The 72,089-nt window shown below is 36.5% G+C and overlaps 4 protein-coding genes across 4 annotated transcripts; 2 read left to right on the top strand and 2 right to left on the bottom strand.

The window, feature by feature from the left end:
- Nucleotides 22,388–28,420, top strand: LOC109225889. Its single transcript, XM_019390703.1, has 6 exons — nucleotides 22,388–22,559; nucleotides 22,647–22,731; nucleotides 26,442–26,583; nucleotides 26,732–27,055; nucleotides 27,141–27,400; nucleotides 27,883–28,420. The coding sequence occupies exons 1-6, from the start codon at nucleotides 22,517–22,519 to the stop codon at nucleotides 28,118–28,120; spliced, it is 1,092 nt and encodes a 363-aa protein (XP_019246248.1). The 5' UTR covers nucleotides 22,388–22,516; the 3' UTR covers nucleotides 28,121–28,420.
- Nucleotides 29,232–35,395, bottom strand: LOC109225882 (putative protein TPRXL). Its single transcript, XM_019390694.1, has 3 exons — nucleotides 33,681–35,395; nucleotides 32,913–33,010; nucleotides 29,232–29,934 (listed from the first exon to the last, which is right to left on the bottom strand). Exons 1-3 carry the CDS (start codon nucleotides 33,825–33,827, stop codon nucleotides 29,373–29,375), a joined length of 807 nt encoding a protein of 268 aa, XP_019246239.1. The 5' UTR covers nucleotides 33,828–35,395; the 3' UTR covers nucleotides 29,232–29,372.
- LOC109225865 (CTP synthase-like) lies at nucleotides 49,144–59,624 on the top strand. Its single transcript, XM_019390671.1, has 23 exons — nucleotides 49,144–49,507; nucleotides 50,870–50,949; nucleotides 51,768–51,854; nucleotides 51,977–52,027; nucleotides 52,135–52,252; nucleotides 52,383–52,439; nucleotides 52,588–52,652; nucleotides 52,752–52,835; nucleotides 53,276–53,326; nucleotides 53,419–53,481; nucleotides 53,564–53,610; nucleotides 53,899–53,968; nucleotides 54,046–54,108; nucleotides 54,433–54,522; nucleotides 54,603–54,641; nucleotides 56,707–56,856; nucleotides 56,946–57,023; nucleotides 57,099–57,184; nucleotides 57,661–57,709; nucleotides 57,804–57,884; nucleotides 58,089–58,182; nucleotides 58,718–58,830; nucleotides 59,332–59,624. The coding sequence occupies exons 1-22, from the start codon at nucleotides 49,390–49,392 to the stop codon at nucleotides 58,783–58,785; spliced, it is 1,689 nt and encodes a 562-aa protein (XP_019246216.1). The 5' UTR covers nucleotides 49,144–49,389; the 3' UTR covers nucleotides 58,786–58,830; nucleotides 59,332–59,624.
- LOC109225874 lies at nucleotides 59,828–61,373 on the bottom strand. The gene has a single exon (XM_019390681.1). The coding sequence runs from the start codon at nucleotides 60,942–60,944 to the stop codon at nucleotides 60,339–60,341; it is 606 nt and encodes a 201-aa protein (XP_019246226.1). The 5' UTR covers nucleotides 60,945–61,373; the 3' UTR covers nucleotides 59,828–60,338.

The following is a 72,089-nucleotide window of genomic DNA, read 5'->3' as shown; positions in this document are numbered from 1 at the left end:
GACAATCGTGCCTCGTTCCAGAAAATAATTTCATAAATAATTAAAAGCGGTAGAAGGTTAAAAATGCACAATAGGTATAAAACATGTATTAAATCAGATAATTAGGCCAATATTAATAGTTGAGCGATTGTGCTAAAATCACGAAACCCGGTGATGCCTAACACCTTCTCCCGGGTTAACAGAATTCCTTACCCGGATTTCTGTGTTCGCCGACTATAAAACGGAGTCAAACTTCCTCGATTCGGGATTTTAAACCGATGACTTGGACACCATAAATTATCCCAAGTGGCGACTCTGATTTCGAATAAACAATCTCGTTTCGATTATTGTCACTTTAATTGGAAAAACTCCCCTATACTCATTTCGGGGTAGAAAAAGGAGGTGTGACAACACCCCCCGAGGCCCCGCCCGAACATACCAACAAGTTTGAAATCATAAAACGGACTTGCTCGAACTCTCAGAACGCACCAAAAAACATTAAAACTAAGAATCACACCCTAAACCAATTGAATCAAAAATATGAACTTCAAGTTCTTCAATTTATTCCCAATGTACTGAAACGTACTTAAACTACTCGGAATGACATCAAATTTCGCGTGCAAGTCTTATATGACATTACGGAATATTTCTCGGTCTCGGAATCCTATTTGGACCTCGATAACACCAAAACCTACTCAAAACCAAATTTAAAGAACTTCAAAAACGTTCAAAGAGCCAACTTTCACTATTAGGTGCCGAAACGCTCCCGGATCATCTAAAATCCGATCCGAACATATGCCCAAGTCTGAAATCATCATACGAACCTATTGGAATCGCCAAATCCTGATTCCTAGGTCATTTGCTCAAAACGTTGATCAAAGTCAAACTTAGCCTTTTTAGCCAACCTTAAGGAACCAAGTGTTCCGATTTCAACCCGAACTCTTCCAAATCTCAAACTAACCTTCCCCGCAAGTCATAATACAGTAAAAGCACATACGGGGAGCCTTATTTAGGGAAATGGGGTTCTATAAAGCAAAACGACCGGTCGGGTCGTTACAAATAGTATCTTTAAAATGAAAAGGTTCTCCCATTAATATAGTAGGGAAGTTTCAATCCTAGTACAAGTCTAAATAAGGTAACAAAAATTTCTCCTCCCGGTTTACGTTGATCTGCAGTTGATATCGGGCAAGATTTGCACCGTAACATCTGGTTGAGGACGGATATTACGGCTTCCCGCTTATCGTGTCTAACTATTTTTACCTTAGCCTCGGCTCTTCACTCTTCTCGGATCGGATGCTCTACCGTTTCTGGCCCCGAGTGCACCATTCGTCCTCCCTGGACTCTGAGACGCGGAATCCCTCGACTTTACCCGAGGTCGTACCAGATCATGCTTCCCTCTCGTTTCTTTATCAGGAAATCGGTTTAGCGGTACACAGATACTGTAGTAATAAAGGACAGAAATGTTAGAAATGTGTTATAGCATGAAGAATAATTTACTACTAGAAATAACGATGAAAAGATATACTAATCCACGTGGTATAACTACGTATTATTTTGATATTTCTATTGTTCCTTATTTTTTTATCATCATCAATCATCAGAATACCATGTTGAAATAATTACCAAAACATTCTCTAAGTTCTTTTTTCAATTCAATTTTTCTCACCACTGTGTCCGCTGAAGGATTACATATAGGTGTTCGTAACACGCAGCGGAAGACAATAACAATCCTAGGCAGATTTTTTCGTGTTTAAAATTTATTTACATGTCAAAGATCGGATCTAAGACGTACCTGGTGAAGAGAGTCTCGTTTCAAAATTTCTTCGATAGTGCGAAGACTCTATGAGTATCCACACCGAGACCGATCCTTGCTATCAACTCTTTGATCAATGAAACCCGCGAACAAATTGAACGAAATATTGTGTTTAAATTTTTCTCAAAAATCTCAACTCAAAGGTAGAAGAACAAGAAACACTTTTCTTGCAATTGTATTTTCTCTCTTGGCTTTGTATTGTATTCTCGCTTTCATAAAGTGGTTTTCTTGCGGCTCATCCGAAATTGTAACTACCTCACGTTATTTGGTGATGTGTGTATATATATACTCCAGCACCAAACTGTTTCCTTAGGTTAACTAGAAAAATCGTGAAGACTAACTTATAAATTAGACTTTATAATTTTATATAAAAAACTACTAATCCCGATAATGAGAGCCACACGTCCTTTTTGTGGACTTTCTAGTTAATCCAACTCAAAGTTGGTTTTAACTTATGAGCCTCTTTTAACAATATTTTCCTACTGAAAATATAGTCCCATTCCAAATGGGTTTGAGTTGCCAAAGACGGTCACGTGAATATTATTCCAACTCAAAGTTGGAATCTTGCTTTCATATTAGTAAAATACTAATCCCATTCCAGTTGGGATTAAATTGCACGTGAACTATTCCAATTCCAAATTGGAATTACTAACAAGCCTTTTATTAATATTTTATATAACATCTCTTATATAAAATAAATGGTAATTATATATATCACATATATATTTTAACCAAGAGATATATTTTAATTTTCTATTCTAAATAGAAAACTTCAGTTCGTTCACAATATTAATTATAGTCTCTGTGCTATCAAAGAGTATAATAATATTTCATTTGGACTAATAATTTATTTATTTGACTAATTTAATTATCAAATAACAAAATAATTAATCCTTTAGCAAAGATCAGAACACTCGTTAGTGTGCGACCCCATAGGTTCAATACTAAACCGGTAGCAAATTGATCACATCAATATACTAATCAAGGGTGGCGTCTAGCAACGCTCCTTAACGACCGGATAGCATGAAGTATACAATTTACTCTCAAGAACCAGTAGAAGAATAATGTAGTAATTCCTTCTGTCCTTATAGCTCTGGATCACCCTAGGATATGGTTCAACTGTCAAATCCTAATAGGCGACCAACTATGTGTTCATGTCAAATATAATCGACCATTGAATGACCTAAGAAACTCATTTCTTCTTTCATTTCAATTGCCCTGGCCAAGGTCTTAGTTTGGTCGTTTATAATTCATGACAACATGGAGCTTAAACTCATTACCAAGAGTTGACAGATTCCATCTTGATCAATCACTAATTCTACAAGTATTTAATCGTACCCAATATCCTTTCAACTATCGCCCTAGGGCCATAGGTGTCTGGTATCAAAGCACAATAAATAACTTGTCAATTACTATGACGATCTCAAGTCAAAGAAAATTATTACATCACATTCTTCAAGAGAATATCCTATTGACAGTTTATGGTAATTCTAACCATTAGGAATTATCCAATGAGTCGGTTCAATGACCATATCTCTATATGCATCATCTATCTATTTAATTTAGTTAATGAGATCAACTAATCTTTATCCCATAAAGACGATCACATAAATATTGATCTAACCGGATTACTAATGTCCAAATTAATAATCCTACGATCAAGAACAAATTTAGATTAAATTATAAGAAACTTTACTCTCATTATCATGATCTCCATCACAATGTCAAGTCTCAAAATTTAATCAAGGACCTTATCAAATTAATCAAGCAATTAATAACAATGATAAAAGAATATCAAATGCCATATATATTCTATATCAAATAATGTTCACAAAAAATATGTTCAGACCATCAGATATGATATTGGATCTAGGGCATATCTACTATATCCCTAACAAGCATCCTTTTCTAGTTATGACAGGTTAAAACTTATAATATCATTTTGTTTTTAATTCTGTAGATAAGAGGTTGTAATTCTGGTTGCGGTACTCGAGTTCATAATTATAACCTGTTTGGCTAAGCTTCTAAAATTAGCTTATTTTGAGAAGTGCTTTTTTCAAAAGTATTTTTAAAAAAAATAGTTTTGGTGAGAAGCAGTTTGTGTTGGCTAATTAATTTGAAAAACACTTTTGAGCAGTAATTAGTGTTTGGCCAAGCTTTTGAAAATTGCTTCTAAGTGTATTTTTCGCAAAAGTATTTTTCAGAAAAGTGCTTTTGGAGAAAAGCTACTTTTTCTGCTTCTGCTTCTCCTAAAAGCACTTTTTTTCCTTCCAAAAGTTTTGCCAAATAGAGCCTATTTGGATGGGCTTTAAGCACTCTTTAACTTGTGGAAGTGTTTGACAACCAAAAAAATGGATTAAAAAAAGTTAAAATATGCTTAAAAAAAGCCAAAATCCATTGCAGCCTTTGCTTTCTTTTCTTCTTCTTCTTCTTTCATAACTTCCCTCTCTTTTCCTTTCATTTCCTTCTTTACACTTTCATTCATTATTTTTCCCTCTTTTTTTTTTCTTCCTTTCTTCCCCAGTGCTGCTCCCTTCCCCGTCACACTCCTTATGTCTGTTCTTCTTTTACTTCTTCCATAAATATTTCCATAACATTTAATTTTTTTGGCATTGAATCCTTCCTTTTTTTTTAATTGGTGTAACTATATTCTAAAATCAAATCATTCAATGAATTTACATGTTGCCCCTGAATTTGAAGTTATGAACGAAAAATATCATATTATAGTAATCACATCTCTTTATAATGTTAACAACTTTAAGGATATTTCTGTCATTTTAACAAGAAAAAGTGTTTACCGGTACTTGTTTACCAAACACTTCATCAGCTTCTTTCAGTTTCAACACTATTATCCAAACATGTAACTACTTATTCATAAAACAAGTTTTAGCAATTATAAAGTGCTTTTAAGCACTTAACTTAAAAGCCACTTTTTTTAATCCAATCCAAACGGCACGCTATTAGCATCCTTTCTTATCCCTATCTATCTATGCTATATTAAAAGCACGAAAGCCCTTAGCAAAATGTCGTTCGCATTTTTTGCCCCTTAAAAATAAATTTTATATTAAACAAAATTGTCATTTAATTTTTCTCCCTAATATTTAGGAGTTTTAAATAAACTAAATTAGTACACTAAATCCTTCCTTATTTGAAGTATGTAAAAATTCTTAGTATTAAATATCTTATATAAATCCTTCCTTATTTATATAACGTAACATAACAAAATTATTAATAAAAAGAAAACAACGTTTAAACAATTATTAAAGTAGCATTTTTTGGTACTCCTTTTCTTTCCCCCCACTAAGGACACCTTTTAAGTTTAGTAGTCTTTGATTTTTGTTAAAAAATATTTATACGATTTTATAAGCACGAAATCCCTTAGCGAAATACGGTTTGTCTTTTTTAGTCCTTAGAAAAAAAGTTCATATCAGACAAAATAGTCAATTTAATTTTTTTTGATGTTTAAAAATTCTTATTTAATTATTTTCCTAATATTTAGGACTTCAGAATTAAATTTTCTTCTATGTATTTAATTTTTTTAAAATATTTTTCTCATATAAACTTTTCTTATTTGTACTATCTAGCATAATTATAATTCGTTCCATTATTGTTATTTGACCCTTTTAAGTATTATTTAAATATATCCTACCTATTCTTGAAGTTCCAAAAACATACAAATTCTAAGTCAACAAGAATACATTGAATCGGTCTCATCATCATTCTTCTCAATTTCTGAAGTTATGTGATGCAAAAACTTTCGTATACTTTTTGTATATCATTCTGATATATATCTTTATTTTTTGAGTGTAAATATGTACGATAGTTGTATGCATACGGAGATATACACATTCATTGCCTAGAAAGCGAAGACTATGTCAAACTAATTCATGTAAGATTTACAGTGTGGTTCTTTTGAGCATAAAATTATTTTCTCAGCAACTCCGTATTCAAATTAAAAACTTGAGCTACCATGCACTTTTCTTTTTTCTTTTTTTTTTACCTTTATAGTATTTTGATTCAAAATATAAAAATAGCCCCACCATTCATATCCTAAAATTTCTTATATTGGTGCACGTGGTAACGAAACTAAATTTTTTTTACCCTAATTTGACAGGAAGTGACACCTAATTTCTAGGAAGAATTGGCAATTGTTATAAAAGAGAAAAGGGTTCTAAATTTTTTGCTATTTTTAAGAAAAATAATTTTGGTTATTAAATGCTAATTTTTTTTGGGATTCTATTGCCAAACTATTGTCAATTCTCTTTATGCATTGTCATACCCTGTTATCTTTTCTTAATTGCTTAGCAATACACGCAAATGTCAGCATTGATGAACTGTTTTCACACATATTAAGGAATTCATCTTTTAGAATTAATTAACAATGAAATTGACCATGTTAGTCTTATTTTGCTCATTGAAAATATAACAAATACTCCTAGGATCTGCACTCCAAGAGCAACTTTGAAAAAAAAAAGATAATTCCTTCTTGACATATGAAAAAATTAAATATTATGGACCACAAAAAAAGGCCAAAAAATCGATTAAAGTGGACCGGAGGGAGTAGTTGTTTAACTTGAAGGCCTGAGTATAATTTGATGATTGTTTATACGTCTCATCGCTTTGTGGAAACTATAGATTAATAGTTGGCATTTTTACTGTATGTGCATAAAACTTGTGATTAATAAAAAAGATGACAAGTTAAATAATTTGTAGATACGTCACCAATAAATATGTAACGACCCGATCGGTCGTTTGGAGCTCTAGCACGTCGTTCAGCAGTTTGAGGCCATGAGCAGCTTCATTTCAGGTATTATGACTTGTATGCATGGTCGGAATTGAATTCCCGGAGGTTTGGAGTTGATTTGGAAAGAAAGTCTCATTTCGGAAGTTTTAAGTTGAAAGAATTGACTAAGATTGGATTTTTGAGTAAACGACCTCAGAATCGGGATTTGAAGATTCCGACAGGTTCGTATGATAATTTCGGACTTGGGCGTATGTCTGGATCAGGTTTTGGAGGACCCGGGAATGTTTCGGCGCCTATTGTGGAAGTTAGCATTTTTTGAAGAATTTCATAAGTTTGGGTTGAAGTGCATTTCAGTGTTATCAATGTCCGTTTGGGATTTCGAGTCTGGGAATAGCTCCGTATGGTAGTTCTGGTGTTGGGAGCGTGATCGGAAGTGAATTCGGAGGTCCGTAGGTCATTTTGGAGTCATTTGGCGAAAGTTAGAGATTTGAAGGTTTTTGAGAAGTTTGACCGGGAGTGGACTTTTTGATATTGGGGTCGGATTCCGATTCCGGAAGTTGGAGTAGATCTGTAATGTCGAATATGACTTGTGTGCAAAATTTGAGGTTAATCGGACGTGATATGATAGGTTTCGGCATCGAATGTAGAAGGTTGAAGTTCTAAAGTTCATAAAGTTCAAATAGGGTGTGATTCGTGATTCGTGATTTCGACGTTGTTTGATGTGATTTGAGGCCTCGAGCAGGTCCGCATTATGTTATGGGACTGGTTGGTATGATTTATTGGGGTCCCGGGGGCCTCGGGTGGATTCCGGATGGTTAACGGATCAAATTTGGAATTTGAAGAAGGATTTCAACAGCTGGTATCTGGTGTAACCGCACCTGCGAGGTTTTGGCCGCAGGTGCGGAGCCGCAGAAGCGGCCAGAGGAGCGCAGATGCGGTTGAGAAGGGAGAAGGTTGGGACGCAGATGCAGTCAAGTTGCTGCAGAAGCGGGACCGCACCTGCAGTAGAAGGAGCACAGAAGCGGAAGAAGGGGGTCTGGTAAAGGACCGCAGATGCGGTAGTGGGGCCGCACCTGCGGAACCGCAAAAGCGGTCAACTGACCGCAGGTGCGGAAGGGCTGGAGGCAGTGAGTTGTTTTAAAGTCGGGATTGGGCCATTTTCTTTCATCTTTCTCTTGGCTTGGACGATTCTTAGAGGGTTTCAAGAGGGGGTTTTCATCATCAATGGCAAGGTAAGTAGTTCCACTCCTTATAAGTCAAAATATGGATGTTATACGGATTAAAGTATGGAAATTAGTAGAGATATGGGATTTTGAGGAAAAACCTAGAAAATTAGTATTCTTGGATTTTGACAACGATTTTTGACATGAAATTGAGAGTAAATTATATATGTGAGCTCGTGAGGTTATGGGTAAACTTTATCTTCGAAAAATTTCGGAATACGGGCACGTGGGCCCGAGGGCCTTTTTGTCAACTTTTCGATCGGGGTTAGAAATTATTATAAATTGGATTATTATGAGTAATTGAACATATATTAATGGATTTGCATAATTATTGGCTAGTTTTGAAGCATTGTGCATCAATTTGAGTCATCGGAAGGCCGTGGAATGTCAGTTATGGAACTTCGGAGCGAGGTGAGTCTCCTTTCTAACCTTGTATGAGGGAATCGTCCTCATAGGTGAGTTAATTGGTTATGTGCTCCTATTTGTGGGGGCTACGTACGCACGAGGTGACGAGAGTCCGTGCGTAGCTACTATTATGTTTAAATCCGGGTAGTTTAGACCCCAAAAGCATGCTTTACTTGTAACATTTACAACCTTGTTGACAAATTTAAAAACGCTTAAAACATATCGAACGTGTAAATGAATTTCTAAAAGGCTAGATATCATTTTTTGACTTTTAAAAGAGAAACTTGTCTTTTCCTGAATAATTGCTCCTTGATGAATTATTGATTTGACTGTTGAATGTGTTTATCTATTGTGGAACGGGCCGAACGCCTCGGTAGATTAAATAGATGCATCTATGGTTCACGCCATTCGACCCTCTGACAGTGCACAGTTTAAATATTGTTGGATCGGGCCGTACGACCTCGGCATGATCTGCGCATGCTTGCCTTGAAATCCGTGAAGTTGATATTGTCATTCCATGGCTTGAGAATAAATGTATAATTGATGAAAACGAACTTTAGAAATTTCCCTATGAATAAAAGAATTATTTACTTGTTTCATTCTGTTGAGTTACAACCATGCTTTATAAAAACCCTCGATTTTATTATATTATTGTGTACCATTATTGGACCATTAGTAAGTGTCGAAGTCGACCACTAGTCTCTACTTTTTCGAGATTAGACGGGATACTTACTGAGTACACATTATTTTCGTACTCATGCTACACTTGCTGTGCATTTTTGCTGCACATGCACATGTATTTCTAGTGGCCTACTGGGCGTAGCAGCATGGATGATACGGGGACTAGGTAAGCTGCATTTCTCGAGGCGACCCGCAGCCAGTATAGTCTCTTTCAGCGTATTGTATTTACTTCTGTCCAATTTGTATTCCGGACAATTATTGTACTTTATTCGATTTTCTTAGTAATTGCTCATGCACTTGTGACACCGAGTGGGATTATTCAGTATTTTGAAATGGTTAAAGATATTATTATTTATTCAGTGGAACTTATTCTTTATTGTTTGAATATATAAAAGAAGTAAATTCAGAAATATCTAAAACGAGAAGTTACTAGTTATTTAGTGTTGGCTTGCCTGACAATGGCGTCCGGCGCCATCACGATTCTTAGTGAATTTTGGGTCGTGACAAAATAAGTTATAGGGTCAAACAATCCTCAAAATTGGACTATATTTGTCGCGTATATATTTTTTCATACGGACAACTATATATTATACTTTTAGGAGGAATATTGATGCCCACAATAAAAAGTTTGGTCATGATAGTTTAGTTGAAGCAACAGAACATACACCAAGAACATCCTCTATAAAGAGGATACAACAATATTATATCATACTATCTCATACAATACAACATCCATCATTGCAAATGCTATACACACTACTAAAAAATCAGGTTTTAACGACGACAAAATCTCTAGCTAAATAGAAAAATATGTCGCTAATCTCATTTGACAATGGATTAGAAGTAAATTATCAAAAAATTCTGCTAGCTACGAGCGATTTAGCGACAGATTAGCGAGGAAGTTCGTAGCTAATTCCAGTTTTTTTTTAGTGATACCTAACTTAACTAATTAAATTATTCATGTTTGCAGGTGCAATATCCAACAATTCTGAACTAACATATTACGTTAATGTAATTACACTCATTTTTCCATTTAAATGCATATTGGATCTATTAGGACGCCAATTGTTATTACACACCGTTTATTCTTGTTATATACAATTTTTTTATTAATAGACAAGCTTACACATGTAACGCACGTACCCTAAAGCTAGTATTATACTAAAAACACGAAGGCCCTTAATGAAATGTCGTTCGCTTTTTTTACCCTTTAAAATTAGAGCTCGCACTAGATAAAATAGTCATTTGATTATTTTTCTAATGTTTATAAATAGTCATTTACTTAATTCCCTAATATATAAGAGTTTGTATAATAAATTTTTTCTTTATTTGGACTATATTAAATATCCTGACATTTAAAACTTTATGATCATTAATATTTTACCTTGTATAAATTTTACACTTAAATAAAATAAATAAAGAAGAGAATAAGATCATTAAAGAAAGAGGAATTACGTTTGGCTTATATGGAAATGGTCGAATTTGTTAAAAACTTTTATACGTTCTGATTTTTATAAAACTCTTCTAGATTAAAATATTTAAGAATATATACAAGACTATTCCACTAATAATATTATTCTATATTATATTTTTTTATTTTTTAAAGCTTTCAAATTAGCAATTACAATTATTTGGAACATTAAGCAGAAATCAATAACAAACTCAAAATTATCAATTATTCCGACAAGATAAATTATGAGATCTCTTAACTTCTCTAGATAATACTAAATTTAGCTGAAATAAGCGAGTTTCTTGACTCTCTGTATGGCTTCTTAAAGGGCATTTCAATTGTAGACTTTATTTATGGTATAAATTGATTCTAACATTTTTCAGATTTACAAAGAATTTCCATTTGCTTTTTTTTGGAACATGTCGTGCATGGATGATTTTTCACCTAATCGGTTTTTTTTTTAAATTATTATTGAATACAAATATAATTGCAGTTAAATACTTAAAATTTGGTATGAGCTAGATAATTTGTAACGACCCGACCGGTCGTTCAGCAGTTTGAGGCCATGAGCAGCTTCATTTCAGGTATTATGACTTGCGCGAACGGTGGGAATTAAATTCCGGGAAATTCGGAGTTGATTTGGAAAGAAAATTCTCATTTCGGAAGCTTTAAGTTGAGAGGATTGACTAAGATTAGATTTTTGAGTAAACGACCTCGGAATCGGGAATCGAAGGTTCCAGCAGGTTCGTATGATGATTTCGGACTTGGGCGCATGTCCGGATCGGGTTTTGGAAGACCCGGGAATGTTTTGGCACCTATTGTGGATGTTAGCATTTTTGAAAGATTTTCATAAGTTTGGTTATCGTTGTCTGATTGAGATTCCGAGTCTGTGAATAGCTCCGTATGGTGATTCTGGTGTAGGGAGCGCGATCGCAATCGAATTCCGAGGTCCCTAGTCCGAGTAATGAATTTTGATTAGAAATTATTAAAATTGAAATTCTAAGGATTTAATGAAATTTGATAATGCTTGATCATATTGGTATCGGGCCCGTATGTTGATTCCGGAGCCCGGTACAAGTCTAAAATAACATTTAAGACTTACTCGAAAAAATTTGGTGTCAATCCGAGTAGTTTAAGCACGTTAGAGGTGAATTAAGAACTTGAAGTTCATAAGTTTGATTCCATTGGTTTTAGGGGGTGATTCTTAGATTTAGCATTGTTTCGGGCATTTCGAAGGTTCGAGCGAGTCCGTTTCATTATTTCAAATTTGTCGGTATGTTCGGGCGGGGCCCGGGAGCACCGAGCGTCAATCGGGCGAGGCTCGAGTGAAGTTGGAAAATTCGGGAAGAGCTGAAGCTTCAGGTTTCTGTCACAACCGCACCTACGGTTGGTCAGCCGCAGGTGCGAGACCGCAGAAACAGTAGCCCTCTCGCAGATGCGGCCAAGGCAGGCCAAGCCAAAACCGCAGAAGCGGCTCTTTAGCCGCAGAAGTGCCTGCGCAGAAGCGACTTCAAGACCGCAGAAGCAGTCCCAGCTCGCTTGGCCAATTCCGCATATGTGGCCTTCCTCTCGTAGAAGCGAAATCGCAGATGCGGTCCCCTGACCGCATATGCGGAAATCATTGAAGCAGTGAGCTTCATTTAATACGGGCTCTAAGTCATTTTTGCCATTTTGCACTCACCCATTGGGCGATTTTGGGAGCTTTTGAGAGAGAATTTCCACATAGCATCTTGAGGTAAGTTCATCCTCCTTATTTTTAAGTTTAATGCTTGAGTTTTTGGTAGATTAACACACCAAGATTAGGAGAAATCAAGGGGGTTAGAGCAAAACCTAGGGTTTTGATGAAACTTAGATTTTACCACGAAATTTGTTATGGAATGGAGTAGAAACCATATATTATTGATCCTTAGGTTATAGAGAACAACTTCCTTCGAAAAATTTCGGAATCCGGGCACGTGGGCCCGGGGTCGGATTTTAGGAAACTTGTGTTAAGGGTTGGGGAATTACTTTAGTAATTAAAATGCGTACTATTGAGCTTGTATTGACTAGTTCCTACTTCGTTTAATTAGTTTCGGATTGTACGGCTCCAAATTGAGGATTTGAGCTCGTTCTTGATATTGGTAGTACGCTTTGGAGCGAGGTGAGTCTCCTTTCTAACCTTGCAAGAGGGAATTGTCCCCATAGGTGAATTAATTGAACATATGTGCTGCTATTTATGGGGGCTACGTACGCACAAGGTGACGAGAGTCCGTGCGTAGCTACTATTATGCCTATGTCCGGGTAGTCTAGGACCCAAAAGCATGCTTACTTGTAATAAGTTGTAACTACATTGATGGTTTAATTTGCTTAAATCATATCGAAGTGGCAAATAATTTTCTAAAAGAGTTAAACTTCATTTTCTTGACTTGTAAAAAAGAAATGTACACCTCATTGAACAATTATTTCCTAGATGAAGTCTTGATTGACTGCTTGAATATGTGATTCTATGTGTACATGCGTCGCATGTATGATTCGCGAGCAGGGTGATGGTTTATTTGTGTTTGACCGCGTCGCATGTATGATCCGCGAGCGGGGTAATAGATGCATCTATGGTTCGAGCCATTCGACCCTTTGGCAGTGCACATTTTAAATATTGTTGGATCGGATCGTACGACCTCGGTATGAATTGCGCATGCTTGTATTTCTTGCCTTGAAATTCATTGAAGTTGATATTGTCACTCCCTGACTTGAGAATAAATGTATAATTGATGAAAAAGAAATTTGGAAATTTCCCTTTGAATAAAGGAATTGATTACTTGTTTCATTTTGTTGAGTTACGACCATGTTTTATAAAAATCCTGGATTTTACTATATATATTAATTGTGTATCATTATTGGACCACTAGTAAGTGTCGAAGTCGACCTCTCGTCTCTACTTCTTCGAGGTTAGGCGGTATACTTACTGAGTATACGTTGTTTTCGTACTCATGCTACACTTGCTATGCATTTTTGTTGCACAGGCACACGTGATTCTAGTGGCCTACTGGGCGTAGCAGCATGGATGATGCGGAGACTAGGTGAGCTGCATTTCTCGAGGCGACTCGCAGCTAGTATAGTCTCTTTCAGCGTATTGTATTTTACTTCCTGTCCAATTTATGGGCTTATTCAGTATTCAGGAATTGTTAAAGACACCATTATTATTTTCGCAAATTTTATTATTTATTGTTTAATGTATAAAAGAAAGTGATTTCAATATACGCTATCACGACCCTTAGTGGATGTTGGGTCGTGACATAATTAGTATTATTCAAATATTAATCTCACTCTAATAATGATACTTTAAAACTAAATATACACTTCCAATTCTAACTTCAACCATTCTTAAAGGCGAAATACATAAAGCGCCCCTTTAAGTTGTCCACAACGGTCATTTGAACACCTCAGCTGAGACCCTTTTCACTTAAACATATCACGTGACTAAAAAGTGAACTCAATGAACATCCAACCTCACCAGCCCCCGTCGCGTGTGTTACACCTCCGGATTGCGTGTGTAAGTAATCCCAACGGTAATGTAACGGATTTTTTTGTGAAATTCCAAAAAGACCCATAATGAACTCCCTAATTTAAATACCCAAACCCAGCCCTAAAAATTTATTTCACTTCTCTCACCTCTCCAACCGCGTAAATCTTCTTCCTCTCTAGCAAAGCAGCAAAATTTCTTTTCTTCTCTCTCTCTACTTCTTCTATTTCAATGGAACCTGTTGTTAATTGCAAATGTGGCCAAATTGCTCCTTTAAAACTTTCATGGCCACCATTTAATCTAGGTAGAAGATTCTATTGCTGTAGATTTGGGAAAGCTGCCGATGGTGGATGCGATTTTTTTCATTGGTATGATGTTGAATTGCCCGAACACTATACCAAAGGCATGTATGGATTATTAAAGAGGATAAAAAATCATGAAGAAGAAAAGTCGACGTTGATAAGAAACAAAGGATTTTGGTGTGGCTGCTTGTAATTATAATTGTGACTTGGTTTTTGAGGGAATCTTCTATTATTTAGGTGTATGGTATATGTATACGGGCATGTAACCCCATTTTTACTGCAATGTTATTTTTGATTTATGGCTAATTTTGCCTATTTAATGTAGTTGAAATTTACAACGTGTATGATGAACTTTTCAATGATCAAATGTGTTTTAATTTTTGCAAAAAAATTAGACTGATGAAGCAAAGGTGGACTAATCCGATCTCATAATAGCAAAAAATTATACTGCCAATAAAAGCAGGTTGAATAATCTTAAATGTACTTAATTAACAAAAGCAGGTTCATATACATCCCATACGAAAGTAAGGTTCATACATATGACCAAATGACCAACATTAGTAGGTTCAAAATACTTCACAGAATATGGTTCATACACATGACCGACAAAATGCAAGAAACTTCTTCCTAAATTTGACTTTGACAAGAGTCAATTGGTGTTGATGAAGTAGAGGTTCCAACTTTCATCTTTTCGTTGGAAATTGCAGCATCCCTTTGCTTTTGAAGTTGATTCCCTGTCACAGCTCTATTCCCTTTCCACTTGAGACCATTTAGTCTAAATCCAAGATCTACATTAGTTTGTGCAGCATTCATCAAGTTTGCACCGATTGAAATAACTCTTTCAGTTGGCCTACCATGCTAGAAAATACACTTAGTCAGTAATGAATCATGCAGAAGCATAAGGATAAAAAATACAGTTAACTAATATTGAATAATACTTCTCACACTCACATTAAGGATATTAGTTCCTATTTGTGTGTCCGTGTACAAACCAAAACCAGAATTTCTGGTTCTTTTCTTTCCAACAGAAGCAGTAAGTGATCTGGTAGTAGCAGAAATAGCTACACCAGATGTAACAGAACCAGCAACTAATTTTCCACCTCTTCCCCTACCAGCTCCTCCACCTCTTCCCCTACCACCACTTCCTACAGTTCCTCTGCCTCTTACTGATGGTGTGTTCCTTCTTATCTTTGATGTTTTAGCACATAAGGAAGATAAGGCCCTTGGAGTTTGGGTTGTGGTAGTTGATGTACCTACAGCTTGGGTTGTATTACTTTGACTACCAGCTTGTGTGCTTGATTGTGTTGTTCCATTTGACCTTCTCGATTGTGTGCTTGTTTGTCCCTAGTTGTCACGCCCCAAAACTCATCCCAACGTGATGACACCTATCGTGGAACTAGCCCAGCCTCAACTCAACGCAACCCAAAACCACAATACTAAAATCAAATCATTTGCGGGAAAAAAACCTTCATTATTTTTAAATAAATTGTTTAAGACATAAAGAAAGATTCATATTACGATACAACCATCCCAAAACTAGGGTGTCACAGAGTACATGAGCGTCTAGAGAAATAGTATAGTCTACTACAAAGTTCACTGAATACAACTGAAACATAACTAGAATAGAGAGGGAGGGTCAAGATCTGCGATGCGCCATGCAGATATCCCAACAATCTCCCAAGCCTGCAACCTCGACCAGTGACTGCCACGGGGACCAAAAGTACCTAGATCTGCACATAAGGTGCGGGGGGTAACATGAGTACACCATCTCAGTAAGTAACAAGTCCAACCTATGGACTAGTAGGTAGTGACGAACTCAACCTCGTCAAAGATAACAGAAATATCGTACAGAAACGTAGGCATGCTTTTAGTTAAATAAACAGCTCGAACAGTAAAACAAAGCAGGTATGAGCAAGGTAAAGAAGTATAACTCTGCTACATCTACATGCCAATGCACATGCTGTATGAAATGCACTATGCTGAGTCCTCATGTGCCTACAATCTCAAATGCTCGTCCACTCATATATGGCTCATACGGCCCAGGGAAGATCCATCCCGGAATATATACATCTCTGACAGCAGTCACTCAGTATTGGGGAAGTCCAATCCAGCCTATGGAGAAGATCCATCTCCAGATAATAATAACAACCTCACAACCACTCGGTACTGTATATGGCTCACAAGGCCCAGGGAAGATCCATCCCGGAATATATACACATCACAGACCATCAGTCTCCAGTACCGAGGAACAGGCCAATCCAGCCTCATGGAGAAGATCCATCTCCATACTCCGGAGGGACTCCTACGTCCTCGGCCTCCTCATGAGGCTCGAGGGACTCCTACGTCCCAAGCGTTATAACAAGCCAACAAAAGCATAATAATACGCTGCGGCCTGCAGTCCGACCCGTAACTGTCTCTCATAATCAGGCTCTCAGCCTCACTCAGTCATCACTCTCTAGTCTCTCCCACGGGCTCACAATGCCATGAAAACTATCCCGAAACAATGATATGATTTGCAAATAAATAACAGCTGAGACTGAGATGTGATATGAAATGCATGAACATGACTTAGTACAGAATATCAATGAAATCAATGAGATGACAGTAAAAAAACAACCACTAGGGGTCCCAACAGTGTCGGGCTAAAGCCCTAGCATGATAACTAGCATGATTTACAGTCCATTTACTTTATCACATGAAGAAACACAGATATCAACAAGATAAAATTTACTAATCGGGTGCCATGGAATGAACCAGGTCACAATTCTCACGGTGCACGCCCGCACGCCCGTCACTTGGCATGTGTGTCACCTCAATACCACCATATAGCACATAGTTCAGGGTTTCGAACCCTCAGGACCAAGTTTGGAATCGTTACTTACCTCAAACCAAGCCAAACCCTACTCCGCTACGCCGTTGCCTCTGGAATCGGCCTTCAAACACCTCGAATCTAACCAAAGCAATATAACACAATCAATGTAGGCCAAGGAATCAATTCCAAACGAAAAACTATCAATTCAATCCAAAATCTTGAAATTAACCCAAACCCGACCCCCGGGCCCACTTCTCGGAATCTGACAAAATCACAAAACTAGAAACTCCTTCCACTCGCGAGTCCATACATACAAGATTTATCAAAATCCGACTCCATTTGACCCCTCAAACCCTCAATCAAAAATTTCCAAAATCCCAAGCCCTAACCCCTCATTGCACCCTTAATCACCACTAGTTACATGATTAAACCACGGAAATCTACCATAATCACGAGTATTAGGGCTCAAATTACTCACCTAAGTGGAAACCCCCTTGAATCCCTCTTCAAATTGCTCCTAAAGCTCCAAATTTGGATGAAAAATGGTGAAAAATGCCCAAAATTCGCGAAGGGGCCTTTTTATGCATTCTGCCTAGCACTTCCACATCTGCGGCCAAATTCACGCACCTGCGGTCCAAACGCCGCATCTGCGCCTTTCACTTAAATCCCCTACTTTCGCACATGCGCCCCAGGCCTCGTACCTACGGGCTTGCAGATGCGGTCCAATATCCGCTCATGCGGTCCTTCTCCGCTTCTACTGTCCATTTCCGCTTCTGCGGACCTCGCACATGCGGTCCCCAATCCGCAAGTGCGAAAATGACAGAAGCAGCAGCTTCAGCTGCTCAAACCAACTTCCAACCTTTCCGTTAACCATCCGAATGCATCCCGAGGCCCGTGGGACCTCAACCAAAAATACCAACAAGTCATATACCACTATTCAAACTTATTCAAACCTTCGGAACACTCCAAACAATATCAAAACACCAAATCACCCTCGGATTCAAGCCTAAGAACTTCTAAACTTCCGAATTCTGCAAACGATGTCGAAACCTATCAAACCTCGTCCGAATAACCTGAAATTTTGCACACATGTCACGAATGACACTACGGACCTACTCAATTTTCTAGAATTTCATTCCGACCCTAATATCAAAATTTCCACTGCCGACCGGGAAACACCAAATTTCCAATTTCGCCAATTCAAGCCTAAATCTACCACGGACCTCCAAATCACATTCCGGACACGCTTCCAAGTCCAAAATCACCTAACGGAGCTAACCAAATCATAAATATCCAAATCCGAGATCGAATACTAAAAAGTCAAAACTTGATCAAACCTTTCAAATTTAAAGCTTCAAGTTGGGAATTGCTCTTCCAGATCTATTCTATTTATCCTAAAAACCAAAACCACTGATTTACATAAGTCATAATACATCATAGGGGCTAGTCATGCCCGAGAACTGGCGAGCGAAGTGCAAATGCTCAAAACAACCGGTCGGATCGTTACACTAGTATATGATTGCTAAGTCATTAATCAAAGTGCTATGAAAAAAAATGAAAACAATGACAACAAATTAAATTGAAATCATCAAACTTACCCTTAAACTGCATACTGACTTGTTGTGACCGACTTGATGGCAAATTGAATATGACATCTTAGCACCCTTCTTTGACAGTTTTTCCCACTTCTTTGGTTCATCCTTGTCCTTTCTTCTGCATTTTTTTGGCCTACCGGGCATTGGTTTAACTTCAGGAGGCTCAATTGATGGATTGGTAGACTCAGTCCACATTTGCATGCTTGGAATTAGCTGAATATAGTATTGGTAAGCAGCTAGAAAAGTGTCTTTCCTATACCAGTGTTCAACATAGTCTTCTACTTCCTTCCCAATCTTATAAAAGGCACATATTGCATGTTGACATGGTATACCTCTTAACTGCCATAATCTGCAGCTGCATTCTCTTTTTTTGTATATCAACATTGTGTCTATACATGTCATCATTCACTTCAAATCCAGTGTCAACATACCACTGTACTTTCAACTTCCTTCCTATTTCCATGTTTTCCTCTAAAACTAGTCTTGCCATAGGTGATATATCAGAAGCCCATGTTTCAACAAACTTGATCATATCAACTTGCCTACTCATCATTTTGTGCCTAATTTCTTCAAGCATAGTGATGACAGATTTATGCCTAGGACTTAATATTCAGGAATTAAATGTTTCATGCATGTTGTTTTCTACTACATCACATCTAACCTTATCATTGAAATATGCCCCACACCAGTTTTCTTTATCATAGGACAGTAAACTTTCACAAATACTATTTCCTAATTCATCCAATTTCTTCATTTCTTCTCTTAACTTTACCTGAAAAGGAGCCTTAGCACATCTTAAAAACTGCTTCCTTCTCTCCTCTACCATCCAAGATTTCTACCAGTTTGCCCAAATGTGTCTTACACACATTCTTCTTTCAGCAAGAGGTAGCAAATCAACAACAACAGATGACAATCCCTAATAACAACAACATCAACATGCAATATTAGTGGGATACAGCAACAACAACAATAATAATGATAACAAACAAACAACATAATAAATGGATTGCAGTACCTTTTGCATGTCAGACATGACTGTTAAATCTTCACCATTCCTCAACTCTAAATCTGTTTTGAGATAGTTGATGAACCAACTCCATGAATGTGTAGTCTCTTGATCTACCAAAGCCTAAGCAATGGGATACATCTGATTATTTTCATTTTTTCCAACAGCCACTAACAATTCACCTTTGCAAGCTCCCTTTAGGAAACAACCATCAAAACCTATGATTCTTCTACAACCTGCCATCCATCCCTTCTTCATAGACTCAAAACATACATGAAAATATTTAAACAGATGTTTCCTAGGAATTGTTTCTGTATCAGTTCTCACCAAACATGAACTTCCAGGATTGGTGGACTTAATCATGTCAGCATAGTCTAGCAACCTAGAAAATTCTAGGTTCCAGTCACCCATAAATTGACTAATTACCTTCATATTGGCTCTATATACAAGTGATCTTCCTACATACAAACCCCATTTAACTCTTATAACCTCTTGCAACTCATGCACTGTGATGTTTGGAGTTGAGATGATTCTATCTTGGAGCTTTCTTGCAATGTACTTGGTTGTGAAAAGTTTGTTCTTGTTCTTTGTTGGGCATTTATGGATAGGTATATAAGTCTTCACAGTAAAGTTCCCTGAATACTTATCCTTACTAGCAAATATTTGCCACTTACACTTTTCATGCTTACACTTAGCTTTTACTCTATCTTTCTCATTAGGTCTAAGCTTTACAGACACTTTATATTGAATAGCATAGTCAGCAATAGCTTACCTAAAATCTTCTGCATTATCAAAGATCATGCCCAACTCAAACAGAGGAATTTTAGCATCAAAGTCATACTGATCTTTTGACTTGTTCTTTTAGGAGGAAGATCAACACCAGGTTGAGCAAGTAGGTCTAACTCTTCATCACTGTCTACACTCCTAACATCTGAGCTGTCCAAATACTCTTCATCCCCACCTAGCTTTCCAACATATTTATGCCTCTTATTTATCCCTATATCCTCAAACCCCTTATCAATACCAGCCTCACCAAGAATTATCTCTTCTGTAGAAATAGGTTTTTTCCTTTGTTTCCTCTTACTTTGTGATCCAGCATCATTCACATTTTTCTTCAGTCTGTTTCTCTTTACTTCCCTGGCAGCATTCCTCACAGATCTTAACTCATCATCTATCTCACTGTCATCTTCTTCTATAATATCTTCAAGGTCATCTTCACCAAAATCTTCAAGGTCATCTTCAAGATTTGTATCTATTTCATTTGTGTTGTCATGCTCTGCAGCTGCACTCTCTTCAACATTTATATCCTCATCTGAAAATGTAGCCCTAGATTGTTCTGTATTTACAGCACTACCCTCAGCAGTATTTACTTCTATATCCTCAACCACACTTACTCCAATACCCTCATCAACATTTACTCCAATACCCTCATCAACATTTACATTAATACCCTCGTCAAGAGTTACATTAATACCCTCATCATAATTTACACCAATTCCATCATCGATATTTACTCCAATGCCCTCACCAACATGTACACTAACCCCTGGACCACCCCTAATTTTTGTATTAGTTGTAGCTTGGTCACTATCACCAACCTGTGAGGAAGGTAAATATCCCACAGGTACATCCTCCTCCACAACCTCTAAATTATCTATTACATGACTCACATAGACATCAAAGAGATCCCCATCTTTCGGGTCTTTAATCAAATTTAGTAGCTGATAGTCATTTTCAATTGGAAAGAACTTCTGAGTTTTAGGACATTGAACAAAGAACCCACCAACTGAGTTGTAGTGCATTTTAGGGGTTTCTTTTGTGTAAGACACAAGCTCGGGCAAAGAGAAATGGTCTTTGTCCACCACATGCCCTGTTTTTTCACCCTCCCCACATACTTTCCATCAATAAAGTGACCCCCATGATGAAAAACAACACTAATATATTCGTCCATGTGACTCGATACTGAAAATGACAAAAGAAAACCAGTCAATATTCCCTGACCTTTTCAATTTTCCAGAAGAAAAAAAAACCCTAATCTAATAGCACCATAACAGACATATAGCAATAAAATACAAAAATGCATGATCTAAACATACATTTATGCAATAATCGAAGCCACTTTACAGCTGCCTCCCCTTTTCACAAAAACTCCATTGTCAAAACCCTAGGACGACCTTCCTTCAGGTGATAAATCTTGAACCAAGCTACAATTCGAACAAACCACAACTAATCCTACTTAGTAAGTGAAAGAAATGTTTAATTTTGCAACAAAAATGCCGATTGAACAAAGCTTAATCGAAGAGATGAGGTGGGTGGAATTCGGTGAGAGAGAGAGAGTAGACGGAAGAAACGATGAAATTAACCTTTATGTTTTATGTTTTTAATTAGATGACTTTAATTATTTATTTCTTATTGTTTTTCCACGTGTTAGCTTCTATTTTGTTCTTATAATATACACCGGAGGTGTAACACACGCGACGGGGGCTGGTGAGGTCGGGTGTTTATTGAGTTCACTGTTTAGTCGCGTGATATGTTTAAGTGAAAAGGGTCTCAGTTGAGATGCTCAAATGACCATTTTGGACAACCTAAAGGGGCGCTTTATATATTTCTCCTTCTTTAAAATACGTTTTAAGTTGAATTATTTGACTGGTGATTGTGTATTTTCTTGGAACAGTTTTATTTTTTATTTAGTTAGTTGTATACGACCAATATTCATATTTTCAAGAACTTATATTTTTATTTTATAACTCAAAGATAATTTTTAAATAAATTTTTCATTGAGTTAGATACACACGCAAAGCGCGTACACTAAGAGTAGTTCCCTATTAACTACATGAAAAAGAATAGAAAAATTGTCACAAGGATTTGGGGTCGGTACGCACCCTGTGCAACGTTTTGGGCCTATTTTCCAACATCTCCGAAGCTTAAGGTGAAAGTAGGAGTAACTTTTGCTTTTAACGAGAGACCCTTCTTGCAAAATGTTCATTGCAATTTGCAACCTGTGAAAATGAAGCCGAGACTCGTTGCTTCAATTTCTGCTTTAATGGCTGGTAAATATCTCTGTAAAACCCTAACTCTTTTTACTGTTTTTCAAATAACTCCCTTCCCGTTAAACTGTTCATTTTCCTCCGCCGCAGGTGAACGTGCCGGAATTTTCAAAGCCATTTCCGGCATCTTTCCGGAATCTCAAACATTCAACGGCTTCGGCGGAAACTGCAGCAGGTAAAATACGATTTAAAGCTTATGATATAATAGCTTTTTCTTGGTAGTTTTACGAATAAAGATTAAGCAACGGTAAAAATCGAAATATGAAAAAATTTCTGCTTCAGTATGCCAATAGTAAGAGGATTAATAGCCTACGTATATCCCTTTTACAATTTTATTCTGGTTATTAGTGCTAATATAGATTCTTTAAATGTGAAAATTATCAAAAAAATTCATTTTTAGCATTGGCTAATATCACTGCAATTCTTACACCATCAATGCAATTTAGTTGGTTACTAGGTTATCACTCTATTTTCCAGGTTACCATATTAGACTTGACATGAACAGTTTACCTATGCTATAGGTCAATTTTAGCTGATGATCTAAAAAAATTATACGCTGTCAATGCATATAACTTAAACTCTGTTCGTCGTAATTCATCTCGATATTTTCACTTATGGATTATAGTTCATCTATTCGTTGTTTTTATTATTTACTAATTGAGGACGATGTTAATTGTCAATAGAACTTTAAAACACATGTAATGAGCAACAAAGAGAGAAGAGTCATGAGAGTCTTTTCTCGTAGAGAGATGGTACAAAAACCAATGCCAAGTTTTGCATTATTCTAAATGCATTTTACCTGAAATCTTGTAGGAGTAATTGGTAACTGGGACAGTTATATAATTTTTACTTCAAAGATATAGATGTTGTAGGACCCAAGGGTATGGCCTAGTTGTCAATGAAGTGGGTTGAGGACCACGAGATCTCTAGTTCAAATCCCAGCGAAGATAAAAATACTAGGTGATTTTGTCTCATTTGTTTCGACAGAGTTACCTGGTACCTATTGCTAGTGAGAGGTAGCGGGTATTACGTGGAATCAGTCGAGGTGGGCGCAAGCTGGCCCAGACACCAGGGTTATTAAAAAAAAGATATAGATGTTGTTACTACTTACTAGAAGAACGCCAAGGCAAATGCACCTAGGAATATGTATATAGAGGAGGATATAGTGATGTTAAAATTGGATTATACCAAGAAGTCATTTTATAGATTAACCAAAATATAATGGATGGACGATGAAGCAAATTCAGTTTTTGTCTTTCCTTAGACAATTCCCTCTTTTACTATAGTGGAGATTATTGAACATGTTCATAAGACGACGGAAGAATGAATGTTTCTTTTGTAGAGGTATAAATAGCAATTGGTCTGTATTACGCCCACTCTGGTTCTAAGCATCCTTTCTTCCCTGCTATGCTTCGGAAGTTATGTGGATCCTTTGAGTGCTAAATTGATGCCTAATTGGGATTCAGGTGATTAGTGTGTAACCTACAATTAGGAATAGTTATTCTCCAGAGCCTGCTGAAAATCTGCCAATTTTTGCAATTCACTCACAAAGGGCCGCTCGACACTCAACCCTCACCATACTACATAAAGGGTGGGGTAGATTTCCTCTTATCTATCTATATATATAGTGCTTGTGGATAACCATTCACATAGGTCACGTGTTATTCAGTAAGTACCCTGTGCATATAGAGTATCCCCGAAAGCTTGTCATGGATATGTTTTTTGGCTGGTATATTAACTGAAAGGAAAAGGTTTCCAGCTGTGTGAGTATGAATGCCAAATAGTCATTCAAAGTCTCTCTTTTGACCTTCAATTAGTAATTATCTAATTCATCAGTCATTCGCATTGCTCACTAAAAATGGATTCTAGTGTTGTTGAGTTTTTCTATTCTCTATCATGCGTCAACATTCTACCACATACTTTGTAAAATGTATTTGTGTTCATGTATAAATCCAGGCTATCTCATATGTTTGGATAACTTCTGCATAAAAATAGCAAGAGGTGGTTTGTTTTGTGTGTTTGTTCGAGTTCAAAATCATTGGCCTATCCACAATGAATTCAATCCAAAGTTACTTAACGTTTAGAAATTGAATGGATAGCTTCGCTAGAGAAAGGTTCTGTGACATGGACGCCCAACCCAACTCGGTCAGCCGGTTGGGCCACCTAACATATGATGAGATTCTCGATCGATTTGATCAAATTTCAAAAAGTCTTTCTCACTATTCAAACGGTGGAGCTTTCGATCAAGATCTTCTCGCCTCACCCGTTTAGGCTCAAGCTCGAATCGGAACCTTTATGCGTTGGTAGGCTTTCGACTCAATCTAATAGCCTACCTATCGGGCGCCAATAAAAGAGAAAAGTTTTCGCACGGGCTCATCATCTGATGCAGAACCGATGCGAGAGGGAGAAGTGGGGATTGATAGCTTTCAAGAACCAGTGGAAGCATTCTGTCCTTTCCAAAAAAGTCAATTAGTTTGGGCTGGCATAGGCATAAAAGATTTGATTGAATGAATGCCACCTTGGTAGTTTTCAAACAAATCCAATGTTGGGCCAAGCCTTGCCAGCCGGTAATATCCGAAGGCAAAAAAGGGGGAGATTTTTTTGTTAATAAGCAATGTAGAAGCTCCCTCTGATAGGCTTAGATTGCAAAGTTAAAATCAATTATGCAATTATCCACAGATCCCGTAATTATGACATTGATATTAATAATCGGGTTGTGTGGCTCCTACAGCCTTTTGGTTATACGTCAAACAAAGCTGGCATTTGCTGTTGGGCAAACAAAATCTGTCTCATAGAGCAGATGAACTAGGTCTAATGTGTTTGATTAAATACTTCCCCTGTCTCATTTAGGTGTCCCATTTTGTTTGGCACGATTATTAAGGTAAGAACATCTAATTGAAAATGAGTCGAAAAGTGTAGTATATAAAGTGAACTTGAAGAAATTTGAACTTTGTGTTGTTCAAATGTGGGCTTTGCAGCACCTTTTAAACAATAGACTGTAGAATATTGAAAGAATATTAATGTCTTTTTTTTATTAAAAGAAAATTGAACCATTTCTCAATTTGTGCATGTCATCCTTGCGTAGGGGCCATACTAATCTGTTCTGTATCAAACCAATTATATCAGATGTCGCAGAAGGGACAAATAGTTAACACAATTTTTTTAATAGGGTTGTAAATCTTTGCAATTAAAACCTTTGCACAATAGGTGAAAATGGGTACAGAAGTGGAGATAAAGTTGATTTGGAAAATTGTGAACTTTTTTTGCTCAATAATGGGTCCAATAACGATTTTACAAATAGATGAAGAATTTTATGAATAGATGAAAAAGGTAATAAACTCCATCAGAATAAGTTGACAATTTTGGAACAACCTAAAATAGAGATAGATAAATTGTTAGTATGAAGGAAGTAGTAATTAGTAAATCTTCAGAGATAACACCTTTGCACAATAGGGTTCAGGTGAAGGCCAACAAATAATCAGCACATGAAGAAAACCAAGGGCAAGCTGCAGAAACTAAAAGTACTGAATGTGTCAAAGGCATAGCAAAGACCTCTTGGCATAAAAAAGGATAAACTACCTTCTTAAAGGCTCAATAGCTTTCAGCATAATTACTTAGATGAACCGTTAAAATAGTATCTGGAGGTTTTAGTTTAGGAGAATTATTATTTGCTAAGCTGGGCAGGTAAATGAGAAATACTTCGGGTGTATCAAAGTTGGAAGGCAAAGAAAGGACAAAAAGACCTTGGTATTCTGTCTGTAGCCTCTCTTCCGTGCTAGGTCAAACTGTGGACTTTATAGACATTAATATTCTTATTATTTAAGGCCAAATGCCATCCATTCTTTTTTGATTATTGTACTATTCTTACACCTCAAAGTTGACCAGCTTCCAGTTCCAAAGATTTAAGAGCTCAAATGGTTTACAATTTGTCTGTGATGACGATGATGACTTCTCAGAATTGGGTTCTCCAGTAGAAAGAGCCATTGGGCAGCTGAAGTTAGCGACGGAGAAGCCTGACCCTTTTGTGGTATGCCTTTCTGATTTTATTAAGAGCAATATATTATACTTTCTGATTTTATTAAGAGCAATATATTATATATCCATATTGGACTTCTTACCATTGGGTACATGGACTGATTTGTTTGATGATGTTACCAATACCTTTTGAGCCACAGAAATATGATAATAGTAGAAAAGTATCTTCAAGCAAGTCTTCTCGCAGTGAAAGCAAGCAAAGCAGAAAAGGCAGAATCTTAAATCTTGATAAACCTCATCGAACTTCTTGTGAGTTTGGCAATGGTGATGATGCTTCTGGATCGATTCATACAACTTCAGATGCTACTAGGACGAATAGTCGGAGGTCAATCTCAGTTGGGAATGTACCTTCTACAATCAGCCTTTCTCAGCTTGTAGAAGCAGTTTCAGTCTTTGGAAAGGTCTGCACTGCCTCAGTCCGGGATCTGCCTGATGGGCTTAACTGTTGGGACATCCAATTCGAGGTATGCTATTGATTCTGGAACTTCTGCCTAAATTCTCCTCATTGAGGAAAAGTTTGTTTATTAACTGTTATTAACTGTTGGCAAGAGCATAGAATCCTGCAACAGAGCAATTAGAGCTGGTGCGTTAACTGTTGGGAAGTCTTGTCTTCAAATCCGTCCTCTGCGGGCTTCGATGGTTGTTACTATCAGGATTAAAGGCATATCCGGAGATGCTTCCTTTGGTGAGATACACTCAATCTGTAAAGTTGTTGGCACAACAGAAGGATTGGCATGGGTAAGCAAGGATAGTGTTGATGCGTTATTTACAGTTGAGACTGACACAGAACCACAATCAATCCTCAAAAAGTAAGTGGTGGTTCAAGCTGGAATAGTAGTGTTTTATTGTTACTGCATTCATCTGTTTTAACTCTTGTAGGTTAGGGGGCTGGGTTATTTTTTATTACTTTGCTATCTCAAAAGTATAAAACTGTTCTCATGGTTTCCTTTGGGATGGAGTTGGAGGGGAGAAATCAATCGAAACCACTTCTCGTTATTACTGCATCAACATTCATATTATTAACTATGAGAGGACTGATATTGACATCTGGTCATTGAATATTATATCTTCCTCTTTCCTTAGCAAAACATATTATCTTCCACTATTTGTGGACACTGGTTAATAACCTATGGTATTTCAACTATCTTTTGGCCAAGAATTTTAATTATGCCAATCTGAAATCAAGTTGCTGTTCATCTTGTTTCCAATTTAATCATGCCTTTACTCTAGTGGATGAGAATATATATATATATATTTGGTGTAGCTTTCTTATGCATTTCTCTCTTCTTAGGTTAAATGGTACTACTGTTGGTGGTCATCGCCTGTCAGCTTCTTTACTATCGAGCAACTCATCCTCTGCTTGCATGTCTGCAAATGAGGGTGCTAGATGCAAGATGGGCTTACAAATTAGTAGTTACTTGACAGTACTCAAATTGCAACTTGAGGAAAAGAAAGTGCATTTTGAGGATCTTCAGATGCTGCATGAGGGAATAATGCACCTTGAAGATCTGCCTTCCAACGTTGATTAATCTGACATTTGATTCATGATTTTCAAATTGTCTCCTCTATTCAAGAATGTTCGCTTGCTAACAACAGGGTCACTCTCTTCAAGCCTCTCTGTACCCCCTTCCCGCAAACCCTTCAATGTGCCCCCTTGCCGTTGCTTTTAGTTGCTGAAATGAGCCTTTTTGCAGCCTGTCCCATTTGTAATGGATTGGCTGCCCTAAGTGTATTACCATTATGTTTGCGATAGTGATGGTGACATGGTCAATATATTCAAGGGGATTTTATCATATTATCCCTATATGAAAGGATAGTTGAATTTTCCCTTGAGCCTGTTCCAACTTTAATTTCTTTATTAACCGATTTCATTATCATATTTGCTGGACAGGAAAGCTTAATTAAGCTACGCCTGACTATCTGATCATTATCGGGCATTGCTCTGTATTCTTGCGAGAGAAAGCAAACAAGATAATGGTGTCATTCTGACCAACTTTAAGTTAATGGCCCTTTTTTTTTTCTACACATTTTTACAGCCAAATTTCTAGTAACTGAAAAGGCTATTACTGGAGGAGCCCTTTCGGAAAAAAAATCTATTGGTTGATGATTTGTTTGTGGTGATTGTTACCATTGATTGCTACCGGTGCTTGGTTCTTCATTGCCTGTGGCTATCACCGGCTATCTCCTCCCCTAATCCACTTTTAATTTCATTGAACAAACATGGATTCATATTAGATTTACCCTAATGCATGGGGTAGGAATAATTGCCGGGGGACGTAATCAAAGAAAGAAAAATGAAATACTCTCGAATTACTTTGGTACACCCTGAATATCCAACTTGTTGAAGACTACTTCGTAAACACGAGGGAGCATGGTAGTATGTGAGATGGACAAGTTTTGAGAACACAGAGGATCGTAAAGTGGAATAGAGAAAAGGAAAAAGAAATCGAATTGGCCTGGACTTCTCAGATACCTAATCATAATTCGTACCAGACGCATAAATATTTACTTGGTTCCTCACTGAGAAAATTTTTAATACTTGTTTCTGTTCACACGTTTTTTCAACTAAGAAATGAAAATTTTGAGATAATAGAGAGAGCAGGGAAGTGGGGAGGACAAGGAAAGAATGACACATAATCAGGCAACGATGGGTTACAGAACAGATCCATTTTCTGAAAGTTGTTCTCTTTGAGCATAAAGTGCACAAGTCATTTACTGAAGGTTTTAGTTGTGCACAAGTGCAGTAATTGAAGTCATTAAGGACAGGGTCAGGGATTGTGTTTAATCTACAGATTCATCTCCTTTCGGCCCCATATTCAAAATTCTACAAGGACTTTCCCCGTTTTCGGGTGCTGATACACTCATTGAGGAGCATTGTTCAATCTTATATTCCCTCTCATCAACTAAAGACTTCATGTAGGAACAAGGCCGGTCCTCGGTCTCCATATGACTAGGCTCCAGCCCTGGATTAAGTTGCAACTCAAATGATGATGGTCCCAGAGGTTGAGTCCTCATTTGCACAGATCGCAAAAGTGCAGCTCTCCTTAAGTCAGCAGAGTGGCATATGTCACTGGGTGATGATGGAAATCGACCCTCAGAATCAGATCCTCGTTGACGAGGCTGTGAGGATGTGGCAGGAGGGAAGCTGCAGGAATGTGACGGGTATGACGTGGAGGGAGGGCCTGATGAGAACCCATTCAAAGGTTTGTGATATCGGTAGGGTGAGACTGGACTAGTTGGCGTGCTCTCAGATTGGGGGGAGCTGGTAATTGTCAAAGGTTCATAGCATCGTGAGTCATCTGAATCTTCTGACATTGGGGAATACTGAAAGGACATTTCGTCCCTGAAAAAACAATAATATAAAGTCAAATAAAACTTGATAACAAATAAAAAGGGAGACAGCAAATATAGCATCTTCATCTGTCAACTGTATTTCATATTCAGATGCACATAAGCAGGGGCAAATCCAGCCCTTTGAAATCGAGTTCATCTGAACCCGCTATTTTTGGTGCGGAGCATAAATTTATGTGTAAATATTCACTAAAATTGCAACAAATAGTAGATATGAACCCATAAATTCAAAAATATAACGGGTTCAAAATTAAAAACTTTAAAAGTTGAAGCCATAGTGTTTAAATCATGTATCCACCTCTGCACATAAGTTGTCAAGCTGCAAATAATTAGGACATCCAAAACTCAGGGAAGAATTCAGGTAGTCTATCTCTACAAGTGATTCGGGGAGAGGTAAAATGAAAATAAATGCTCCTCAAAAGTAACCATATCTAAAAGCATGTATTGTGATAGATTGGTCCATCTACACATTAGTGTGTGTGTCTTCCTCATCCAAGGGATTAGGGAATTTTGGTCTTCAGACGCTAAACTTGACCAAAATGACCAAGATAATCGTATCGATCATATCTTCGAAGATCATATCTTCGAAACAGTGTAATTTTGCTTGATTGTCACAGAAACTCCTCTACCCCACAACAACACACACACACAACAACAACCCCCCACCAAAAATAAAAATATAAATAATGGTGCTGTTTTATTTAACAGCAGACTACAGTATCATTGACATTGCACGGCAAATCAGGTTTTCTTACAACAAAATCGAAGGCAAGTCACCCCCTTTTAGGATTTTTGTAACTATAAAAACCATACAGCGGTGACCCCTCTGTTACGCTTAAAAAACGACCATACGGTTTGTACTTCCTTGCCAACCATTTTTTGCTCTAAACTCCAATTGCCATGACAGGAGACACCGACAGAGGGCTCACTGCTAGCTTCATCTAGTAATCTTTTGAGATGTTCGCAGTGTCAGTGTATGTAAAGCTCTCAACACTTCACTTTTCGGCTTTCGCAACAGAATTGCTCATACAGTCACTACAAGGTTCACAGAGTAATAGTAGATGAATCGAACTACCATCATCATAGAATCAGCGAAAACCCTCTTCAAAAAAAGACAGGAGACAGCTGCCAGATGACAAACTGCATCTACCAACTCTAGTTTCCTGTCATTCATCACTCCATTACTGATGAATGGAAAAGCTGTTAAAATATACCCAGACACGAAATATACTAATTTATCTGTCAAAGATGCACATACACGAAATCGACACGGTAGAATCCCGCGCCATAGTATATTCACTTGCAACTAGACCCATACAAAACTACCATATTATTGTGCTTCATCAGTTTGCAGGTCTTATTTTTGTTTTTTCAAGTACTCTCCTACATGGGACCAACTCCTATAGCATAGTATTATGACTATGAAATGCAAGAGGTCAATCTAATGGACCAAATAGAAAATGAAATAGTGAAACTCAAACAGTAGAGTATGCATCATGCTTCTGGCAATTTTTATCCAAGGGAAATATGTGTAAAAGCGTTGAGGAACTAGCAAAAAGTTCAGGTAGCTACTCTGCATCTTACCTTGTTTGTTTAATGCTTCCCACTTACACAGAGTCATATATTAGAAATGGGAACCACCATATATTATAACATCAAGGCAGGTAAGTTTCAAGTGAAAATCGGAAATGGACAGGACGCTACATAGACTTTGCAAGTCATGAAAGTTATTGGATGTTGAAGTCCCCAGATCCTTGCTAATCAGATATATAGTATAGTTTAATTCTTGCTTCATTTGTTTTATGTGAAGGAGGGTCACGGAAAAAAAGAAGCCAGTAGTTCGATTTAGCCTTCTAGTAACTTTTGGAATGTAACGGCTAATAGATGTTAAAGCTCCTAACGAAACCTAATATAGACCAGCATCAACTAAAGCATCCGCCGTAGTTGAACAATTGATGTACATGGAAGAAGAAAAGCAACTACTCTGTCTGCTTTCATTCTTTCTCTCTCTTCATTTAACTCCACTACCTCTCAGAAACAAAATTCAACATAGGCTGTAAAAGCCTACATATAAATATTATGTCCCAAGCACCAAAATTTAGGTAGAGGTATCAAAAAACCTCTCTCCGGATAATAAAGTGTTCTCTCAAGACTCAGCTTGCTGTAAGAAGAAAATGTTACTAAGCTTGGTCTTTAATGGACTCACAAAGCATTTTGGTTGATATAGTAATGAGCTACCCAGAAAGGACAGAAGGAGAGAAGTTTCAATTGGAATCCTCACCATGCACCACACCTTCCTTAGTTTAAAGTTATAGTAAGATAAACCTAAAATAATTAGAGAGAGAGAGAGAGTAAAGAACCTAGAAGTAAACGCCATTGCAGGAAAGCAATCTCCCATCTGCAGGGAAAATTCTTCCTTTTCTTTTCTATTTTCTTTCTTTTTTAAAGACTTAATGCACAAAAATGCATTATTTTGCAAAAACACTGGGTAACTTCTTCTCATCTGTTTAAGCCTTGGCGGACAGAGTTACCGGTGCTGGTGGGAGGTAGCAAGTACCTCGTGGAATTAGTCAAGGTGCGCGCAAGCTCGCCCGAACACCACGATTATAAAAAAAATTGCATTTCTGTGGAAACAGTAAAATATCCAAAAGGAACTAAATCTTCTGGCAGTAAAGTCTATAAACTAATGCAAGGTACCTATGAAGGACTTCTTCACTTTAAACGCAATCACATGCCAATGGACTGTCATGGACATATAACTTTATAACGGATTTGTACTTGGAGCATAAGCTTAAGGTCAGAGTGTCATTTCAGATTTTCAACAGTCACCGAAGTTGGATTAAGCTGGAATCAAAAGTAGCTCTCTACATATAATGAGAAACAGAAATTGCTCCCATCCTAAATGAGAAACCGAAATTGCTTAATATCTGTGTAATTTTCCGTCTTGCAAAATAGTAGAAAGTTCATCACCTGATATAAAGCATGTTTTCGGATCTTGATGGAGAATCCACTATATTATCTGGTAAGGAGTCTCCCACTGTCAGTCCATTTAAACTTGATGCCATTATCTGCAAAATTCCTCAAGTTACGTCAGAAATGGCAAAAGCAACTAGCACACAAAGCCAGTACTCACACGGCAAAGAACATGCGTTTCAAGTACTAGCCGCATATCCAACTTCAAAAATTACAATCAACATAAGAATCCGACAACAAACATTTACTGAACACTTGTAACTTTTATAACCTTGTTAAGAAAACACAATCTTTTGGAATATTCAATCAGCTGCATTTCAATCCTAAACTACTACTCCTACTACTACTACAACAACAACAACATACCCAGTATAATCCCACGGGTCGGGTCGGGGGAGGTAGTGTGTAGGCAGACCTTACCCTACCTGGAGAGGTAGAGAGGCTGTTTTGGATAGACCCTCGGCTCAAGAATTCAATCCTAAACTGCTCTTTATCCGAAAAAACACTATACTTTTTACTCCATTCGTCCTCTTTAATACACAGAACTAGATTCGCGGAAAGAAATATAATGGTCGTAATTTGATAAAGAAAATATCACACCTGAGCTGAATAATTTAATAAATTTGAGTTGAAGAAAGCTATATAGAAATGAAATGCTCAAACATGTCGAGACGTCCCAAATAAAAGGGTATTACGTAAATTAAGACATAGAGAGTATGATTAACAAAATCGGCGAGCTTCTAAGACATAGAGAAGGGGACACACCTCACTAAGATATCGTTTGTGAGAGTGGAGATTGTCGAGATAAACCTCGTCTTCTGGGTCTCTATTTCTCTTACCACTTGGGGACGATGTGGCTGACGATGATGATGCTGCCGTCGCCGGAGCTGACGAACCCGTGTCCAAGCCCATAATCCCAAAGAGGAAAATCAATCCTTTTTCCCCCTCTTTCTGGAGTTCAATGTCAGACTTAAAAAGTAGAAAACCGATCAAGCACCCACCAAAACCAAAAAGTTAACGGCTTTAATTAGCATAAAAACGGCTTTAATTATACAAAAGTGTGAAATGAAAAAAATTCCGATACTGGTTGAAATGATGCCAGGTCATTGTCCACTTTTCAAAGCCTAAATATAAGCCCATTATTTTACGGGCTTGAGCCATTAGAAATGCTTGTAGCCTTGTAACTTTCATTTTCTTAAACATCTGCGATTTTTACACAGATAGCCAGTCGCATTGTTTATTTGTTTTTTTTTACTTTTGAAGTCTTCAACTCGTCCACATAAAGGATTGAGTACTGAACATTTGTCTCCTTAAAGCAAGCGTTTTGTTGGAGCAAATGGAGTTTGTCGGGGGATATAAGCATGTGAATTGTCAATTATTGCAAAGAATTTGGCCCCAATACCAAACATCATAGCAGCTAACATGCTTCCACGTACACCTTTATTACTCATCACTTATCCTGTAAATTTAATACTAACTTTTATTATTTCATTTTTCTTTTATTAGATAAAAAGTTTAACCAAGTTTTACCTTTGTATTTTTCTGGGAATATTAAGCATTTTTTATTTAAGTCAAATTAAACTTAAATACATATGACACACGGAAGCATAGCTAGTAGGAAGGAATGAGTTTAATTGAATCCCTCTAACCGAAAATTATTTATACATATAGGATAAAAAAAATTAGTTATATAATCTGTTGAATCCCTTTTGATATAATTTTTTAAAAACATAATAATAAAAGGAGTTTCAAAAGTTATTTCAGGTCACTAACAACAAAAACAAACGACGGTAATCCAGTGGTTAATTTAGAAGTCATCATAAACAATTAGCTTGAAAGAAGACAAAGTGGGCAATCAAATCATCAACAATTATTTCAAGAGAAGATAAAGTACCATCGCCTAGCTTTACAAGAGAGGTTTGGACGGTGTGATTCTACAAAATAATTCTACATGTGATGTTCGATATGTGTATATAAAGAGATTTTACACAAAGATTGTTACTTGAATAATCATCAAAATGGTTTCAAATGTTCATAACAAACATTCACTTTTGATGAATTGATCATAGTTTTATTTCCTTTTGTGAGCCAATCTTATTGACTATTAAAAAAATAATTTAGGATCAAAGAAAAGAAAATCTTCAAATAACAACACACATGCCTTGACTGTGCCTCAAACTTTAATACCACTATATATTAAACAAGCACTAATTGGCACGATATAAATATCTCAATTTGCTATCGAATGAAAATAAAGCATGAAAAAGGAACAAAAAAGAAATAGAGAATAACAACCTTGACATAACAGTCGCCAAGGGTATGATCTCATCAAGAAAGTAAACATCCTTATCCTTAGATATTTTTAGTTTTCTTTACAAAAAGAACAGAAACCTGAAAAATGAAGAATTGATGCTTCTGACTTTGGTAGTCATGCTCAATTAACTATCTTATTAAGTACTCCATTTGGATAAGTACTTGTATTGTGGTGCACCACGCAGCAAGAGGGTGGCGGGTGGGTTTAGTCAAGGAAATGTGTGCTATTTATTAGCATTACAACGCACCATATTTTTGCGTATGCAGTGATTAGTCTTCAATCTATTATTAATATACATTGAGAAAGTAAAAGTCAAGAAGAAATGAAAACAATTAAAAAGTACTGAACAGTCTTAGATGTGGTCCAGCGTTGATAAACTGGAAAAAATCATGAAAGATTACTGTTTAAATGACTGACAAAGTTTATACGTGTTGGTAGAAGATACTTAACAAATACTAAATAAAAAGAAAATCACCTGACACTTACGCCATACAATAAATAAATTGGTACGAACATTGTCATTATAAAAAGAGTTAGAAAAGCAATCACAGTTTGAGAATATACTAATTGCCAAAAAGAATTAGAGATTATACTTATAAGTACAGATTTTGTTCCAAAAAGTAAAAAGAGGTTAAGGAGTCAAAGGTGTCACACCATGACAGGCTCAGGAAGGGGAAGTACACAAATAGCCATTTTTAGGATTATTATTTAGTGTTTAGCCAATACTTATTTTATCATGAAAATTTGAACTAAAAATTTTAAGTTCAGAACTGTATGTCCTGAAAAACTAAAATTCAGAAAATACTGGCTAATTTCTAAATAGAAGCCCTCTAAAATGGCTACCTAATGTCACTTCTACGGCTCTCATAACATAATCACATAGGTACACTCTTCAATTTTTTATCTAAATCAATGGACATTAATGAACCGTCATTGATAGACGTTGCACATGACACGATCAATTCGACTCAAGGTCTGGCGCTAATAGAAGTTGCTTACTTTCCTAGTAGCGAAGGAAAGGGCTCACGCGGTGATATTCTATCTTTCCAAGAGTACTACCATGTACGTAGTCTACGTCTGGGGAGCATACTTGACAGGAGATAGACACATGCGGTAGAGGGGGTGGGTCTTCCCTTTCTCAATTATGACGTACTCGATTAGGTTGCCATCTAGGTCTCGGTCGGGGGTGACTTCCAAATTATGGTCTCATTCTTCACTGATAAATGAGTAGACTTCCCCTTTCGATTCATGGAATGTGATCTGGGACACGATGGGAGTTTGCATGCCCCGTACCCGCACTAAGGGGTAACATGAGATAAGGTATGGAAGCAGTCTGATTATTTCCATTATATAAATGCCCAATGTTTAAAGGAAATTTTACCTCCTATAGCAAAGCTTTACATCCTTTTTATTATAAATAAAACCTTTTTAAAATATATTTTCTATAGCTACCTTTTAGTTTTTATAGTAAATATGTATTTATGATATCTTCCAACTGTTAAGCCATTAAATACGTTGTCTAATATTTTTCTCTTTCGTTCTTTGAGTTTATTCTCTCCCAAAATTACCGCATAGTATCTTATTTCTCTCTACACAATCTCTCTCTCACAGCGCCATTGTCTTCCCCATTGTTGAACCACGATTCTCCTTTATTTGCAGGTTCTCTCTCTAGATTGTTCTCAAACCCTAGAGTAGATTTGCTGGATTTCATCTATGTTAACATGAGTTTCAAAATGTCTTAATCAAAGTTTCTGATATAAGTTATATCTTTTCCCAAAGTGGAACGAGCATGGTCTATTCATAGCTGATTTGATTTTGAATGTTGACTTCGAAGAGGAAAGGATGGAGGAGAAGGTGGCAGCGGCTAATGAGATTAGGATTAGGTTTGGGGAGATGGGTTAAACCATTCACATATAACAACTGAAATGTATTGCAGGTTCATCAACAACCATTGAAGTCGAAAGGAGAAAAAAATACGCCAATGACCTTAATTGTAGATGTATTTATATGTATTACGGTCCGTATATATTGATTTTTAGTTTGTACAGTGATTTTCTCTTCTTGTATTTATATGTATTCGATAAGGCATACATATTTATATAGTGGTTCTCTCTTCTTGTATTTAGATGTATTTATATGTATTCGATAAGGCATACACTGATTTTTATTTTCTACAGTGATTTTTGACTGTTGTGTTTAGATGTATTTATATGTATTTGACTTCGTACAACAACATTTTTAAATACATTGTTAGCTCTATCGTTTTGATGTTATTCATCAATTAGTTATGCATTCAATCTAACTGTCACGACCCCGGTTTGCCCTCCGTGAACCATCGTGACGACGCCTAGTCTCTACGACTAGGTAAGCCTAAAAATGCGGAAAATAAACCAAATTTTTGCGGAAGTAAAACAATTTGAAACAGGAATAAAGAAATAAACAGCGTTTAAATGTGCCGCTTGGCTTACACAATATTTAACTTTCAAAACCAACACATAAATCCAAGACCCGGAAATCCATGAATCACAAGCTAAGAAATGCTACATAGCTCTAACTCCAGAATGTCTAAAAAGAACGAAAAATACAGAAGGGCTAATACTAAACAGCAAGAATAGAAAGAGACTCTTCGGTCTGCGGACGTGGCAGATATACCTCGAAGTCGCTATAGCAGTCGCCTCGCCTCAAGAGTGATGGGACTGAGTCGAAGTACCTGGGTCTGCACATGAAAGCATGCGCAGGAAGGGCATGAGTACACCACAGCGGTACTCAGTAAGCGCCAAGCCTAACCTCGGTTGTGTAGTGACGAGGAAGGTCAGGGCCCTGCTGAGATTAATAATATGAAGTTCGACGGTGCAGATAAGAGCAGTATAAATAAGTACAACAGTATAAATATCGCAGGATATAAGACAACTATAACTGATACAGAGGCAAACAATCATAAGGATAATAATCGGGGATCTCTCAGTATCCCGATGGATCTCTTAGTATCCTCAACACATATATCCGGGGATCTCTTGATATCCCGAGGATCTCTAGGTATCCTCAGTATACGCTAGGGATCTCTTGGTATCCCGAGGATCTCTTGGTATCCTCAATATATATATCAGGGATCTCTTGGTATCCCGAGGATCTCTTAGTATCCTCAACATATGTGCCAGGGATCTCTCGGTATCCCGCACCTCAACTCGATCATAAATACGTACAGGGGATCTTCCGGGATGCTTTCCCGTAGTTCCAAAACGGAATACACAACAATAGCAGAAAAACGATATACTCAATTAAGCTCAACTTCATACCAAGGCAAAATAGGTAATTCAAACCTAGCATGCTTCACGTAATAGAAATAAGGCAGTTAAAACAAATAAAGCAATTTAGTCAAATAGACATGCTTCTCTAGACTAACAGCAGACTAAGTTTCCAAATAATGTAAGCAAGAATCGGAAGAACACAATTTAAGGCTATTTTTAATGAAAAACCGGATTTCCAATAATTAGCACAAGTACGCACTCGTCACCTCACGTAAAAGGATTTTCAAGTATCATGATATCAATCCTAAGGGGAGAGTCCCCCACACAAGGTTAGACAAGCCACTTACCTCGAACCGGCTCAATTGTCAACCCGAAACCACATTCTTGCCATGAGTATTCGACTCCAAATGGCCCAAATATATTCAATTAAATCTCATAATGTAAATAACACTTCAAGTAACTGATTCTATAATTAAATTCTAAGCTAATACGCGAAATTAGGTAAAATGACCAAAACGCCCCTCGGGCCCGCGTCTCGGAATAGGGTGAAATTTATATTTCCAAAATCCTCACACTCTCATGAGTTCATGCATACCAAAATTACCAAAATCGGAACTCAAATGGTCCATCAAATCCTCAATAAAAGGTCTCAAATACTAAGCCCTAGTTTCCCCAAATTTCATCCTAAATTTCCATAATTTCTAGCTCTAGTCCGTGAAATAATAGCATAGGAACGAGTTTTAAGTCCAAATTCCTTACCTCATTGAAGTTTCCTTGAAGTCCCCCTTTCAAACTCCCAAGCCGAGATAAAAATGGTGAAATAGCTCAAAATTCGCGAAGACACAATTTATATTTCTGCCCAGGCATTTTTCGCATCTGCGACACAATAATCGCTTCTACGGTACCGCATATGCGGCCACATAACCGCTTCTGCGGTTCTTCACTTAACGGACCAAATCGCACCTGCTTTCTGACAAATTCCTCACCCATCCGCTTCTGCGGCTCCTCTTCCGCGTGTGCAGCGTCGCACCTGCGGTTCCCAAACCACAGGTACGGAAATACCAGAAGCAGCAAAAGTTTATCAGCTGCAAACATTCCTCAAACTCCCCGTCAACCATCCGAAATCATCCCGATGCCCCCGGGACCTCAACCAAAGGCACCAACAAGTCTAATACCACTGTCCAAACTTGTACCAATCCTTAAAACACCTAAAACAACATCGAAACCTCAAATTAACCATGGATTCAAGCCTAAGAACTCCAATTTTCTCAAAACATGCTTTCGATCAAAAAGTCTATCAAACCTCGTCCGAATGACCCGAAATTTTGCAGACACGTCACATTCAACACTACGGAGCTACTCCAACAATTATCACTCTGAATATAGGCCGACAAGGCCATACAATCTTTCAAGTACACGACATATGTCTACAAGCCTCTAAGAAAACATAAATGTCACCATACTAATCAATACATGTCCTAATCATACTGACCAAATAAGTAACTCCGGGGCAAATGGAGCGCACCAACACCTTCCGCTGAGCTGATAGCCTAATTGGAGGACTCTCAACCTGTCTATTGGGACTTGCGGGCATGAAACGCAGCGTCCCCAGGCAAAAGGGACGTTGGCACAAATAATGCACCGAGTATGTAAGGAATGAAAATTAGTAAGTAATAGACATGAGAGAAACATGGAGTAAAAGACTCAACATGTAAGTCTGAATAACTCTGTAAATCATTAATATTTATAATGTCATGCATATACGTATAAATGTCATACCATGCATAGGTATATGTGTTCCAACATCATCAAGCCTCTGAGGCCAACCCATCATATCATCTTGGCCACTGTGGGCAAATCATCAACGTATACCAACTGATTAGGTGGTGGTGCGTATATAATGTCGTAACCTTTTTCCATATTCCATATATATATATATATATATATATATAACGCCATCTGGTCATGGGTCAATGTAAATGAATGCAATGCATGAGAAGTACGCCAATAAATCTTTCGGAGTGTCATAAGACTATTATGCCTTTGATTAATATCATGAAATAAACTTTATCAACTTACGTATTTTCTGAGACCCGTGAACATATGATAGAATAATATGACACATGGGAAAATCAAGAACATAAACATCTCTAGTATTTCTATGAATAGACTCATTTATGGAAATTGTGCATTTGCTTGTTTCGTCTGTGTCGTATAGATCATGCCAAAAGAAAGAAGGGATAGCCTTAACATACCTGAGCCGATTCTCTGGACAATCCCTCTAACACACATCAATTGCGACAAATCACATAACGGCGGATCGAAGTAGGGAAGAATCCGTATGATATTCTTGAGAAAGATTGCACCGTACTCCCTTAGAATCGCAAAATCCCATTACTATAACATTACGTAGTCTCGTATGATTTTTGTAGCAAAATCACATTGTTTAACATCTAATCTTTCATGAATGAGTTGATGAAGCAGTCTTTGAACTTTTGTAGAGATTCCATAATGAATTAAAGAGGTCCTTTTTAATATTTGGGTGTGGCCCCACTTGAATAATGACTAAGCCACAAATTCTTGTAACGTGTGACCCCACTTGAATAATGACTGAGCCACAAATTCCTGTAATTGTGACACAAAGTTATATGACTTAAGAGTCTTATTTAACTAAGGCTTCTTGGTTGCCACGTTTTGGGGTTCAAGCTTATCCAAATTATCTATTAATTCCTTAATTAGCTTAATTACTTAGTTAATCTCCCACTAAAAATTTATAATTATTCAATTATCCTTATAATTAAGAATTATCTCAAATAACTAAAAATACTATTCACTTTTACACACCTTACTATCATGGTCGTGTGGTACCTTGTATGGCACTAGTCCATAAAATATTGGGTATTATTGCTCGAACCGCATTTTATCCCAAATTGTCAAACTTTGACGAAACTCACTTCCTTCAATTTGCTTACCCTCTCACCTTCACGAATTTACTCATCCCTTGTTTGAAATAGCATAATACTTATAATTCCAAAATAATCTCATTCCCGAGCTTATGTCGATTAATTTAAGACAAAATTTTAACGTATAAAACTATCTCATTTTCGAGCTTTCATCAATTTATTTACGGCGTACTTTCACGTATGAAAATATGGGGTGTAATAGCGCGTCTATTTACCAAGAAGGTGAGGCATTATAGTGGTTCCAATGGCTTCTCCGGAACAAAGATTAACGGATTGGGAGCACTTTGTTGCAAAGGTGCGAATTCGTTTTCGTAAACAGTATCTGGAATCACTAGAAGGTCACACGGCTATAATAAAGGATTATTCTACTGCAATTGAAGCCCAAATGTTCGATAATATGTCACATAGATATTGTTGTTCCAAGGTGATTGCTACTGAGAGATTAGTTGTTAAAGCCCTTACTGATGTAATGGAATATGATTTAAACATTGGAACATTAGAGGAGGTACATGTGTTTGATGAAAGCTCTCACAAAAATGAGGTCAGTCCTTTTATTATACGATCTACTCTTGTCTCTGAAGATTTAGTTTCAGCGAGTGACGATCTAGTTAAAGGAATTCTCAACAACATCCGAAGGCCAGTTGTTTGATAAATTTTCTCAAGGAGCTGGGCAAACTTTTCAAGAGTTCTCACTTATGGCAGATGACTTTGAGATAATGGGCATGATTATGAGCAAAGGTCTTGTAACACCCCGCAAATTCGGCTTAGGTATGAATGAGTTAAAGGAGTAGTAAGGATATATTTTGAGCATGTGAAGTCCCATCGAGATGATTATGGGTGAAAATAGTTGTTTAAAAATCAAGATGGAAAGTGAGGTGCATAGATTTGATAAAATCGACTAAGTTTGCAGAAGGTCTGTATTACATCAGTATTTATTGAAAATATGTAAGGAATTTGGGAAAACTCAAAGCATGAAAGTTGTAGGCCTTTGAAATAGCTTTCCAACGATATATTATGGAGTCCAAAAGGATATCTGTGCAAAAAGTTATGCGCATTTTATAGAACACTATGCCATATGCGCGCCCACTAGCGCGCCCGCGCTAATGGGGTTTTGTTCTGGCCATTTAGCGCGGCCAGTAGCGCGGGTTGGCCTCCAGGTGCGTGGGGGCGCTAGTGGGGGGTCGTTTTAAAGCTATATTTCGTCCCCCACATCCCCAAAACATAAAAACTTGTTCTAGAAAGGAGAGCTCTCAAAAACCTAACTCCTTAAGGGTCCTTCCACCACCCAAGGTATGTTTTAATGATGATTCTAAGTTAATTTCAATTTTCCAACATCTTATTAACATGGTTAAACCCTCCATATCATTAGATATTCGATTGGGACATCGTTGTTGGGAGAAGGAATCCTAGAACTCGAATTCAAGGGGATTGAACTTCAAAAAGGTAATGTCTTCACCCTCTAATTAATTCTAGCATTGAATTAATGATTATAGACTCTATTTCATGAGATATGAGTTGATGGGTTTGATAGAAAAGTATGAACGGTGATAGGTTTGGGTTGTTGATTGGTTATTATTGGTTATGGGTGTTGATTACCTTATGGGTGATAAAGAATAATGTTGAATATAACCATTTGAGACTTTAAAATATATCTGGGAGCAAAAGAATGGGTTATTGGGTATAGAGACACCATTAATAAGGGCTATGAAGCTTTATGCCACCAAGTGTTTGATAAAATACCTAAGTAACCAAAACATGACTATTGTTGCTAATTTGGGATCCCTTTGATTTGTATTGATATAGATTAAAGTTTAAAGGGTCGGCGAATGTTGTATTACGCTCAAGAGCAGGAAGTTAAGGTATGCGAGGCTAACTCTCTATGTTTGGGAATTTTAATGATTCTCCCTACACTACATTCTTTTACGACGTTACCAATTACCTCAGAAATATAGTTAAGCCTAGTCCCTGAAATAGTTGTAGAACTTCTATTCTCTAGCTTCATAACTTGTTCACCACTTTCATTCTGAACGTTGTGAACTCAGTGCGTATTCAATATTGACTTGGGTTTGATGCCCCCGGGTCTTAGTATAGATTACTCAGTATGCCATAAACAGTTGAAGTTTCAGTGTTCATAATCAGTTCAAGAATACATGTCTCGGTCTAGTCCCATTCAGTATTCCAGTATTATGTAACTCAGCGTGATCCAGTATTCCAGTATTATGTAACTCAGTGTGATCCAGTATTCCAGTATTATGTAACTCAGTGTGATCCAGTATTCCAGTATCATGTAACTCAGTGTGATTCAGTATTTCACTATCATGTATTGTAGTTTGATTCTCAGTTCCTGAATGTTGAACACCTGTATTTGGGCTTGAGGCCGTAGTTTATATGCTTTATTCATACTTGGGTCTGAGGTCGTAGTTTATGCTTTATGCATGTTTGGGACTGAGGCCGTAGTTTATGCTTTATGCATTTTTGGTCCTGAGGCCGTAGTTATATATACGTATACTTGGGCCTGAGGCCGTAGCATGTGCACATATATATTGGGCCCGAGGCCGTAGCTTATTCAGATTAACAGGTTGTTCATCATTCAGAAGAGGGAGTATTCATATCCTTACTTCCTTTGTTCAGTTCAGTTATCAGCTATCATTTCAGTTATCAGTTATCTTTTCAGTTATCAGTTCAGTTATCAGTTATCAGTTATCTTTTCAGTTATCAGTTCAGTACTAGTTCTCACTTCAGTTTCAGTTTCAATAGTTATCATTTCAGTTATCAGCTTAGTTTCAGTTTTAGCATTTATAATTCTTTCTTTCAGTTGCTTTACATACCAGTACAATTCAAATGTACTGACATCCCTTTTTCCCAGGGCCTGCATCTCACAATGCATGTAATGGTTTACAGGTCGACGATACAGAGCGCTATGATTCTCGTACCAGCTATTTGGTGATCCCCAGTTCTTTCGGGGCATTATCATTACTTTACGACCTTTCAGTATTTACAGATAGTTAGTGCTTTCAGTACTTCAATAGAGGCTTCATAGACTAGAGTAACAGTTAGACAGAGTTTCAGACTTTTCATGTTAAGCCATGTTGGCTGCAAATATGTTTCCGAATTGTATTAGTATTTCCGTGCTTTGATTTATATCATCCAGACTTTCAGTATATCAGCATGTGTTAGTTTATCTTTCGCATTTAGTATGTAATGATATCACATGTTGATTCAGCCAGCCAGTTGGTTCGCTCGGTCACATGTAGTCAGGCACCGAGTGCCGTGTTACGTCCAGGCCCAGGTTCGGGGCGTGACAGGTCTGGAGTCAGAGAGTGAAGTTTGTGGGAATACCGATCTCATTCTCCCTGCTTATAGACTTCCTTTTATCATTAGCAAGGGAGAAGGTAGAAGATGACGCGTTTGATAACTTTTCTCACTATGCCGAGCAATTTTTGGTTGACAATGAAGTGGTACACTCTGGGATAGGAAAGACCTCTTAATTTTGGATGGAATCAGATTGGTGTATGAGCATATATCTATACATTTTCCATTTGACCCCGCTGAGTCTGTTCATCCATCCATTACGTTCGAGAGCTTGAATATACATTTCGATATACCACATTTCTTCCCTATTGCACTATGTTCTAGTGTAGTTGGCCTTGATGGTACTATGGAGGGTGGCAAGCTGTCTAATGAATTGTCCAATTGCAGAATGGATGTACAATTTGTTCAACCTCGACCGTCACGACCACTTCCAAAATCATATTTCTTGGCATTACTATTGGATTTCTTGGCCCAAGTTACGCATTCTATTGAAATTACAAAGAAACTTGACTTCTAGGAGCTTGTCATAATTGGTGTGGATGATTCCAATACAATTGCTCGTCTTCGCGCTCCAAATTTAAGCAGTAAAACGCAACCTGCAACAGCTGCACTTGCTACCATATTACAGGAGTGCAGAGTATTATAATTAAGGAGTGGGTATAAGGTGTGGCTTCATGTTGTGCACTTTGCTGGTTATACATTTTATTGTGTCACTAAAATGGTAGAGTTGGTTGCACGTCATAGGTTACATCATGGCTTAAGTGATGCATTAGCGTATATTATCCGCTTGAACAAGTGTATGATTGCAAGGCAGGTTATCACTGAACTTAATTTGATAATGCTGATAAATTTTACTGTAAACCAAAAAGAACATGGTTGGTTGCTAGCAGTTGCAATGGAGAAATTTGGTGAAGAGAAAAGCCGCTAAAACTGTTTATCTATACTTTAAGGTGGACAATCTAGCTTCGACGAGTCCGACCATATTAAGAAGTGTTGTTTGTCTTACATTTCACATGCTTCTGGAGATCCTTTTGTTCACAGCAGTACTCTTGATGGAATTCTTGGCATCCAATTATCTGAGACTATTGCCTACATTATGGCATATCATGTGACTATTTCATTTGATAGGGAGGGAGATCACTCTACTAATACCACGACGGTTTTCAATCGGCCAGCATTTTCGTTGGTGCAAGCTAGCACTTTTGTTCTTATCCTTTCATCAGGAATCGATGCTGAAATAGAAAGGAGTGAAAGGGGCGTTGTAACAAATGTTAGCCATATCCATGAGTTGCTATTAGAAAGTATAATAAATTTCGCTCATGTTGTTGAGATAGTTTATGGGACAACCAATACTTCTAAGCTTAGAACCACGCCATTAAGCTTGACTGACATCATTAGGTGCTTTGTCCTTTTGAAAACATATTAAATTACTACACATCTTTGCCATGTTATCTTGAACAAAGTGGTTAATCTCCAGAAGCTAAGAAATATTAATGAAACCAAGTCTACACTACTCCAAGCTACCAACCAAACTATGATAATGTACCTAATGGTTTTTGCTTGTCGTAGCCATGGAGTTAGTTCTCGAAGTTTTCCTCTTAACTTGAACCTTGAGGACAAGGTTCCTTTTGTGGGCGGGAGTATTGTTGTGAACATGAATGACTCAATATGGGATTATGGGTCAAAAGTGTGCAACAAAGCTGATCCAGTTGGGAGTATTGGGCCTGGAGCTAAATTGAGAAGAGGCCCAGTGACTAAATAGCCGAATAGAATGCTAGGACATTATATTTGGGATCCAAGGGGGAATACATGGCATGGGAATTATGTTAAGCTTCGGGTCAAGTCAGTGCTTCTCATCTCCTCTTCTGAATATGTATCTCATCCCCTTTCTTCTTATCTTGCTGTTGTAGTTCATCTCTATTCAGTATTGTTTTCTATTGTTCTACGGACATTTGGTTATTGTAATTTCATTTGGTGAGTTAATATAATCAATTAGTTTGGGTGTAATATCGAATTTATTACAACCCCCCTCTTAGTTGCGTGAAAAATAAAAGTAGGGAAAAGAACGAAAAAAGGAAAAGAAAAGAAAAACAAAAGCTAGAGGAAAGGAAACCCTGAAAGTGGAGCGAAGAGCCGAAGACCGGTCGGTTATAAATGAAAGGGAAAAGGGCCAAATATATCCCTATACTTGTGCATATTGTTTTACATTTAATCTCCATTATATTATTTGGCCAAATTTATCTCTACCGTTATACTATCCGCCCAAAATTACCCCTACCATCAACAAACTTTTAAAAATTACCCTTCAGTCCGTCTAGCGACCCATAATCTCCCAAAACATTTTAATTAAGTCACTTATTCTTCTTCTTGATCCACTATTTTTGAAATAATTAGCATTTACCTGCTTTCTTAATTTTAAAAAAATAAGAGAAAAAACATTAAAATAATATAATGGTTAGTAAACAAAATATAGTAAATTGAAGAATCTAAAAGTATTTGTGATAGAAGTTGTTCTTTGGAGCCTTTACATTGTCGAATTCAACATAGCTTTAATCAAATACCGATGCATTGTGCACTCTTAAGTTAGTCGATCAAACTTTATACTAACCAGATAATAAAAAAAATATTCGAATATAAATGTACATACATAATGATCGATTGCATATAATACATAATAAATTGACCCACTGAGTGGTTAAAAATAAATAAAATTTTAAACTAATTCCAAATCCATTATCACAAAAAAGATAAGTGGGTGCATTGGTAATTAAAAATATTCATGAATAATTTGTATAGTCTAGTACCTTTAGCATTCACATGAATAGTGATCTATCTATCTATACTATATTAAAAGCACGAAAGCCTTTAACGAAATGTCGTTCGCTTTTTTTACCCTTAAAATATAAAGTTCACATTGGACAATATAGTAATATATGTAATTCATTAATATTTAGAAATATTCATTTAATTAATTTAATTATTCCCCTGTTATTAACAATCTAGGAAGGTTCACTAAATTATTTCGTAAATTTTGCCTGAATTATTTGTTATTAAAATTTTGCCTTAATTATTTGGTAAAAAATTTCTTGGCGTTTTTTAAACAAGGAAAGTTAATAAATTTTTCCTAACTAATCTTTCGCTACTTCATTCTATCTCTGTTGAACTTCGTTAAACTCCCTTTAATCTTTGGAGTAGTAAATGACTTTTTTTGTTATCAAAATTTTGCCTAAATTATTTGATAAAATTTTCTTACACTAGGAAAGTTAATACATTTTATTCTTAAACTTTCACTACTTCGTTCAAATCTCATTAAATGACTTTATTTATTATTAAATTGTCTAAACTAGGAAATCTTGTAATATATATTTTTCACGGGCACTTGTGATGTATACCAAAATACTTCTATTAAAGGAGTTACAATGCTATAGTTTAATCGTTAAACTTCGCCTTATTCCAACACCACGATTTCGGGAGCACGAGTTTTTAGTGTTACATCGAGAAGTTATCTTATAGCATTGTTAGAAGTAGAACTTTGATTATAATTTCAAAACAATTTGTATTATGCCCAGTCTTCAGTTTGCTATGTTTGTCCGCAAACGTTACAAGATTAATGCATTGTAATTAGAGGCGGAGCCAATATTTAAAGTTATGGGTTCGGGGTTTTAATCTTTTAAGTTACTGAATTCTAAATTAATAATTTGTACGTATTCAGTGAATTTTTTAACACAAATACATGAATGGACCAAAGTGACTAACTTGGGGCAAACCCGTACTCGATGAACTAGCTCCGCCCCTGATTGTAACCCATCATCTTGGAGCTTTGGTTTCAACAATATTTTTAACTTCTTTAGTCACTTTTTAACAGTCTTCCGTTAACATATAATTTTTTGTTTCCGTTAACATGTATTCATCAACTTAAGTTATTTTCTGGTAGACTTCTTAAATTAGAATTTTAAAATTAAATTCATGAAGCTCTTAATCTTCAAGGTTTTGTGCTGAAATCGGGAAGGAAGAATGATAAAGAATGATATAATCATAGAAGCAAAATAAATGTTCAATTGAATATAGTGACGGATGATTGAATATATACTTTTATAATATAACTTAGACATAATATTTTAATATAATATTTATATGATTTTTTAATATTCTTTTATCTATTGAGATAGTGTACACGCGCGTACTATATAATTAGTTTATAAAAATAGTGGAACATGAATAACAACAAGTGATTTAAATAAAAGGAAATTGAGAGATTTTGGATTACTTACAAATCAAGAGTTAAATTTTAAAAGTTGTCGGATGATAGGGATAAATTTAGGCGAATAATGATAAATTTGACCGGATAATATAACGGAATATAAATATAGAAAGTAAAAGGATATATGTGGCCTTTTCCCTAAATGAAAAGAAGAAAGCGACTTGACTGCAGGCAAAAGGTTCCATTGTCTGCGTCTATTAAGAGTCAATACCTACGAGAGACGCCGTTTTAGTCCTTCCCGCTCCGGCATTTTCACAAACAGTTGGCGTACGGTTTCCTGTGAGTTGTGTGTGCAACTGTAACCCCCTCCATTTTCCGAACAATACTTCCGCCAAAACCCTAATACAACAAAGTAACCAAGAAGAGGACCACAATAATGAAGTACGTTTTGGTAACTGGCGGTGTAGTGAGTGGTCTTGGCAAGGGCGTTACAGCAAGTAGCATCGGTGTTGTCCTCAAAGCGTGTGGCCTTCGTGTTACCTCTATCAAAATTGGTTTGTTTTACTATCCTTTTTGGTGTCGACAAAGTCTTGGCATATGGCCCTGTTTTCCTTTTTGTTTAGCCACTTTTGCTCTTCAACTGTTTTGTTTTCTGTTTTAGTTTCGCTTTAGTTAATGGATAGATATGTATCATTATGATACTGAAAGGACTACCATTAGTCCATCACTGGAATCAAACAAATAACGATTCATACAAGCTAGTTTTTTAATTGATAATTTAGCCTAAGAAAGAACCTAAATTTGATTCATTAGTTTTTCTTTTTATTAAGAGGTTTTCTTTGGAATGTGGTATTTTTACTGAATATCTTTATGAACTAGTTTTATCAATTCCAATAAAATAATCAAAATTTGAACTTGATTCAGATATAGGAGCCAAAAAGATGCTAGGAACACTTTTTTCTTTTTTCCATTCACAAAGGCAGTAATTTCAGCGCAAAAGAAAGACTGGGATAATCCTACAAGTATAGGATAAACTAGGAGGATAGAATTTTGACATAATTTTTTTATCATAAATTGTTGATAACACTTTATGTGTTGATTAAAATGATGTGGAGTAAGAGTAAAGGAAAATGACGCTGCCCATGAAGAGGGAAGTCATTTTTCTCCTTTTTTCGTGGAAAATATTTTCTTGGATACAAAATTTGTCACAATTCATGGTATCCTAACGCTGGAAAATGTTTTATTGAGGAAATTATTTTCCTCGAAAACATTTTCTGTCATACCAGACACACTTTTGAGTGTTGATTGAAGCAAGTGATATGGAGTAGAAATTGGGATATTTGGAAAAGAAAATGAAAGAAGCATGTCTCTCTTTTGTTTAGAAATATTATTCTTGGAACAATATTTTCCTCAACTCGGGGTAACTGAACATGGGAAACTAATTTCATCCAGAAAAATATTTTCTCGGGAAACATTCTTCGTCACGCAAAATCCACCATTAATTTCCCTGTTTTTACTTTCCTGCTTAGCTGATTTGATCAGTTTTTACTTTCCTGCTTAGCTGATTTGACCTTTGGATGTGGTGAAGAATTAACTCTTGTTATGGAGTTTGTGAATGCGTCAGTACTCAATATCCACATTGTGTTCATATGCATAGGTATTTAGCATTAAATTTTACAAATGATAGATAAAAGTCAACTGTATTGCATCTTGCACACCGATAAATGTATGTTATCTGTTGGAAATCGAATCTTGTTTATCATTTGCTTTTACCTCTGAATCGTCATTTGATGTGTCATGCTTGAATGGCAGGATGATTATTCATGCATTTTCTTAGTTCTGTTGTTCTGCTGATGGATCTTGAATTGAGTACTTTTGTCTCTCTTAAGTACACTGAGACATTTTCATCTTTGCAGATCCATATTTGAACACTGATGCTGGCACCATGTCCCCTTTTGAGCATGGGGAGGTTTTTGTGCTTGACGATGGTGGAGAGGTCTTCCCTTCCTTCTCCTTGTTTACTTAGAAAAACTTTCTCAATTGCCTTTCTTAAATCTGACTCTGTGGTGATAATCTTCAAATAATTATTTGGCATATTGAAAATTAATTTTGTTGGATATTTCTATTGTATGCTTTACTTTTTGATATGTTTTACCTTATATGGCCTGCATCATGCAGGAGAGCCAATACATGATGGTTAACATTCTCTAATTTGATGAGTCCTCATACAATTAAAACTCGTAGGAACCAACTTGTTCCACATATAAGTAAATTGTTTCCACTACATCAAGGATATCTGATATCTTAAAGATTTACTAGTCTGGAAGTGGTAAGTACAAGACACACATACATAATGATAAACTTCAAATGATAAGGGAGAGATAGCTTATAAAGGTTCTTCACCTTCAACCATTAGATTGGAGGTTTGAGGAATAAAGTGGGAAAGGGCCAGTGTTCGGCCCCTTGGTGGCAGAGGGGGGGGGGGGGGCTTAAGGTGGAGTCTATCATATCAAAATAAAAATAATGTGCATACTGATGCACACTGTTCATTTATGAAAAAACCTAAGCTTTGCATATGTACCTTATTCACAAGATAAGAGTTCATAATCTTAGGCGTGGACTGTTCTATGGTACAAAATCAGGTTATCATAGATATCTAATATTACTTATTCTCTTTTAAAATATTAAGCTTGTGTGACAAAAATTGTCTTCTACCAGAAAATTGGTACTGTATTAACATACAATAGATTCTGGTCTTCCTCTGAAGCATCAAAGATTACTCTTATTCATTACAATAATAATGTGCTTCAACAGGTCGATCTGGATTTGGGAAATTATGAACGTTTTTTGGATGTGACATTGACAAGGGACAACAACATTACCACCGGAAAGATATATCAGGTTCTTATAAATAAACATATACATGTAGATATTTTTGTGTCACACATGGATCTATGCCTACCGACTGTTCAGGAATGAGATCTGTTTGACATTTCTTTTTTCCTTTTTGGGTGGGTTACCAGTCTGTTCTGGAGAAGGAAAGGAAAGGTGATTATCTTGGAAAAACTGTTCAGGTGATTATACTTTCATCTGATATCATATATGGTGCATCACCGAAAAGAAACCTATTTACTCAGAGGAATTGCTCTCTCTCTCTCTCTCTCTCTCTCTCTCTGTGCAGGTGGTTCCCCACATCACTGATGCTATTAAGGATTGGATTGAGTTGGTATCTCTGACCCCTGTGGATGGAAAAGATGGACCTGCAGATGTTTGTGTCATTGAATTGGGGGGGACTGTAGGTAAGTGCTTCTAGAACACTGGTGCATCTAATATGCTAAAAGCCCTGGCCTTCTTGCCCTTCTGGTGCATCTAAGCTACCTGTGCATGTAGCATCTCTTCTCTTGTAACTTCTTTCATAATTGTTTTTAGGTGATATTGAATCGATGCCCTTCATTGAGGCTTTACGGCAGTTGTATTTCTCAGTTGGTAAGTAAGATTTTGCGTTATGATGGATATGGAAAAGTCATTAGCTTGTTATTCTCTACAAGGAATGCCCTCTTATGATGTGTACTAATGCAATCATTAGCTCCCTTACACTAATCTCCTTTTGTAACTTTTGTTTTTTTCTCAACAGGGCAAGACAACTTTTGCCTTATTCATGTCAGTCTTATACCTGTACTAGGTGTTGTCGGTGAGCAAGTAATAGTCTATACAACATTTATGTTTGAACAATGTGAATTTTCTATTCATGTTTTTTCTTTCCATATATCCCTCATTGCATTCTCCATGTGTTTGCAGAAAACAAAGCCTACGCAACATAGTGTGCGGGAGTTGAGGGCATTAGGTTTGACTCCCCATTTTTTGGCATGCCGGTCTGCTCAGGTATGTTGTTTTCCACAATGATATAAATTCTTGCATTTTATATTTTGTTGAAGATGTGAGTCGGTTTATTTGTGCTGGGACTTCCATTATGCAATAGCCTAGTCCTAGCGTGAGCTTGGAAATGTGAAGATCTCACAGTAGCCCCTCTGTTCTGGTCCTTCTGTTCCTCTTCTTTTGGCTTCTTCTCCAAAGTTGTCAAATAATGAGATGTGAACTTCATTCCAGCTTTGTGTGGCATCCTAAGAGTTGGAACATATCTTTTAACTACTTTATCTCTCTTTATGTGGTAAACCCTTATTGTTACCTAGAGACATGAAAAAATATTACTTAAGAGAGAAGAAAATTTTGGAACTGTTTTAAACCTTATATTTTAGGATTTTGGTTTCTCTACTACCACTCCATTCTGCTGATATTGTTGAAATATTTCAATTCTCTTGCAGCCTTTACTGGAGAATACAAAACAGAAGCTTTCACAGTTTTGTCACGTTCCTGTAAGTTTAACTATTGCGAGGCTTTTTGTGATTTTGCATATAGAATTGGGAGTCCCTTTTCATTTCTTCCGTTTTGATCTGCTTCCCTACAGGTTGCGAACATCCTAAATATCCATGATGTTCCAAACATTTGGCATATTCCGCTCCTGCTTCGGGTGGGTCTACCAACTGCTACCTTTTGCCCTTTGACATATATTATATAAAAATATAGTTGCTAAAGTTACATATTTGTCACAGAACCAAAATGCACATGATGCCGTTCTAAAGCAGTTGGATTTGCTCAGGTAATAAATTACCTCCTTTCTGTATTCATATAAACAGTAATTTACGATTTAGAATGTGATCGTCCTTTTCCCATCTCATATTTCCTCACTGTTCTACTGAAATGAAAAAAAAGTGTTTCTCGACTTTGATGAATTCTATATGCAGTTCTCTCTCTTTTATGATTTTCTAGCAGTAATTGTGTTATTTAGGCTTAGTTCTAGTAGCTGATATCTGATATGGACTACAATGAGCAAGTTAGAGCAAGGAGCTTGATGTGTCCTCTGAGATTAGTGTTTTCTCTGTATCAGTGTCGCAAAACCTGTTGATTTACGGGAGTGGACGAGAAGAGCTGAGACCTTCGACAACCTTACCAAAACTGTTAGTAGCATCTACACAGTGTAGGTATACTTTTAACAAGTATGTACATTGTAATTGAAAACTACCTTTTTCCGCAGGTTAGAATTGCAATGGTTGGGAAGTATGTTGGGTTAACAGATTCTTACTTATCTGTAGTGAAGGTAACAATATGAAACTAAAAAGAACATGCACCATCTTTATTGAGCTTACATATTGTATTTGAAATGTGTTTTTTTCGTCTGACCATAGTCGAATTTAGCACTTGAGTATAGCCTTTGGCTTTTCTTTTAAAGCAGCTTTTCCCATTGTCCTGCTTTCTAGTTTTGAAACTGAAGAAACATGCTTATAAGCGTTAAATTTATAATTCCTTATCTTTACTTGCTTCTTTCCCATATTTATGGGCCCTCCCGGATGCATATATCAAATGTTTATATATGCTGTGGTGTTGACTAGTCTGTTTTATAATTTTTTTCTTCATATTTTAGGCCCTTCTGCATGCATGTATTGCTTGTTCATATAAGCCATCCATTGACTGGATTGCAGCATCAGATCTTGAAGATGATAGTGCTCAATCGGTACTTAGATTTCTCTCTGTTTTTGGTTAGGTGCTGTTTTGAGCTTCTGATTGTAACTATCTTATCGTTTTTTCTGTCAGGCCCCAGAAGCTTATGCAACAGCGTGGGAGACTCTAAGGGTAAAAGTTGATCCTTGTCTAGTAATAATAACTTGTTTCATTCATCATTCTTGTTCACTCCTTTAATGCCAGCTCATTCTTTGAATATGAATATGAATTACTAAGACTGCCTTTTCTAGTTGAAGGGAAAGTTTATTAGTCTTCAATGATGACCTCTTAACATGGCATATTATTATTTTTCTCATCTTGAGATATGAGTCATCTGTCAATGCAGTACTTTCATTCTCTCTCTCTCTCTCTCTCTCTCTCTCTCTCTCTCTCTCTCTTCTTTTCGTTTGTGGTTGTATCATTTCTAGCATGGTTGAGTTTTCATGTGGTGGTTATGGTTTTTCAGTTTCTATATCATGTCTGCATGATTGCTCAGTTGAGACCACATTAGTTGAGGGAATCGGCTGTTGTCTCCTTAAATGGTCTTGCACAATCCTCGTCTCATGAGCTAACTTTTGGGATGCTAGGCTCAAAGTCCATTTACTTTACATGGTACTAGTGTTAGAACCCGCGTGATGCACGAATAATTTGATGGAATATTAATCTTATAAAATTATGATCTAATATATCATGTTATTTTAATAAATATTAGTTATATTTTATTATTTAATAGTGTGCAGAAATATAACAAAATCTATACAAACTCAAAGGATACACATCATATAGTAACAAATAAATTGTTTGTTCCTTATTTATTCTTATTGTCAAATTAGCAAGTAGTTAATACTATACATTTATTAATGTGATTTTTTATTGACTTGTCAATTGGCTTAATATTTTGAAACTACTTCTCTTTCAATATAACATAGATATATATTTTCTTACTCTTGAAATATATATTTTTGTTTAAACTTATGGTANGATTAACATTTTGTGAGTTTTATTTATTAATCTTTTATTTTTTAATCAATTCAAAATATAAATATCATAAAATTATCTTTATCCTCCTCTTTTCATACATTCTTTTCTACTGTAATACTTAGTTTTCTCATTTTGTAGTTTACTGAAAATTTAAATAATTTATTTTTTTTACTAAATTATAATTTTGAATATCTCAAAAGTATACAGAGATAAGAATTTTACTATTATTATAAAAAAACCTATCAATATTTTAATTTTTATTAAATTCGTATTATATATATAATGTGCTTATCTTATACTATATGATATCATACTAGTATCTTTATATTTTTCATTACGAAATTATGAGTTCTATTAATTAACTAAATTTCCTAGATGAAAAATTTAATTAGTGTATATATTTTACACTATCGCTTGATTTTTTTTAGTATTCTTCCTTTTTAACTATTTATTATGTGTATATGTACGATTTCTCTCATCATAATTTTAGTTTTTTTTTAAAATAATTTAAAAACTCTAACTTGAAACTATTCTCCAATTTGTATGGATAGTTTTTTTTAAATATTCGTTTTATTATTATAAAATATTTTATTTTGTTATTTTACAGATTTTTAAATTTGAAAACAATAACTAATAACTAAGTAGTAACTACTTATGCCATGTGACCTATTTCTAGGCTGCCACTTCGCTTAAGGAGAGGAATTTTTCCTCTCCTTTTAATAATATATAGAACATATCCCAATTCTTGGTTTACTTAATGTTAGGCCCCCATGTTATGTTAGATGTCCAGCCGTGGCGTGTGTGTTGTGGTGGGGTGGGGGTTTTTTTGGGGGTTGGGGGGGGGGGGGAGAAGGGTTAAGTGTCCGACAGTGATTGAGAAATGGATTGTTGTTTCCTTAAATGGGTTTGGACAATCCTCAGCTCATGACATATATCTTAAATAAAGCCCAAGGTTTATCTTCTTTACAACATGCATGTGAATATGCCACTATGGTAAGACTTTTAGCAGTCTAGCTAACCATCTATCCCTGGATATGTTTTTCTCGTTATGATTATCAAGATTGCAAAAATGTTCGGGTGAGTCTTATGCTGCTAAGCACCTTTCGCGTTGGTGCTGTCATCAGAGAGGCTCAGCTGTTACTGTAGAACTCATTCTTTGATAGAGTACTCTATAACTCATTTTACAAGCTATTGAGATGAAACCAACCTTTTCCAGGGTGCTGCATGTGTCTTGGTTCCTGGTGGGTTTGGTGATCGTGGTGTCAAGGGGATGATATTGGCTGCAAGGTATGCTAGGGAGAATAACATACCGTATCTCGGGATTTGTTTAGGGATGCAGATTTCTGTAATTGAGTTTGCCAGATCTGTAAGTTGATTCTTTTAGACTGTCAAATTGGAATATCTTGTGTTTAAACCATCTCTTTTATGTGTCATTATCTCTTTCCAAATTTGCAGGTGTTGCATATGGAAAAAGCAAACAGTGAAGAGTTTGACCCCCAGACACCGGACCTTGTTGTAATTTTTATGCCTGAGGTAGTTAGCTCTTAATAATTCAAAGAGATAAATAAATATTTGTCTCGTTTATATGTTTCTCTGTTTATTTTGCAGGGGTCAAAAACACATATGGGAAGCACCATGAGGCTTGGATCTAGGAAAACGTTGTTCCAGACTCCTGATTGTATCACGTCAAAACTGTATGGAATCTATGCATCATTGTTGACTCATTCAATTCATGAAGCACTACTTTATCTAGTATCATTTATTCATCATAACAGTGCCTTGACCAGATGCTTGATCAATTAGATTTTTGTGGACTTATAGGATATAACAAGTCTAGAATTGCCAATTTCTTTGGAGCATCTCTACACCAGGAGCATAAGATGTGATTTTGTGGCAGTCTCGTTTGTGATTCGCTCCATAATAGTTCACCCATCTGCTTTCATTGAGATATTACTAGTTCTCTTTCACCTATCTAAGATTAGCTTAGATACAGGATGTAAAATGGTTTTTTTGGGGATCTCTGCTGGCTTGTTTTTGTTTTTGCTCTCTAGTTATAGGTTGCACGTCTCTTCAATGCTTTTCTAATAAATTATTACATGTAAAAAAAGAAGATTTTCCTATATTTCCGTTGTATGTTTCCTGACGCATGCAATATCTTTTCTCTTGACAGGTATAGCAATTCTAAGTATGTGGATGAACGACATCGCCATAGATATGAGGTTAACCATAGGCCTTACACTTGTTGTGTTGTAATCCTTGCTGCATGAATTATGCTGTCATGCCCTCTGAATAAATCGGTGGTACATATTGCAGGTCAATCCTGAAGTTGTAGGCACTTTGGAAGAAGCTGGTCTGAGATTTGTGGGAAGGGACGAAAGTGGAAAACGAATGGAGGTTTGATTTTGGTCTATAGGCTTTAAATTGCTATTGACTAGGTGAAAACTATTCTTCATAATCCTTTGGTTTTAGACTCAATGACAAGCTTTATGTTCAAGTGATTATAGGTTCACATTGTTTTAAGTTCTTCATTACTTTTCTTCTTGCTGTTCTTGCTTGTAGGTCTTTCTCCATTTTTTCATCCTCTTATTCTTTGTGCAGATATTAGAGCTTCCAGGTCACCCATTTTATGTTGGTGTGCAATTTCATCCTGAATACAAGTCAAGGCCAGGGAGACCTTCAGCTCCTTTTCTAGGTAGGACTTAGTGTTTTTTTTATTTAAAACTTTTATAATATAAACTGATATTATCGCCTATAAACTTGATGCAGTTTAACATGCATGTGGTGTTGCTTTTAATGTTATTGCAGTCGTTTTCTGCGAATGGATTGTGTTAATGCAGCAGAGACAGTATGAAGTCGTTTATTTAGATGGCAAAGTCATTATTTTAGCACTTGCCCATTTACACTGGAAGAAATCTATGTTTGCTCTTGCTTTCCTTTAAATTAACAGTTGAGCTTGTTATTGTTATTTGTTCTCCACATTTCTACCCTGCTAGAGACCTGGATTAATAGTACAGAAAACTTCCATTGCTTTTAGCTGAGGATAATAGCATAAGCTCACGAATGCGGTGTCTTTTTTCTTTTGTTATCTTAAGATTAGAAATTACATGATGAAACTGCGTTGTGCAGTCTTAGAACAGGATTTTACAGATTTTGCAACTTGTTTATTGGCATGCTGTGACCGTTTCTAGCGGTAGAAGAAATACCTTACAATTTTCATTGTACTGTAGGTCTTATCATGGCAGCAACAGGACAATTAGAAGCTTACGTCCAGACGCAGCAGAATGGAAGCATATAAGCAAAACAGCAGCATTAACTAGTTGTATAAATTTTTGCTCACAAGGTACATAGCTGTCTTTTATTTTGATGGCCTACCCATCACCCGCTATACACTCCTCTTCAACTTTTGGGAGTGTTCTTTTCTCATTTTGATGAGCTGCCCAACACCAGCCACGACCTATAGTCGACAATACTTGTCCCAGGGGGTCTAAAGCTGAGTTTTGTTAGATTATGCGTCTATGCTTTGTCATTTTGAAAATTTTGTAGTTCCTTTACAGATTTACAATTCCAACAGTTTAGCTGAGAGTACTTTGGGGGGGGGGGGGTGGGTGGGGGGGGTGGGGTGGGGTTTTCTAAGTTGATAATTCTTTTAATGAGCATCTGTCTGTTCTTACATCTTAGAAAATTTCCTGGTTCCTTTCAAAACAACTATTCGGGATAGAGTAGATTAATTTGAATGATCTTTCTGATATTCCAATGAAAGATGAAACTTGTGTGGTTTTGAGTTGGCAATTGCTTCGGTCTCTTCTCATAAATTTGATCTACTAAGTGGTTTTGATTGCAGGAAACTTGATTTTGTGGTGTGATCCTCTCCAGTCCTCACCAACTGGTCGTGAGATAAATGTTGACGTACTTGCACATGTCTGCTTGTGCACCAGAAGCCCCTCGAGTATGAAGAGCTGCGTTCTATGGTTGTCAATTATTTCAAAGTGATTTAGCTAATATGTTACTTGTCAACTTTGTTGACAACAGATAATTTAAAGATTTAGTTTGAGTGCTTTAGTTCTTTCTCTGTTGCACTCTGATGGCGCCTTGTTTTCTTTTGTGTTTTCCGAATGGCAGTGTTTTACACATTTATTGCCTAGACTCAAAACGGAAATCGGAGATGTGAGATGGTGAAATTCTTTTACATATGATCCAAGAGTCGCTAAAGGTAGACGGGTTGGATTAGAGCCAGAGACTTTAAAAGGTGAAATATATATTTGAGGTAAAAACCTTGTAGGCTCGGTTCCAACAGTCTGATTATGTCCCGAATGTGGAGTTCAGTTCAATTTGTATGATTTCCAATAAAAGGTTGCCCGATCATGGATTCTATAGTTTGAACCTCTGGAATCGAAATACAAGTTTCACTTACGAACATCAAAATTGAATCGAAAACAGAAAAATACTCCAACAAACATCAGCTAAAAGAATAGCGAAGATCGTGTGGCTGAAAATTGGTTGGTGCCATAGTTGTAGTACATAGCTCTTATGAGTTCCAGCTCAAGTTGCCAAATATTGCCTCCCATTAAGCAAGACGTTACCCCCTCGTGACTGTCGTCGACGTATGTTTTACCAGTGTCAAGGTAACACTTGACGCAAAATCATTCTGGAAATTGTTTTTTGAGACTTTTATTTTGAAGTCTGGAATAAAACACCTCATCTATCTACAAAAATGCCGCAAGGCCTCCTATACATAAGGAATACTACAGGTATCTAACTGAAACAAGGGCAAGAATGGATACAAGAAAGAGTAAATTCGTAGATTATAATTAGTCAAAAGCGTCTGCAACTCTCCGTCAATTGTCACCTTCAATTAGCGTGAGTCTCATGGTATTGTAAATATGACATTTGCTTTTGCAGCTTTATTTGCTCATAGAACTTTGCAATAAATTGCTCAGCCTTCATATCAATAGCTTCATCACCAGGACAACTAATCTCCTCAGAGACCTCACAGCTCGCATATTCATCGTCTTCATTATCATCATCGGCACCCTTCAAACAACTTCTCCTTGGAACATCATCAACATAACCATGGTACATTTCATTATCATAATGATGATCGTTTTCAAAGTCAAAGTCAAAGTCAAAGTCAACTTGAGGTTTGATGCAGGGGATGTTAGGCATCTTGAAACGCAAGGAGGCAGGGCGATGCATCTTGACATGAATGATAGGGGTGTCATCAAAGGAAAACTCACGTTCCCCATAATGTAATGCACTGGGACCAACTCCATACCCGTAGTCGTTGGTATGACGGAGGCTTCTAATGTATTTGGGAAGCAAACGGAGATCGGCTATAAGGTGTCTGTTCCTGAAAATGCCACCTTTTCTTGCCCATAACAAGGCTAGGCGGAGAATGTTCCAAGCTCTACGTGCAACTGCTGATTTCTTCTTCTGCATTTTTGACCTTTCTTGCATGGTTGCAGCTGTGTTTTAAAAGTAGAAGATAGCAATAGCTATAATGAAAAGAAATGGCAGTGGCAGTAGTGGGAACCAAAAATGAGAAAGTGTTTGCACTTTTACAAGATTTATTTTCCGTTGGTCTTTTTGAGTAAAGAACTTTTGGAGTGGATGTGTTTTGCAGGGGAGAGCCAGAAAGTATATATATACATGTAACGCACAGCTCATAAGTTGGGAAATGATAGTGAACTCAAAATTAATTACGCGGTTTGGTGGGAAATAATATATGTCAATTAAGAAATTGTAAAGAAAGAGTAGTGAGAACTGAGAAGCGGAGTAAGTTGGGGTTGAATTGTTAGGGGGACCTAAAGCTGGCATAGCGAAGTATTGATTGTTTAGTAGGCTGTTGGGCGGTGCAAACCACCTAGTGAAAGACACGCCTGGTACGCTGTGCAATCAGGGAAAAACAAATTTACTAACTCCATTTACTTAATCATGACTTATTATTTGTATGCATTCTCATATCAATTTATCGTTTAACTAAACTCCACTTTCTCAATTCATATACATATCCTTCATTTCAGGATATTTTACTCCTCAAATTTACTTTAATTGATTTTGTAGCATATATTAAGGAATTCATTTATTTACATTAATTAATAATAAAATTGATCATATTAATCTTTACTATCTTTTTAATTTTTTAATTGAAAATATAACAGATACTCCAAAACTCTTTACTCCAATGACAACTTTAGAAAAAAGAAATTAATTTCTTCTTGATATCTGAAAAACTCAAATATTATGGACCACAAAAATGTCAAAAATCAATTAAAGTAGACCACAGGGAATAAGTTTATCAAAATGTTTATTTCTGCCGCTACTCATCTATTATGAGTACTATATTATAGTGTTACTCAAGTATACATGAGGTAAAACACTAAAACTAGCCATGCAAAATGTTAGAGGCTTAATTAGCCAGAAACCGAAATGGTAGAAGTCCTACTTTGACAACAACCTAGTTTCACTGCTAGAAATTCGGCAAAAACCGACCAAGAAAAATTGACCAACTTTGGTCGGTAAAAAAATCGGCCAAAAACCGACCAAAGCTGGTCGGTTTTCCAAAATATTTTAACTTTTAATTTTTTTTTACGAAACCGACCAACTTTGGTCGGTTTTTCTTTGGCGCAAAAATGCGAGAAACTATTTTTGAGCCCCGCGAAATTTATTTTTCAAGAAACCGACCAACTTTGGTCGGTTTTTGCAATTAAAATAAATAAAAATTAATATTAAAAAAACCAACCAACTATGGTCGGTAAATTCGGCCGGTCATTTTAAAAAACCGACCGACTTTGGTCGGTAATTTTATTTTTTAATAAAACCGACCAACTTTGGTCGGTTATTTTCGTGCGAAAATACAATTAAAGAGTATAAATAAAAAAAAAGACAATCTTAAAATAAAATGCACCAATGGTCTAGTGGCAGAATAGTATCCTACCACAGTACCCACCCCGGCTCGATTCCCAGACGGTGAATCTTTTGATTACATAATTAAAATACCGACCTACTTTGGTGGGTTTTTTTTTGCAATATTTTTTTTTAAATTTAATTTACCGACCAACGTTGGTCGGTAATTTTCGACCAACTTTGGTCGGTAGCGACCACCAAAATACCGTCAAAGCGTATTTGATCGCATTTTGATCGGTAATTGGCCATAACCGATCAAAGTTGGTCGGTTTTTTTGGTCGCTAATTACCGGATTTCTATTAGTATTTTATATTAATGTTTTTATTCTCTTTATTGTGTTGTTATCGAACCGATTGAAAAGGATATCTCAAACTCGTAATTTATTCTTCTAAAACTAAAAAGGGATTTTTACCTAGCTATACTATGATAAAACCTATTTACTATCTTTATTTAGGCTCCTTATTAATTACTTTATATACCTATATTTATTAGTTTTATACAAAACCATAAAAAGGAGGAAATGAAACATACCTTAAATATTCGGTATCAGTTACACATAATCCCCTATATTTATGATACTCTTCCTTTTTTCAAGGAAAACTATATCTGTCTTTGAACTTACCCAAAATCATCACCTCTTTTTGTACTTACCCAAAAGCATTACCGTAAGAAATTCACCGAACCCCAAAATCATCACACCTCTTTGTACTTACCCACAGTAAGAAACCCATTGATACCCATAATCTTTTTAACCCAAAAATTCCGCTTTCTCACTCCTCTTCTACTGTTATCCCCCCAAAATTGCAGATTCTTTCCTCTTCCAAAGCTGTTGATATATGATTGCTCTCTTTAATCGTCCAAAATCTCTTTCTTATTTATACAATACAGAAGAAATTCGAAGATTTGCTCTACAATCAAGTTGTGGGTAAGCTTCACTCTACATTAAAGTTGGTTTTAGGTTGAATTTCATAATAAAAGTCGATGAAGATGAAGTTTCGGAATTGTATTACGATTGTATGATAATTGTATCATAATTGTATCTGCGTTGTATTTGATACATCAATACCTAAGACAATTCTAATACAATACTAATACTATTAAAATGCAATATTGTATGATAATATAAGTTTAGAGTCGGTTCTAGGTGAAGATTTTAAATTAAAACTTGAAAAAGATGAAGATCAAAGTTGTATCATAATTTAGAATTGTATCACAATTTGTACCTAAAACAATACTGATACAATACTAATACAAGTATTACGGTATTGTATCAGTTTAAGTTTAGAGTCGGTTTTAAGTTGTATAACTATATCAGAATTGTGTAAGAGTTCTTTCAGGATTGTATCAAATTTGTATTTAAATTATGAGTAATTGTGAGATCGTGACGAATTTCACAATTTGTATCACAAATATATGATAATTATATATTAATTTTATTAGTATTGTATCAGTATTATTTTGGATATTAATGAACCATCTACAAGTTATATACAATTGTGATACAAGTATGATACAATTACGTTTTACGTGTTGATGTATCTGATACAATTTAAATACAATTATGATACATTTATCATACAATTCCTGAATATTTCTTCATTTTCAGTGCTGTCCGGTCTCCCAGCAAAAGAACGATGCAATTGATGATTTAATAATATAAAATTATTGGCAATGGCGGGAAGAGAGAAGATGTAGATTCTGGTCGTAGATTAAGGAATTTTGTTGTAAAAAAAAAGGAGAGAGAAGAGGAGAGGAAAAAAAGAAGGAAAGGATATTATTGAATCCCTTAATTGAAGGCACTAATAATGGGGTGTGAGCCTCTTAAGGAGCAATCTACACAGTAAGAAAAACCTAGATACTCATTAAAAACTACAAAACATAGAAAACAATAATAAAAAAGTTCCTAATATAATATAACTAGGTAAAAGTACCAACTAAAAAACTTAAATCTACTTTTTACAGGTCAAGATAAAAAATGACATGTCTATTTTCATCAGGGAGACATTCTTACGGCACGCACAAACATTTTTTTTCTTCTTTTTCCTTTTAGATGGGAATTCCGGTTGCGGTCATAAAAAGTTTGAAAGCCAATTGTTGACAGCTACATCTTTGTCTAACGTTAGGTACTTAATTATGAGTATATTTTGCTCAATCATGCAAGCTCAATTAGTACCTTGACAGTTGTTGGCTGACATATATTTGGCTCCCAATTCTGTTGGATTTCTTAAATAATTAAGCACAAGTAGCGGCCAACTATACTTTTACGTTTTCTTTTTTGGTAATTAGCTTTTACTATTTGCTTATTACTCTTAAAAGAGTACAAGGGGATATCGATAGATTAAAAAAAGAAAGGGTTTAAGTTCTTTTACCCTCAGTTAATCATGGTAAGTTGCAATGGCGTATGCAAAGAATTTCGTAAGCCATATTAACATTTGAAGAAATAAATAATAATATATGCACATTTTGTAAAACTGTTCATGTGGGGCAAGGTGTATCTGCCCCAAGTAAGTTGGTAATTAACCTTGATGTAAAATTGGGTGTAAGTAAGCTTTTCTACCTAACAACTCTAACGAGGATAAATAATTTATAAAACCAACTAAATAACACTTGCTGTTCATGTAAATATTTTTAGTATCGATATATATATATATATATATATAAAGGTCATGGCCTGGCAAGGTCATTTTAGGTTTTTTTTTTTTTGTGATCAAAATCAATGATTAATTTAGGGCCCAATAACCTGGATATAGTGATATTGATTGCTTAAAAACATTTGTTAATTAGGTTTGTTTCTGGTGAAACTTCGCTTTCACCTTAGACTTCTGCTCTTTAAACAGCAAGCAAGTGAAGCAAAGTTTCCCCCATATCCAAGTACACAATATGTACATTCATTTTGTGGTTTTAAAAGACACAAGCATTATATAATTTGGCAAGACAAGATGTTGGAAACAGGCGGCTTAATTTGCCAATATTTTCCTTCTGCTGGTTCAACTTCAATTTTGATATAATTAAATGCTGATTTGTTTGTCTTATAGTAGGACGAGGCATGCTTTCGGCGATTGATTGAACTGAAAAGGAAATATGTTAAAAAAGCGAATCTGTGGGGGAGTCAAATGAAGGTCCACAGAAGTAAAATACCAACATAATATTACAAATTACAAACACTAAAAGATACGCAGAGAGCATACTTCGATCCTAAGCATGTTTACCTTGACTTCGCTAATGAAGTTGATTACAATCACGTCTTTGCTAAGGATTATATTGACATTGGCAATATCCTTATGAAAATTCTCAAGTGGACTCCAGATTTTAAACCTGAGGAGAAAACGTCCATTGTCCCTGTTTGGATCCTAATTCACCAACTTCCCTGGCACATGTTTAAGTGGAATATTGTTTCTAGACTCGTTCAGGATGTAGGTGTGGCTGTGGCTCCGGACCTGGCAACCTACTCTAAGTCTAGAGTAATGTTACGAAGGTTGAAGTTGAAATTGACCTCCTAAAGCCTAGACTTGATCAAATATGGCTAGGTTATAAAAGACTAGATGGATCTGATGATGGAAAGTGGCTTGACATTGAATATGAAAAGGTTTCAAGTTACTGTGTATATTGCAAAATGCAAGGTCACTATGAGAGCCAATGCAGAAACAAGATCAGAGATGAAAGGATTAAAGTACAGAAGGAAGCTTAATTCCATAAGAAGAAGGAGCAAAAAAGAGATAAGCCAAAAGATGATGAATTTTAAACGGTTTCTAAGAAAAAGGTTGCCAAAGTGAAATTTCATAACAACATCCAAATGAAAATGCCCAACAAGCCCAATGGGTACAACTATGAAGAGCAGAGATTAACTAAAATTCAACCCCAGAACCATCCAACAGCAAACCAAGATCAGAGAGTTAAGGTAAGAACTGGCATTGTTATCAATGAACCAGTCGAGGTGCAGAAGACTCCCATGCTGGAAGAAGTTCCAAGCAAAGGTAAGAACAAACTGGATGAAGAAAACACTCACAACAACAACTAGAAGATTATTACCTAATATAATAATGTGAATTATTATTATAATACCTCACAAACAAGGTAGATGAATTGCCTATTTCATTTGTAGGGTTAACTCGTGACTTTTCAGATCTCCGAATACATGAATTAATCTCTGGTTCGTTCCGCCATCCCGACCAGTGAATCATTAAGATTCCTTTTTCAATAGAGTCTTTTGCATTCACAAGTTCCGTCGTTCCCATCACTTCTTACTTAATGGTTAGGTCCGAATTCTACAATGGAGCTCAGAATGAAATTGGTTCTTGAGTCAATCTTCTCAGTCTTTATTGGCTCGAAGCTCTTGATTTTTTGTTCTATTTCTATAAAAAGATTCATTTTATTATGGTATGAATGCGTATTGATGCTTTATTACACTTGAATACCCTTACGCTTTGCAGAGATATAAGGCGCCATTTTTGGATTCCATTTCCTAGTACCATGACCAAAATGAACTCCTGCCTCCATCATCTCTTCCAAATTTATGTTCCAATATCTTCTTGTCATTTCTCCCCACACCCCCCCTTTTTTTTATTCTTTTTCAAAAAAAAAAAGAGACGAGGAACCCTGAACTGAAGTAAATAATTGTTCCGATGGAACCTTCTCTTCTACCGTAGATTGGACGTAGATACACGACCCAAACCATTATTCTTTTTATTACCAAAGCAAATAACCATACCAAATGCAGATAGCGAAAGAGATGAATCCGTTGTTAGGAATCATTAAATCCTATAAATGATTGTTCGGGTATATCGTGGAAATTTGGACAAAACATCAACAAGAAGAAGAGGTTCAGAGTTAAAAAAAAAAGAACCAAGACATGAATTGCAATGAAACCCAACTCCAAAACACAATCCTGGAAAAATCTCAACCAAGAAGCAAAAGAGCAGATACAATACACAAACCCTCAGAGCAGAAGACTAGCAACAAGGAAGACACCATTACTATCATCGATAATGATCAAAACAGTAGACACTCATTTCAGAGGAATACTACCAATGATAAGGACACCACCAAACACACTGATGAGGAAGCCAACAACAGAATTGGCATAGAATCCAACAACAACAAGAATAATCACTTAATTGATCCAATAGATGTTCATAACACGTATCTTAAACTTATCAGTGGTACCAGCTTGGAAGACGATAAAGAGAGTGAAGACATGTACATTTCCAATAATATTCACATGGCAGAATCATCTTTTGAGGACGATGGGGAAGAGGATAGCGCAAATGATAGTGACTATGAGGATGAAATGAGCACTGAAGAATCTGATGAGTTCGAAAGTGTTGATAGTGAAAGCTTTCAGAATGAGGTCCAACCTATAAACCACACTATTGATGATCATGCTTCCCAACTAATTGAAACTTTCAACTCCAATGCTCTAGTGGAGGTAAATGTAAGTTCTGAAATTGATAAAATTGTTGAAAGGACTCACTTATCTCCTAGAGGTGGAGGAAGATGTAGGAATAATGTTAAAAAGGGCAGAAACAACCCAAGAGGAAGAGGTGGAAGACTCACCTATCAATAAGCTGTGGTTATACCACAGGAGCAAAACTTCTCCAACTGATTTATGATGTTTAAATCTTTATACTGGAATATTAGAAGCATCAGCTCTAGTGGTGCTTTTGATATACATAAGCAAATTATCCGACTCCAAAATCTTTCTTTTATTGCTATTAGTGAACCTTTTCACAAAGCAGATCATCTTGATAAGTTCAGGGCTATGTTGGGCTATGGTAATGCTTGTGCCAATATCAATAGTTAAATGGATCTTCTGGAATAATGATTTGAACTGTAATGTGGTGGAGGAATCTGATCAGCAGGTTACTTGTATCATTTACTGGATGGGAACAAACATCCTTGTTACTTCACTTTATGCAAAGTGTGATGCTGGTTTGAGAGAACAACTTTGGAGTAACCTAAGGGATATATCTCAGAATTATAAGCTGCCTTGGTAAACTGCAGGTGACTTTAATTATATTATTGATCCAAGTGAAAAACAGGGTGGTAACCTTAACAGAATGTCCAAAAGCATACCTATGATACAATTTTTCATGGATTGTGATCTTATTGACACAGGCTTCTCAGGTTCACAATTTACCTGGTGCAATGGGTGGGCTCCTAACAAGAGAGTCTGGAAAGGCTTGATAAGGTGCTGGTTAACTAGGACTAGATGAACAACTATGATTCTACTAATGTCAATCACTTGATCAGAATAGGATCCGACCACTCTCCCTTCCTCACCATTGCTTAGAACACTTCCCAGCCCACTACCAAATATTTCAGTTTCTTAGACTTCCGGACTAACGAAGATGGTTTTAAAGGGGTGGTAAAACAAGCATGGGATATAGAGGTTCATGGCTCCCCTATGTGAAAATTTCATTTGAAATTAAAAAATATTTGCATGTGCCTATCCCGTTGGTCCAAGACCTCTATTGGTAATATTTTTTACAATGTCAAGGACCTGGAGAAGAAGGTGGATGATTTGGAATATATGATCATTACAAACAACACTGATTTCAATATAGCTGAGCTTAACCGTATAAATGCTCTCCTAATCAGGGCCTATAAAACTGAAGAGTCTATATGGAAGTAAAACTCTGGGATCAAATGGTTTGTGGAGGGGGAAGTTAACTCTAAATTCTTCCACTTCATTGTCAAGGGTAGGAGGAAGAGGTTATCTCTCAAGAAGATTAGACTAAATGATGGCAATTGGATTGAAGGAGATGAACATATTGCACGCTATATACTTTTTTCAGAACCAATTTACTAGAGAATATACTGATTCCAAGTTTTTTATCCTTAATTGTATTCCTAAAGTAATCAATGACATGTGCAATGTAGGTCTTACAGCTAATCCTACTATGGAGGAATTGAAAGTTATTGTATTTTCCTTGAGTCCATCCAGTGCCCCCGGACCAGATGGTCTTTCTAGGAAATTTTATCATTCTTGTTGGGATATTATTAAGGAGGATCTATTACTAATGGATATTGATTTCTTTGCAGGTAACCAAATTCCAAAGGCCATTACCCACACCTGCCTGATCCTCATTCCTAAAGTGGATAATCCTCAAGCGTTCAATGAATTAAGGCCTATTAGCCATAGCAACTTCTCCTGCAAAATCATCTCTAGTCTAGTGAACCAAAGACTAAGCCCCCTCATGAACAAACTGATCTCTCCTTATCAAACAAGTTTCATCAAGGGGAGATCCATCACTGAAAATATCATGATGACTCAGGATATGGTCCATAATATTACAAAGCCTTCCATCCATGGGAATGTGGTTTTAAAAGTGGACATGGCTAAAGCATATGACAGAGTCTCATGGGAATACCTTTGCAATATTATGAGGAATTTTGGTTTCAGTGAAACTTGAATTAATATTATCTAGAGACTTATGTCTAATGTTTGATATTCTATAAATATCAATGGGAGTAGACATGGGTTTTCCAATTCTACTAGGGGTTTAAGACAAGGGGATCCTTTATCTCCCTCACTTTTTCTTATTGGGGCTGAACTTCTCTCAAGATTAATGGAATCTTTAAACAATCATGATTTTATCCCATTCTCGATAGATAATTGTAGTCCTATTATATCTCATCTATGTTATGCTAATGATACTATTTTGTTTTCCTCAGCTGAACCTGAATCCTTGAAGATGAAGATGGACAAGATGGAGACTTATGAGAAGATCTCAGGATAATTAGTAAGTAAATCCAAATCTGATTTCTATGTCAACTTCAAAGATGATGATCCAAGAATCAACCAAATCAAGCAGATTACTGGATACAATCACTGCCAGTTTCTAATGCAATATCTAGGATGTCCTATCTACTGTCACGACCCAAAATTTACTAGTCGTGATGGCACCTAACCCAACCCGTTAGGCAAGCCAACTAATAACTATCCAATTCTAATAATATTAATAAGACAATTAGACAAAAAGGAATTCTCTAAATCTTATACATTTCCCAAGGATTGGAAGTACAAATCATGAGCTCCGAAGAATAGAGTTTACAAAGCTGATATGAAGTAAATACATCTTCTGTTTGAAAAGTACATAAACAGAGTTTTATAAATCTAAGGCTACCATGAACACATGCAGCTACAACAGGGACGCAGGTACATCTTCAAATCCAGCTCCCATCGAACACAGCAACAACAACAGCCAACATCTGCATGCAAGGTGCAGAAGTGTAGTATGAGTACAACCGACCCCATGTACTCAATAAGTAACAAACCTAACCTTAGGTTGAAAGTAGTGACGAGCTGGAACATAGGTCAGGTCCAACACCAATAGCCAACAACAGTTCATAACAACGTAAAGCAGTTAAATAAAGAAGTAACTCAACAATAAAATGCTCAGCCTTTTCATAATTTTCTGAAAATAGTTCGCTTTTCAAGTATATTAGTGAAAACCCAACACTTTTACCAAAATCGTCGAAAATACGAGCAAGTTTGAAAATTGTGAGTTGTCGCAAAAGCCCTTTCAACAATAAATATGATGTTTCATTTTCTCTCCAGATAGCAAGTGTAAAATATCTCTCGGTGCCCATATGTCAATATATGTGAGAAGTCATGAATGACGTGATACCGTACAACATGAGAAAAATGCATCTCTATGCCTTTATGTCATGTGCATGTCAAATGCGATGCGACTCAGTGATAGAACCATATGCATACTCTCAGAGTATCAATTCACTAAATCCTCCCAATCACTCAGTCCTCACAGTCACTCAGTCTTCCCAAACACTCGGCACTCGGCACTCGCACTCAGTAGGTACCTGCGCTCACTGGGGGTGTGTGACTCCGGAGGGGCTCCTACAACCCAAGCGCTATATCAAGTCAATCATGGCATAAATCAATGAAACATGCTGCGGCGTGCAACCGATTCCATAAATATCCTCACAATCAGGCCCTCGGCCTCACTCTGTCATCAATCTCTCTAGTTTCTCAGGCTCTCAATGTCATGGAACTAGCCCGACAACAATGATATAATGTATCAATAAATAACGACTGAGACTGAGATATGATATGAATGCATGAATATGACTGAGCACGAAATATCAATGAAATCAGTAAGGTGACAATAAGAAACGACCACTATGGGTCCCAACAATATCGGCATAAAGCCTAAACATGATATCTAGCATGATTGACAGCTCATTTACTTTATCACAGGGTGAAAACACAGATATCAACAAAGTAGGACCATTATACAGTGCCGTGGAAACAAAAGAGTCAAAATTCATAGGGTGCACGCTCACACGCTCGTCACCTAGCATGTGCGTCACCTCAATACCAATCAGACAACACGCAATTCGGGGTTTCATACCCTTAGGACTAAGTTTAGAAGAGTTACTTACCTCGAACAAGCCAAATTCCAATACCGAGCAAGCCAAGCGATGCTCTAAAAATGCCATCACGCACGTAGCGACCTCCGAACGGCTCAAAACTAGACAAAAGCAACTTAAATACATCAAATAAAGCCCAAGGAAATAATTCCATATACTAAAGATCAAATCCTTAATCAAAACCCAAAATCCGGCCAAAAAATCACACCCAAGCCCACACCTCAGAACTCGAAATAACTCATAAATCCGACAACCCATTTAATTACGAATCCAACCATACTAGTTTCACTCAATTCCGACTCCAAA

This window comes from Nicotiana attenuata, chromosome 1, assembly GCF_001879085.1.
Source record: "Nicotiana attenuata strain UT chromosome 1, NIATTr2, whole genome shotgun sequence".
Lineage (NCBI taxonomy): Eukaryota > Viridiplantae > Streptophyta > Magnoliopsida > Solanales > Solanaceae > Nicotiana > Nicotiana attenuata.
The sequence above is the reverse complement of the archived record's forward strand: the minus strand, read 5'-3'. Positions and strand labels throughout refer to the sequence as shown.

What these genes read in the sequence shown, in the direction of transcription:
- LOC109225865 (XM_019390671.1), top strand. Translation starts at nt 49,390, where the DNA reads ATGAAGTACGTTTTGGTAACTGGCGGTGTAGTGAGTGGTCTTGGCAAG. An exon ending in TGCTTGACGATGGTGGAGAG is followed by an intron (nt 50,950 to 51,767) that starts GTCTTCCCTTCC and finishes GTGCTTCAACAG; the next exon opens with GTCGATCTGGATTTGGGAAA. An exon ending in CTTACTTATCTGTAGTGAAG is followed by an intron (nt 54,109 to 54,432) that starts GTAACAATATGA and finishes TTCATATTTTAG; the next exon opens with GCCCTTCTGCATGCATGTAT.
- LOC109225889 (XM_019390703.1), top strand. Translation starts at nt 22,517, where the DNA reads ATGAAGCCGAGACTCGTTGCTTCAATTTCTGCTTTAATGGCTG. An exon ending in AGAAGCCTGACCCTTTTGTG is followed by an intron (nt 26,584 to 26,731) that starts GTATGCCTTTCT and finishes TTTGAGCCACAG; the next exon opens with AAATATGATAATAGTAGAAA. An exon ending in CCACAATCAATCCTCAAAAA is followed by an intron (nt 27,401 to 27,882) that starts GTAAGTGGTGGT and finishes CTCTCTTCTTAG; the next exon opens with GTTAAATGGTACTACTGTTG.
- LOC109225874 (XM_019390681.1), bottom strand. Translation starts at nt 60,944, where the DNA reads ATGCAAGAAAGGTCAAAAATGCAGAAGAAGAAATCAGCAGTTGCACGT.
- LOC109225882 (XM_019390694.1), bottom strand. Translation starts at nt 33,827, where the DNA reads ATGGGCTTGGACACGGGTTCGTCAGCTCCGGCGACGGCAGCATCATCA. An exon ending in ACAAACGATATCTTAGTGAG is followed by an intron (nt 33,011 to 33,680) that starts GTGTGTCCCCTT and finishes GGAATTTTGCAG; the next exon opens with ATAATGGCATCAAGTTTAAA. An exon ending in GAAAACATGCTTTATATCAG is followed by an intron (nt 29,935 to 32,912) that starts GTGATGAACTTT and finishes TTGTTTTTTCAG; the next exon opens with GGACGAAATGTCCTTTCAGT.